This window comes from Triticum urartu, chromosome 1 (genome assembly GCF_003073215.2).
Source record: "Triticum urartu cultivar G1812 chromosome 1, Tu2.1, whole genome shotgun sequence".
Lineage (NCBI taxonomy): Eukaryota > Viridiplantae > Streptophyta > Magnoliopsida > Poales > Poaceae > Triticum > Triticum urartu.
In genome coordinates, this window is record NC_053022.1 from 45,381,206 (window position 1) to 45,453,294 (window position 72,089).

Genomic DNA, 72,089 nt, shown 5'->3' on the forward strand with positions numbered 1-72,089 from the left:
TACAGTCCACGTCCAATGGAAGTCGTTCCTTGATCACGTTGACCATGCCGTGCCGAGAGCACCTGGCGGTGGGCGACGGCGAGGACTAGGAAGGGGACGACTCGGAGCGGGGGAAGATGCAGCAGTGGATGCCCACACGAAGAGGAGTACGAGGGTTCACTGGTTCGGTTGCGGTGTGAGGCTACTGTCGCAGCAGAATACCAGGGGGTGTGGGTGAGCAGAGGGATGGTCTGGCCAGCGGTGGGAGTAGTAGGGGGCCGTGAGGCCTCTGCGGCATCACAGCCGGCCACGGGAGGCAGGAGCATGCGGCACGACCGGCGCTGGTTTGGGCGGCTGAAGCAAGAAGACCAGAGGTTGAAGAAGCACTACGGCCGTTGGATGAACATCGTACGGTAACAGGAGCTAGAATAGTTCATATTGGCTAAGTTGACAAAGCCCTCCGTCCCCGTCAACTTGGTAGGCCCAGAAGTCAGCCTCCCACTATGCTGGGTACTAGCTAGCAGTGGGAATATTCATTTTTTGTGCGTAATAAGGAGGCACTTCCTTGCGTGCGAAGATAGATGGTGGGTCCGACATGTCAGTGGGGGGCACGTTATTTTCGCGAAATACAGAGCCTCTTCTGGTGGGTCCCAGATGTCAGGTGGAGGAATCATTATTTTGCGCGTAATAAGGAGGCATTTCCTTGTGTGCGGCCATGGACCCAACTGTCAGTCTCTCCACGCACAGTCTACTTTCGATGGTGTCGTTCGTTGACCACGTTGACCACGCCGCGCCGAGCGCCTCTCCACGCGGGAGTAGAGTCGCAGACGGAGAGGTGTACGAGGGTTAACTGGTTCTAGTGCAGTGTGGTTCGGCAGTCGGTGGAGAAGAACAGGAGGTGTGGCCTGGCCAGCGGTGGAGTAGCGCTTCATTGCGAAGCATGCTAAGCAGAGCTGCTAGCAGCAGGAGGCGGGAGGTGGTCCCAGCGGCGCTGGAGGAAGAAGACGAGAGATTGAAGATGCATGCCGGTCATTGGATGTAAATCCAACGGCTAACATGTTAGAATCATTTGTTGACTAAATTGACAACGACTTGCGTTGGCTTCGAGCTATTGGCCCACATTTCACCCTCCAAAAATGTGGCACGTATTCAACCCATTTTTTTTAGAATTTACAGTCTTTTTTGCGTGGTAGAATTTACAGTCAATTTGAACTTTTTTTGAATTACGGCCATTAGCTCGGTTGGGTGATCAAATAATGTAGCATCCATGCGGCCCATTTATTTTATTTCCTAAAAAATTACTGGCCATTTACACTTTCTCGAAATACATGATTTTGCTGGGCTAATTCTAATTATAATGTTGGGTTGGGCCAGCAATGTTATCAAAAAATAAAAAGGGGCTGAGCAATTTGTTATAAATATATTTAAATAATAAGTGATATTATTACATTCGTCCTTAAATCTTACCAAGCTTTTGTACACAATCACTAGGATTTTTGTGCCAAAACAATCCAGGATTTTATTTGTTAAGAAATTATTTTTATAAGTTAATAAGACGTGGGATATTGTTTTCTTACATATGTAAGTACCTCTTAAATATATGATAACAATAAAAATAATATATAATAACATATAAAATAATTTTTTTAGAAAAACAGGGAGCATCTCCCCGATTCCATTGCTGAGAACGAGACCACAACATATTCTGATACAGCAGCTCAAAGAGCAGTTCGAAAGCAAAGGTAGAAAAGCTACAAACTAGGGGGTGGATGAACAAGTTCTCTGAATAACACAAATCACCCGAGCGGTGCCAAAGGCAGAGCGGATAGAGCACTCAATTGACACAAGGAGGGTCCAGCGAAGCCTTCATGGTCTTCAGCCGAGGGGCCATGTCAGCCTGCGGCGACTAGTAAGGAAGCGGAGATTCCAGGCTGGAAGGCATAGCATGGTGGATGTCCCTCTTTTTCGGCGCCAGGTGCCCATCATCTTCATCATAGATCTTGAGACGAGCCCACGGGTCCAGCCCCAGAGCAGGTCGAGCCTTGTTCAACCACAAGTGATCGCCAACGGTTTCTGGAGGGATCTTGTTAGGGTTTCCACGAAGCTCATCAACTTGTCCTTGTCCGATCCGGAGGAGAGAATCGCCCAGTTCCTCACCATGTTCCTGATCAACCTGAAGACCTGCGGAATGGAAATCTAGGAGGTGTTACTGAAAATCATAGCATTTGTACATTTCCAGAGGCACCAAATGACAGTTGAGCTAACAGTATTTAAAACTGAGCACTTTTTGGTAGCAATCCAAAATCTGGCGACAGTTTCAAAGGATGAGCCAATCTGACTAGAGAAATATTCCTCAATGTGGGCCCAGAGATGTTTAGCAACTATACATTCAAAAAATAGGTGAGAGCAAGACTCTTGTTCCAAGTAGTAAACACAATCAAGGGGTTTGATGATGTGTCTCTTCCTAAGGTTATCCCTAGTCATCAATTTGTTTTTGGAGAGAAGCCAGAGAAATACATGAATTTTAGGGGGAACTCTCAATTTCCAGACAGCAGGGATAAACACGGGTTAAACCCCTCTAAAGTTGATAACATGATAGAGGGAGCTGGAGGAATACTTCCCCTTATTGTCGAGCTGCCAAATCAGGGCATCCGGCTCGGCAGTAAAGGTAAGGCTTTTGGCAATTTCCTCCAACTGGAACCATTTTCCATGAGACTATCACTAAAGTTCCTTCTAAAAGAGAGTTTTAGGAATTGACCATCCCAAACTTCATTGAAACTTTTGTTAAGCTCATTGCAGATAGAGTAAATAGGCCAAAATTGGACTCCTAGGGTGGATGTGCCAAACCAAGTATCTTCCCAGAACCTGGTTCTGCTCCCATCCCCTATGTTCCATCTGTAGCCAAATTTCATAGCATGCATAATAGATTTTAATCCTTTCCAGAATCTAGAGGTCTTAGGGTTGGAGGAAGGGACAAAAATATTAGGTTTATTTCGTATGTATTTATGGGCAATAAGAAGCTTCCAGGGTTTTAGGTCTTCCTCATAGAATCTTTTAATCCAAGACCCTAGAAGACAGATGTTAATTTCTTGGAGGTTAGGTATGCCTAGGCCTCCAAAATATTTTTTCATAGAGACTAGGGCCCAATTAGCAAGGTGTAGCTTCCTATGTCCCTCAAAATCATTCCACAAGCAATGAGACATCTGAGAATTGATGAGGTTCACTACCCATTTAGGGAACTTGAAGAAGGAGAGGAGATGCATTGGAATGCTAGCCAAACAATCTTGTATGAGGATCAATCTACCTCTGTAAGAGAGAAGTTTGCCCCTACACCCGGCAATCCTTTTAATGATTTTATCCAGAAGGGGTTGGATATCCTCTCTCCTCAGTTTATCATAGTGGAGAGGGATACCTAGGTACTTAATGGGGAAGTTACCTTTATTACAGACTAGAATAGAGAGGAAGTCAGCTAACTCCTGATCATCCATGTTGATAGGGATGAGTTCACTTTTAGAGTAGTTGATTCTCATGCCTGAGACTTGTTCAAAATAGGTTAGAAGAGTTTTTAGATTGCTAGCATGTGTGGAGTCATTATCTAAGAAAAGGATGGTATCATCTGCATATTGAAGGCAGATGATGCCACCAGGGCAGACCTCGGGACAAAGCCCTGCAATCAGACTATGATCAGCAGCTTTGCTCAGCATTTTAGTAAGAACGACCACTACTAAATTCAACAAAAGCGGGGAGATGGGGTCACCTTGCCTAAGGCCTTTACCAGCAAGGAAAAAATCACTTTCACAGTTATTTAACTTGATACTAACAGACCCCCCATGAGTAAGTTGCTGGATCCAACTAGTCCATTTACCCCCCAAACCTCTAAGCTCTAGGAGTTTCATAAGGAAATCAAGGTCAACTTTATCGAAGGCAGTCTAAACTAGAACTATCATCTAGAGAAAAATTCTCACAAACAGAGCCTTCAGATCTGTTTTGGTGAGGGTAAATAATGGAAGAGCATTCAATGCCATCATTAAGAGAAGTAACATCTACACCAATCTTAGCAGAAATGGCATTGAAGGAAGGATCATTAAAGTTGGAGAAGGAAGTGTGTTTCATACCCTGGGGTTTTTGCACTTCCAGGTTTTGAACCTCTTTGAGCTGTTGAGCCTTTTCAATAATAGTTCTCTTGTCACCAGCTACCCTGGCACTGGTTCTGGTGGCTTGAACAGGACCCCATTTGGGAAGGTGCTTCTCCTTAGGAAGGGCAGGGAAGTCAGAGTTGTATTTTGAGTCCAAATTGTCTGGGAGTTCAGTTGTTTCAACAAGTGCCTCTTGATCCTCTTGTGGATCTACAAAACCTTATAATTCCATCAGATCATCATCTTCCAGGAGCTCCATTTCCCTGAGGAGCTTGAATCCATCAGTTTCATCAAGCACAGAATTCAAGATCTTTTCCTGGATGCTGAGTTGAGGAGTGTATGGAGAATCAGGGAGGTGTGTCTTGAGGACTGAAGTGGGTGTAGTTTCTCCAAGCATCCGATTGTGGCCAAAAGACTGCCATCTGATGTTAGGGGCCCCAGAATTGCAGCAGGCCCTTTATCTGATACAGATCTAGAGCTCCTGTTGGATTCAGCATCTTCAGTAAGCTTGGTACCAGTTTCAGCTGCAGATACATATGTACCAGCAGAGAGGTTGGTGGAGGTGCCATTTTTAGTGGGGGTTAAAGACTCCACCTCTGAGTAGCCTGTAGATTTTGTTCCCAACTCCAAAAAGACTTTCAGCAGGGATTTTGGAGGGATCTTTACATAATATTTTGACCCTAACAGTCTCATAGAATGACTTGAAATTATGATGCCAATCTACATCCAGTAAGACCCCAGAGTGGAAGTGATTTGATCCATCATAGTCCAGTCACACAACTTGGGGGTTCAATTTCCTGATCTTGATCCAAGTTTCCTGGAGGTCCTATTCAGCCTCAATCCTTCCTTTCCATACTTCAACATTGACTACAACATTGTATTTTTTGAGACCAAAACAGGGGTATCCAGCAACCTGAACTACATCTATTTCAGGAGGGAGTTTGACCAAGAATGTCCACTCATCTAGGGCATTGATTGGCAAGGGCCAGTTGGTTTTTTAAATGTCTGCAAACTCAGTGGCAAGTTCCTGCTTGGTCATTTCACCAGCTTCTACAAGAACAATCCCCACATTCTTTTGGGAGCCATGATACTGAGCATTTTCATCAGGTTGGTCTATGTGGTAGAACCCTAATCCTGGAGCAGCACTTCCAACATATCTAGCAGAACTGTGGGTTTTCCATCTGACAGGGCAATTCTCAACTTTATGGGTAACCATTTTGCAGATAAAACAACTCTTGGGCTTGACATATTTATCCAAATGATGCCTGGTTCCCCACAGTTGTAGAAAATCACCTCAGAGTATGCCATAAGGCCCGAAGCAAGGGCAGGAGCAGTTTTCTGGATATCTTGTCTCTTCTTTTGTTGATTCTTGCCTTGAGATTTCCCACTGATCTGAGAGTCAGAACCACCAGCAGATTGATCTTGGGCAATTAAAGGAGCCTGCCCAGATTGTGCCCCCATTTGGGGCGGAGGTGGGTAGTACCACTGCCCAACCGGCGTTCCCCCCCATTGTGATTGGGGAAATTCATTGGAGTTCCTGGTTCCTTCTCATCCTCCAGCCAGATGTTGTCTCTCAGGAAGGACAAATAACCACCAGACAGCTCAATTGAAGCAGATTGCAAGCCTAATTTCAATCTTCTGCAGGTTTGGGGGAGAGGTAAGGTAGGGGATCTACCTGCTCCGGCTCCGGTGGCGTGCTGGTGGGCATGAGTCCAGTCAAGCATTCCCATCTCGCAGCACGGCGTGGATCTCCTGAATTCACTTCTCCTTTTTCCCATCGAACGAACGTAATTGGCGACTCCCTGGGGTGGGGCATCCTGTGCTTCTCCGAGAAATCTCCTTCGAAGTAGATCCGCAGGGATAGATTCAGCAGCTCCCAATCCACATGATCCTTACACATACGATCATACCTGCGAGTGAGAGAAAGGATTCGGACCCTCCTCGGCTTCCTCCCTCGCAGCTTCCTCCTCTGGTTCCCTCCATTCGTGCGTGCACTGGGTCCAGGAGAGAGCATCGTCGCAGATCCGCATCGCCCGCTCCCTCCATCTCCTCCCTCGAGTCTCCCGCAGCACCGCCGGCATGACGGAGTTGAGGGGCTGGAGCATCCACGGGAAGGCTTGTAGACATGTGGGAGATGCATCTTGTGCATCTACCTATCTTCCAGCCATTCCCCCGTGGATATGGTTGGCGACTCCATGGGGTGCGCGAGCGGACTTGCTGAGGGGGGCAGGCGCGCCCGGAGTCAGGAGGCGGGGGGTGACGGCGAGATCTATGGCGGCGGCGAGGGTGGAGGTAGTGGCGGGGGCGGCGGCGAGGGGGGAGGTGGTGGCGGGGGCGAAGGGGATCGCGAGAGCGGTGATCTATTTGTCAATTATGTGAACTAAACAGTCAACATATAAAATAATTTAAATATATATAATATAGTTAGAAGGGAAACATAAGTTGGACCTGGCGTTCCTATTCTTATATAGAAAAATAGAACAGACCTCTGCGTTTTCTTCAAAAAAATACATAAATTGGGCTGCCAAAAATAAAACCTCGGATGGGATGTCCATAGGCCGGTCGATACATGACAGCCCTAAGAAAATACAAACAGGCCTATGGACCTCCCATCCGAGGTCATGGGCTGTGCATGTTAAAAATGAAAGCCTAGACGGGGCAGCCCAAAACCACGTCCAACACTTGCCAAAACTTCGTCCCTCGTTTTCTCTGTGTTTTGCACACTCGACATTGTGTGGTCATTTTGACTGTGCATCATATGAAGATGTGCTATGCATGAATGCTGATCAGCATGATGTTAAGTGGCTGGTAGTTCCATTTTCGACCATGAATAAAACTTCCAACATGATGTTAACCCTGTTTGAAAAGGTCGTGTTAATATAAATGCTCTGCCTCTGAAAGTTGCAGCTTCTTATCTTAAACTGAACTTGCAGTTTCTTATCTGAAACTGAAACTTGCAGTTTCTTCTCAGAGAATCACATTGTCTGCACTTTTATACTCCTATGAAACTACATTTTTTTAAGTGCTAAAAATAGATATCTAGAATTCATAAAATACTTCATATGCTCAATACTGCAAATCTGAAATTCAAAAGACATTCATATCTTAAAGTACTCTCAAAATACACAACACAAAACACAATTCACAACCTGCAAATACTGACAACCCTAAGCTCCTCCTGACAATTCACAACCTGCCCGACTATTGGGCTGGGGGGCAGCCCCCTCCTATTCCTCAGCGGCAGACAGCCGCCCCGTGAGATGATGTGAACGGCGAGGGAGGCGATGGCGGGAAAGCGTCATCGGGCCAACCGCTTTTCTCCTCTTGCAGTTGGGTTCGGTCGACGAAGACTCCACCGGCTCGCTCTGGCAGGACACCCTCACAAACGGCACCCTGTAGATGCTCGATCCTTCAATCTCTGGTGGATGCTCCATCTGGGATCGATACTCCCACCACCGCTCCCTCACGATCGGATTCGGTGAATCTGTTTGCTCCATGGCCCAGAGGAGCAGCTCTATGTACTCCGGCGCCACTCCCTCCGGGAGTATCACCGCCTTTTCGCTCTGTTGCGGATATTTGGCCATGGATGTCGCCATCGCCGCTAGTTGGTCCTTGTTGTCAAACCAAGACTGTATCTCCAACATCCTGGCTAGCTTCACAGGATCGTCGTCTGCGAGCCTTGTTGGGGAACGTGGTAATTTCAAAAAAATTCCTACGCACACGCAAGATCATGGTGATGCATAGCAACAAGAGGGGAGAGTGTTGTCTACGTACCCTCATAGACCAAAAGTGGAAGCGTTAGCACAACGCGGTTGATGTAGTCGTACGTCTTCACGATCCGACCGATCCAAGTACCGAACGCACGGCACCTCCGAGTTCAGCACACGTTCAGCTCGATGACGTCCCGTGAACTCCAATCCAGTAGAGCTTCATGGGAGAGTTCTGTCAGCACGGCGGCGTGGTGACGATGATGATGTTCTACTGTCGCAGGGCTTTGCCTAAGCACCGCTAGATATGATCGAGGTGGATTATGGTGGAAGGGGGCACCGCACACGGCTAAGAGATCAAGAGATCAATTATTGTGTGTATGGGGTGCCCCTGGCCACGTATATAAAGGAGTGGAGGAGGAGGGGCCGGCCAAGAGGAGGAGGCGCGCCCAAGGGGGGCAATCCTACTCCAAGTAGGTTTTGCCCCCCTTTCCTATTCCAACTAGGAGAAGGGGGAAGGAGGAGGTGGAGAGAAGGAAGGAGAAGGGGGGCCTCGCCCCCTTCCCTTTCCCAATTCGGATTGGGGCAAGGGGGGCTGCGCGCAACCTCCTGCTGCCTCTTCTCTTCCACTACTTTGGGCCCATGAGGCCCAATAACCCCCGGGGGGGTTCCGGAACCACCCCGGTACTCCGGTATATATCCGATAACCCCCGGAACCATTCCGGTGTCCGAATATAGTCGTCCAATATATCAATCTTCATGGCTCAGCCATTTCGAGACTCCTCGTCATGTCCATGATCACATTTGGGACTCTGAACAACCTTCAGTACATCAAAACTCATAAATTCATAATATAACCGGCAACAAAACGTTAAGCGTGCGGACCCTACGGGCTCGAGAACTATGTAGACATGATCGAGACATGTCTCCGGTCAATAACCAATAGAGGAACCTGGATGCTCATATTGGCTCCCACATATTCTACGAAGATCTTTATCGGTCAGACTGCATAACAATATACGTTGTTCCCTTTGTCATCGGTATGTTACTTGCCCGAGATTCGATCGTCGGTATCTCAATACATAGTTCAATCTCGTTACCGGCAAGTCTCTTTACTCGTTCCGTAATACATCATTTGACAAGTAACTCATTTAGTTGAAATGCTTGCAAGGCTTAAGTGATGTGCATTACCGAGAGGGCCCAGAGATACCTCTCTGACAATCGGAGTGACAAATCCTAATCTCGAAATATGCCAACCCAACAAGTACCTTTGGAGACACCTGTAGAGCACCTTTATAATCACCCGGTTACGTTGTGACGTTTGGTAGCACACAACGTTTTCCTCCGGTAAACGGGAGTTGCATAATCTCATAGTCATAGGAACATGTATAAGTTATGAAGAAAGCAATAGCAACAAACTAAACGATCAAGTGCTAAGCTAACGGAATGGGTCAAGTCAATCATATCATTCTCCTAATGATGTGATCCCGTTAATCAAATGACAACTCATGTCTATGGTTAGGAAACATAACCATCTTCGATCAACGAGCTAGTCCAGTAGAGGCATACTAGTGACACACTGTTTGTCTATGTATTCACACATGTATTATGTTCCCGGTTAATACAATTCTAGCATGAATAATAAACATTTACCATGATATAAGGAAATAAATAATAACTTTATTATTGCCTCTAGGGCATATTTCCTTCAATCCTCACGTATCGGTTGTACTCCTCCATCGATCTACTTCTCCACAGCACCTTCACTCGCCGGCGGTGGTTTTTGAATGGAAGAGGAGAGGAGCAACGCTGGTATTGGATTAGAACGGGAGAGGAGCGATGGTGCATTTAGATTGGAACATGAGAGGAGCGGTGGTGGTTTAAGAGGAGAAGAGCGGCGCAGGTCTTGGAAGTATTTTTTTGTTGTTTTGCGTATTTTGGGTCAAAGTTTGACCACGTACTATATTTGACAAGCAAAATGTGAATGCATGTCACCAAAAATTGTATCGTCTGGTTCGTATCTGAATGTACTTTCAAATTATATTATTTTTGCAACGTATAACATATATTTTATGTGCGAAAATCATGGTCAATTATGACCCAGAATAAAAGGGAGACTAGTTAATGTGGGGTCGCTTTCTTAATTGAAGGGTAAATTGATTTCGAATCTGATCCAGTCACAGTGCGCCGGCCCTCTCGTCCAATCCTAAATCGCTGTCGCACGCTCCTCTCCCTCTTCTCCATTGCAAAACCACCTCCTCTCCTCTCCATCATCTCCATTCCAAAACCATCGTCTCGCCTCTCCCTCTTATGATCTTCTCCATTGCAAACCACCTCCTCTCTGCTCCATCATCTCCATTCCAAAACCACCGTCTCGCCTCTCCCCCTTCTCTATTGCAAGACCACCGTCTCTCCTCCGTTTTCTAGACGCTTTGCTCCATGGCATGGGTGCAATCCATGGATACAAAATTAGTACACTGTATACTATTAAAAGTTAAGGGCGGGGCTTTTCCTATGCGGTATGTGGCGGGGCAGTTCCGCCTAGTGGGTTCGATAGAGACGCGAGAAGACGAGGGAGTAGGCTGCTGCAAATGTAGGGATGTGTGATTTGACAGCGAGTTACTGCTGGACAGGTGGGGCCCCATGATTTGACTTGCCATTATCATTTTAACTACGGCTCTACGACCGGCGTGAGTCTCTCGATTCCTAACCACCTCCATACAGGTGCCTCTCCCAATGCTCCACCATGTAGTAGAGGCTAGCTGTTGCATGAGTGCCCACTTTTCCACTTTTTCCTTCCCTCTCTTTCCTCCACATATGCAAAAATGCCATGTAAACGCACTATTGTACTTACTTTTACTTGCTCCTACAGGTGCTTAAGCTTGCCACATAGGCATAAAGTCTGATGTGCCAAGTTAATCAAGAAGAGAGAGACTAGTTTGGTGACCCAAGGAAGAAACGGTGCTAAGCGCGTGTACCTAGGTGAAAAGACTATTTTGAGTCTATAGCTAATTAAGTGAAGCAAACTTAGCAACACCATTTCATTGGAAGAGGTCACTCCTTGGCAAATGCAATAAATACTAGTACTCCCTGTGTCCCATAATATAAGAACGTTTTTGGCACTACACTAGTGTCAAAAACATTCTTATATTATATATGGGATGGAGGGAGTACGAAGAAAGAGATAGAGAGGAGTAAAAAAATACACTTATAGCCAACCTTGTTGTAGTATGAGTGACTAAGTGATGACTATGTATGACATGCCAACATCAGATAGCCTAACGCACCGTGTTAAATCTCCAAGAGCGCGACCGCGCGAGCGACGCGATAGTCGTGGTAGGCACGACCATGATACGAGCTGCTAGCAGCCCTTGGATCTGAGATCAACCGGTCGCATGCTAAGTTGCTGAAAATTTGCAGAATAACCCTCCAGGATAGGATATTCACCCATAGGTCTAGAATCATGCCATGCAACCGTTTGATCTCATATCCAAGGGCTCTCGGAAGCCCGTATCATGGGAGAATGGCAAGCCACTACCCTGCCGTTCGCACGCTGGCAGTTCGCTCCTACTCGTCCCCGCACGTCCTTCAATACTACGACGGTTCGCTCCTAGTCGTCCTGTCCATTCACATTACGGCAGTTCCACTAATCCTAACCCTCCTCCCAAATCCATGGCGTCCCAAATCTCCACGATCGGCGGTGAGTACAAGGTTAGAACCATCACCGGCGATGAGTTCGACGTCATCTACACCCGTTCTTCCGCGACGGTGGAAGGATGCCTTTCTCGCTTCAGATGCATGTTCGAAAACTCAGATGATGAGTGGGTCGCTGGGCTAGATGTTGAGTACACCACAGTCCTGGGACCAGAGAAGGATCTAAAGGACAAAGAGAGGAAGAAGCCCGCCGTGATCCAGGTTTGCGAGCATGACTTATGCTTGGTCTACCACATACGCCATGCCGACGTTGAGTGCCAGGATTTTAAGTACTTCCCCGGGAGCAACCTAGTCAAATTCGTTACTGTAGACTTTAAGAACGACAGGGATATCCTGCGTCGGATAGGTCTCGTTGTAGGCAACCCGTTCGACCTCTAGAAGAATCGGCTGGTGTCCTCTCGTCAACCTTCAATGCTGACCCTGGCAGGAGCCATGGTTCATCCTTCGTACGGTAAACTGGAGAAACCTCCATACACGTTTCATCGTCATGTGTGGCAGCGGAATGTACTAGATATAGACCACGTCCACTATGCTGCAATGGATGGCTACCTTTGCTTCAATATCTATAAGGGTTGGATGAAGAGCAACAGCCAAGAGTGTGGTTCAAGTAAAGAAGTATCGGCCAAGAGGAAGAGGGACAAGGACGAAGTCGAGGACGTGGACGAGGACTCCGTGTAAGGTGGCAGTGTCGTTGCTCATGGTGGTTCTAATTCAGTGTCTACCGGAATAGTTGCAAAGTTTAATTTCAGGTGTGCTTAATTTAATTTGAGGGGTGTGTTGTGCTAAGCCCCCAGCTGAACTATGTTATGTTTCTTCTTGTTACTTTAAGTCTTCAGTACGTACATACTAGTATTTCTTACATTTCATCTTTTAGTTGGTATAGTACTACCACTCGTTTCTTCACATTATATACGTACAATATATATGGCCAACATCATATAGCCAGTAGTTTAGTTGTCAAAGAATTTCAGGGTGCTTAGTTTTGTCAAAGAATTCCAGGATCTTAGAGGGTGCTTGGATCCAAGGGACTTATTTTAGTCTGACTAAAAATAGTCTCTTTAAGAGGCTAAAGTTCCAAGCACCCCTGACTAAAGAGGGGCTAAAACTAGTCTTGAGACTAAATTTTTTTAGTTAGGGGTACCCCTACTAAAATGTGGATTAGTCCTCTCTCTACTCATTTAACTCCTCTCCTTTAACACATGCGGGTTCTGGATTGGAGGGTTTGAGGGATAATAAATGTTCATTAACTTGATTTTAGTCTTTTTAGTATTTGGATCCAAGCATGGGTGAGGCTAGCATGTTTTAGTCCCACTACTTTTAGTCATGGGACTAAAACGTCTCCAAGCACCCTCTTAGTTTTATTTGAGGGGTGGGTTGTGCTGGACACCATTATTGTGACTAACCTTTTTACTAGTACTATATGCATAATTTTTTGACAAGCGCTCTCTATATGTACCACCTTTTTTTAATTTCAAGTTTTGATCCATGGCGCAATCCATCGATACTACTACTGTACAAAAGTATACATTTTTTAAAAGGCTAGAGGGCGTGGCAGTCTAGCTTGGTCGGTTTCACGAGAGGCGGGGGCCTTTGTGATTTGACGGATCATTACTGCTGGAAGGCGGGGCCTTGTGATTTGACTGCTCGTATAAATGCGCCGACGACCAGATCGAGGAGGAGCAAAGAATCGTGCGGTATACTCAAGTTTTCCACTGGAGTAGTACTGTGACGGAGGAGCACGAAACACGGCAGCCCAGTGCCATATGGTGATAAAAATGATCTAATTTGCTAGTGATCTCATTGTTAGCATTGTCCTATTCATTCCCTCAAAAATACCATTGTTCTATTCATGCCTCACAGAGAACGTGACACGTGCGGCGAAACACCCGAAGCAAAAGATGAAACACGGGAGCAAAAGAAGAAGGAAGATTATCACCCCAAATGATCTAATTCGCCGCGAAGTCATAACTGCTTCTTCTTATCCTCCACGACCTCCATCTCCTTGCGCGTCTCCTCCACCATCTTCTTCATTCTGTCCATGACGCGGGATTTCTCGACGCGAGACTTCATCATCTGTTCCACGGCCGCATTACATACCTTGACAACAGCCGGGTGCTCGATGCGGAGCTTCGCCAACTCCTCCTTCTATTCCATGACGAGGGCCTGCAGCATCTTCATGGAGGAACTACTATTCTCATGTAGCTTCTTCCAGCCGGCGTTCTTCTCCTTCAACAGGTCGATCTCGTGGCAGAGCTTTGCCTTGTCCTCCTGAAGTCGCAGGATTTCCTCGGTCGCCTTCTTCTCCGAGGCAATGCTCTTCTTCAGCAGCATCACCAAGCCGGTGGTCAACTCCCCCTGCTGATTGAGCTCAGTGGGCATGTCGTCGAGGCTCTCCTTCAACAACTCCATCAAGCCTTGGATGAACTCCTTCTGCTTATTGAGGTGCTTATTGAGCTGATCGGGCATGCCGTCGAGGGATAACGACTCCAGCTCCGCCGGCTCGGCATGTTCGCCTCTGCGGCTAGGGCGCTCTTGGGAGCCATCGCCTGCCCGTGAGAGATCTTTCGAGGTCTCTGCGTGGCAGCGAGCCCTCTCTTTTTTTCCGCAGCCTTGGTTGCCGCTCCCTTGTTACGAGTAGTTCTCAACCTAGAGCTCTGCTCACCGGCCATGGCAATAACGGATGAAGAAGAAGCACTTATGAGGAGGAAATGTAGAGTAATTTTCGGTTAGGTAGTTCCCCTTTTTATAACCTAAGTACTAGCACTAGTACTAATACATGCATAGTGGAACACGTTCAGGTTTGGTACATACTAGTAGGTGTGAGCAGGCTTTCGAATGTGATGGGAAGGTAAAGATTAATTGATGGTTTTGGTTTCGAGGCCCGAAACGGCTCCCGATGAGTTTAACGGAACATAAATTTCAAGTACTACACTTCTCAAATGCGTAAATATTATGTTACTGTCAAAAACTGGCACAAAATACGAAGGAGACCAATGGAAGTACTACTAGCAACCCATGATTTAACTACTCGCATGCGCGTAGTGGAGTAATAATGTCTTTCTTCCGCCCTCACGTCCACTCAATTTGCATGCGCTGTATTAATTGACCATCAATGAAGTGAACGACTTTACACGCGTCAAAACATCACATGGGGTGGATCTTGGTACAAAATTGCGTCCGCCTGTGTACCCGCATGTGCGTGCAAGGGAATGAGTGCGTGCGTGGCGTCCGTGCACATCTTCGCTTCGTGCATGTACTGCCAGTATGGCTCAGGGAGGACGAGTACATTCTTCTAGAACCAGCAGCACGTCACTGTGATCAATCCACGCAAGGAGGTCGCGACAACGCCTCCACATGTGCCACGTGGCTTCATGAACTGTAAGAGAGACACTATGTAGCGTGCCATTGGTATTCTAATTTATGTGTTTTGCACATACTCGAAGTACTAGTAAGGTACATGTGCATTGCACGCATCAGATTTTGCAACCAAATTATGAATAAATACCACACTATAGCATGTAAGCTCTGAGTCATATATGCCTAATGTAGCCCTTCATTTAATTCTTATATTTCATCTCATTCAAAATAAATTAGTTTTTAGAAAAAAGCTAAGAACACGGGAATAGGAAAAACATGGGATTATAGTGGAATGTCGTCTTGAATCCTACAGGATTGTACGAGTGTTTGATTGTGCATAGAAAAAACGCAGAATTCTTTCAAAGAGGTTTGAGTGGATGGGATGTTTCCTATGAAATCTAGTGCAAATGAATCATATGGAAAAATTCCTATGGTTTACAATCATACGAATCAAACAACCAAGATAGGAAAAATTCCTAATGATTAGAATCCTCCAAAATTCCTTTGAGAATCCTTTGAATCAAAGAAGCCCTTAATCTATTTTATGATTCATGGAATTGTGCATTGTAAAGCATAAAGTAAAAACAAATAATGGCAATTCAACTAGAAAGAAAGTTTGGGCAGTTATGATACAGAAGATTGTAGAACAAAAGAGAACCACTGTTGTTTTGAGGTTTGTGCATTATGCTTAAGTTCAACCATGGAGTCTGCTAGATTGTACATGTGGCAAAATCCGGTGGGGGCTAGAAGATGGTGCGAGGGGCCGAGTGGAGGGAGACTATGAAGGAATGCACAAGTGCAAGATCGATATTTAGAGAGAGGGGGCGAACACGTGCGCTGTTGCGCGCGGTGGCGGAGCCATGAAAACTAAATGAGCTAGGGGGCCAAGCATTGCTAATCCTTTACGAGGAGGGTCAATTCATGAACTTAAACCATTTTTAGCAGCAATTGTCTAATGATCACATTCATATTAGCCTCGATATATAGTGATGTTAGGGGGGAGGGGGGCAGGGCCCTTACTGCCCCCTGTCTTCGCCATTGTGCACGCGTCTGAGAGATGAAGCAGAAGGCATGGATGATGAGAGGGGGACGTTGGATATATAATTAATGTGGGTGTATTAGCTATATATGTTAATCCTATATAGAGAGGTATAGATTGATCGATGTGGACGTGGGAAAGAGGGTGAGACCTCACTGGATATATCGATTGATCGGTTTGTGTGGAAAACTATGAAAGACCTAGCTATGTACACACATACATAGAGGAACATCGATCATTGCGCATGCACGCGTGAGAGATAAAGAATGCCTGATATGATGGAGAGGGGGATGTGTGTGGGTGTGTGCCTTCATGGGAGACCGACCTGAAGAAAATGATTGCATGTGTGCGATGGATAATGCCGACTGGTAGTGTGTGTGCATGCATGCACGAGAGAAAGTTAGTGGTACAATTATAAAGAGAAGACTACTATGTGGGTGTAAAAGAATAGGTGAGGTCATAATCACTATAAAGTTGAATTCAAATATTTGAATAAGAGATCCTGATGTTTGAAACCCATGCATGCATGAATATAACGGAGATCTGCGCGGTGTGGTTTGGAAACGAGCATGTTGTAATGTATACACATTGAACAAGGTCAGACTGATTTGTATTTGAGATACCGATGGCAGACATCATTTGGCCACGTCGCATCCGTGCATGGACACAATATTCTAATTGGAGATGATGGCCGGCTTTCGCATCACATATCTATGTCTATACCCCTATATATATTATATTTTTTTATATTGTGTGCGGGTAACTTTAACTTTGAAAGATGGTCATTGGATGAGGCGAATCTGATGGTCCAAAGATGGCAAATTTGAGCACTACTGGCCGTTGGATATCATCTAGATTCCACCAGATTTCGCCACATGTATAATCTAGAAGACTTCATGGTTGAACTTAAGCATAATGCACAAACATCAAAGCACAAGCACTTCTTATTTGTTCTAGAATCTTCTGTATCAGAAATGCCCAAATGTTTTTCTACATGATTTGCCATTATTTATTTTTACTTTATGTCTTACGACGCACAATTCCACGAATCTTAAAATAGATTAGCTTTCTTATAAAAACTAGATGATTTTGAATGAAATGAACTATAAGAATGAAACGAACATCTACATCATGCATATATGACTCAAAGCTAACATGCTATAATGTGGTATTTATTCATAATTTGGTTGCCAAATCTCATGCGTGCAATGCACGTGTACCTTACTCTAGTCTAAATGGTGTTTGTGTGTGTGTTGTGCGTGTTGAGGTGCAAATTGTCTTTTTTGGGTACACATTAAGCTTGTTCTTCCGAAATTTCAAGCCGCGCCTTGTTATGCCGAAAATTCAAGCTAGCGTCTCTGTCTATCGTGCTGTGAAACTCCCGCTTCTTCAACCCGCGCCTTGTTAGCCCAAAATATTTAAGATATATCTTTGTCTCATTGTGCTCCGATAACTCCCTCCATCTCAACCCGCGCCTTGCTATTCCGAAATTACAACGTGCACGAAAACTCCCACCTCCTGTGAAATCCCAACACGCAAAATGCCCGTGGTACCCCTGAACCGAAAGAACCGCCTCAAATCGGTGGGGGTACTTTCGTAACTTACCCCACATTTCAGACAAGCGCGTCTCTAAGCCATGGTTCCCCACTGCCATCCCATCCACCCACCCATTCATACACCGAGGCCGCGAAAACCCGCGACGAAACCCCACACCCTGCTCTGTCCGCGACCCAGCCAGAGCCTCTTCCCCGACGATGTCGTCCACAGCAACACCTCGACGTCCCTCATCCACCGTACTAGATGAGGATCCGTCGTCGATCACATCGTCCCGCCGGTTCAGCCACCCCGTCCTCCACCTCCAAGGAGCTGCCCCGACGTTCCCCTCGTCTTTCGTGCCACCTCCATTCCCAAACAGCCATCTTCACCTGCACCACAAGAAGAGCATCATCATCACCGTTTCCTCGGATGAAGCTGCGGCCTAATCGGCGCCACCAAAGAGGTTGTACACTAATCGCCGCATTTTCTTCTTGATTCGATCTCACGATGCTGACGGCGCTCGGTCCCGAGCCGACATGGCGCGGCTCCATCCACGGCTGCGTCGCCGGCCACTTCCTCCACGACGTCGCTCCCTCGGCGGCGACGTCCACATCAGTAGGAGCTGCTGCTGCTTTAGCTCTCGCTCGCGCTGCTGCTCTACTCCTTCTCTCGGTCCCCTGCCTGGTCTGCTCTTGCTATTTCTCTTGCTCGCACTACTGCTCTCGCTCTTGCTCTTGCTTGCGATGTTGCTCCGATTTAGCTACACTTTAGTCGACTGAATCGACTTTTGTGTCAGTCGATTTTCAGGGGGGGCTCGCTGGGGTGAAGGAAGAACCAGTCGCAGTGGGGAGGGGGGCTCGCCGGAGAGGTACCCCACTATCTATCTTAGGGTTCAGGATGCGGGCGGTGGTCACCGGCGGTGGCGGGGCGTTGGCGGGGCGGTGGTGTGGGGATCGCCGGAGAAAAAGCTCGGCATGGGGGGCCTAGAGGGATGGCCGGGGCGGCGGCGGACCGGCGGTGGGGAGTGTTTTCGGGGCGGGCGGGGTGGCGCACCGCCGGCCGTGGGCGGCGGGGGACTGCTGTTTGGCTGGTGGTGGCTGGCGGCTCAGGGGGCTGGAGGTTGAAGATGAACCGCAGGCCCTTGATTTCGTATCCAACGGCTGCAAAATCGACTGACCAGAGATGAAAAAGTCAGTCGACCGACGTGTAGTCTCACCTTGCTAGTGCGTTCAGTTTTGACAGCAAAATTCAGTTTCGACAGTTAAGTTCAGTTTCAACAGTTAAGTTCAGTTTCGACAGTTAAATTCAGTTTCGACAGTTAAATTCAGTTTCGACAGTTAAGTTCAGAGATGAGCGGCTGATGTATTTTACATCTAGCACTTTGTGGTTATGTATTTTATGTCATGTATTGGAGATGCTATTAGAATTCCACTCAAGTTAATGTTGTTCATTGTCTCTCTTGTCCTGCTTCAGCCTCGGCGTCGTACATCTCACCAGAGCTGCTCCAACGATGAAACCCTCCATCACAGCGGAGCAGTACCTCGGGCTCCATCTCCGGACTAAGATCTTCTTCCCCTCCTCCGACAGCCAAGTAAATCGGAGCATCCTCACCAGCCAACCCAATCACGCTGAGATCGACATGGCTTCACCAAAGAGGTTGTACACTTGTTGCATCTCTTTTTTACTCTACATGTTATATATATTGTCTACTGAGCACTCATAGTAACGGGAAATACAATTATTTTATCCTACTATATGACAAGCAGTGAGGTACCAGGCAACTTAGCTATCCGTGACGGACTCTCTTGAACGCCATCATTATTTATCTCTGCGTGTTTGAGTTGTGCATTTGTTGATGGGTCTGGGAGTTGAGCTAGTATGGCACTGGCCTGGGTCCAAAGTAATAGAAGTAGAACAAAAACATTTTTTTAGTGTAGGATTTTCCTTGCTCAAGCCTGCCTACTAGAATCGCCAGTGCTTGAAAGGAAAAGTGAATGAAAAACATCGGAAGTGGAGAGTTTCCTATGGTACTACTTTTCATGAATTTGGTGCAAAGGAATGGAGCAAAGGAAAACTGTAGGATTTGTTCATTTAGTGTCTCCTTGAAAGAAAAACCGTAGGAATTCTAATTTCCACTTCTCCTCCTTTTCATATTCCTATTCATCAAGCACAAGACTAAGAGATAGTAGCATAATAGCATTATAATCGTACATTTTCTTGTGGTTTGACTTAATCTCACCATGCTTTTTTGCATCCTGTGATCTTCCAATTGTTGTGAATCAAACACCCAGATTGGCAGAAATCCTGTGTTTTTAAATTCTCTGTTTTGCACGTGCATTCCTATCCTATTCCTGTCTATTTCCTATCCCTGCATTGTTAGAATCCTCAAATTCAAACAAGCCCTTACTCAATTACTTCTGTTACAGATATGTGTCAAAGAAAACCTTGTGTGGTTTGTCCTGCTCCTGCGGTGCTGTGTTCCACCCCAGCTCAGCTGCTCCAACGACAGAAGGGTTCACCACAGCATGGATCCGCTCTCTAGACTGTCTTTCGCCGCCTCAGATCTTCTTCCCCGCCTCCGGCATCCACGGCAACTGCATTACCATCATCAACTAAGCAGATGACCTTGAGGACTACACGGGTTCGCAAGAGAAGTGGTACTCTTCCATGTCTGCTTACGTTATGCGTTGCTTAATATGATGACATGCTACATTATCATCGTGTTCACCTATTAGACTCTGAGTCAGGTCCAAACTAATGCTGAAACTTGAGTTTTTAAATGGTTGTGGGGTACATATTGGGGCAGCAATCAGTACTATCTGTCTACTATCTGGTTAATCTCCGGTGTACTATGAGTTTCATGTTGGGTGCAAACAAACATTAAAGAAGCCACTATCTATATTTTTTAACTAAAGCTATTATCTGCCTGCTATCATTGGTTTTGGGTCTATCCACAGTTTCCTACCATCACTCTGGATTTGTGCATGCACTCCTTACATAATCTCACTATGTTTTATTCCTATGCATGCCAGTTATTGTACACAATGGAACTGATCATGTAGAGAAAAAGAGACGAGCCTTGCGTGTCAATAAAATTTCATGAAGCCGTCGTTCCATGGTGGGCGCGAAGGCAGCCCCCCCTCCACCCATTTTAGACAGTAATCAAGAGGAAGATAAATGTTCTGAGGGGGGATTCAGAAGGAGAAGACCACTCCTATTTACCCCATGAGGTGTTTGCTCTAACTTGGCATGCTGATGTTGGTAATATCATGCATATGGTGCCTTGCATTGCTTACTGTATACATTAAAGATGTCATCTGCTTAGTTTAGACATGCTTTGTGTCAATGCCATCTGTTTAGTTTCTTTATCGTATATGTGAATCATGCAATGCCATCTTGTCTAGCCAGGCATCATATATGTGAATTTTGCAATGCCACCCTGGTTAGACAGTCATCTTATATGTGAATTATATCATGCCATCATTTTTTATTACGTGTTAAATTTGTCAATAATTTTAGTACATTCAAATACTCTTCCTGTGCATCAGCCATTCGGCACGGTCATGGAAAAATCTGGAGTGGAAACAAGGTCTTCAGAGCAGACAATGCTATTTGACGAAGCGCATGTCTTGTTGGTTATCGATAGCTCCTCAGAGGAGGATTCAGAGATAGATGACCAGTCATATTTCACCCCCCGAGGTGCATGCCCTAACTTGGCAGGGTTATGTTGCTCATATCGTGTGTATGGTATCTTGCATTGCCATGTCATTTGCTTCATTTAGACATGCTTTGTGTGAATGCCACCTGTTTAGTGTCTAATTACCATATATGTGAATTATGCAATGCCATCTTGTTGCAAGACATTATATATGTGAATTATGCAATGTTATCTTGTTGCAAGGCACTATGTATGTGAATTGTGCAATGCCATGCTGTTTAGGCAAGGGTCATATATGTGAATTATATCATGCCATCCTTTTTTTTGTATTTCTCATTGCTTTTGTCGACAATGTTTGTATATTCAACTACTCTTCCTATGCATCAGCCATTTGAATTGGTGATGGAGAAATCTGGAGTGAAAACAAGGTCTTTAGAGGATACAATGCTACCTGCTGAAGTAGATATCTTGCTGGTTACAGATAGCTCTTCAGAGGAGGATTCAGAGGCAGATGACCAGTCCTATTATCACCCTGAGGTGTATGCTCAAACTTGGCAGGGTTATATTACTCATCTAATGCATATGTTCTATTGCAATGCTTAGTTTTTACATCATATACACAATATTGATGCCATCTCCTTAGTTGACACATCATATATGCGATTGCACTCTGCTCACTTCCTTAGTATATAAATCCTATATTTGAATTATGTCATGCCATGATGTTTACATAGACAGCATGTATCTGAATTATGGAATGCCAACCCATTTTCTAAAGACATAATATAGTTATATCATCTCATCATGTTTACATAGTCATCATATTTTAAATTATGTCATTCTATCCGTGAATTATATCATGCCATCATGTTTCCATCAACGGCATGTTTGTGATTTATGGCATGCCAACCACTTTAATAGACACATCGTATAGTTATATTATGTCATCATGTTTACATAGTCATCATATTTTGAAGTATGTCATTCTATCCTGTTTAGTTAGCCATCATACATGTGAAATTGTGTCATGCTAACCTGTTTAATTAGCCATCATATATGTGAAATTATGTCCTGCTATTCTATTTGCTTAGACAACATAAATATGCATTATTTCATGCCCTGTTTTGTTCCCTACTATCTATTGCACCTGTCTATCTTACAATGTCTGTACATTCAATTACTTTTCTTGTTTATCAACCATTTCAATTGGAGGGAGTGATGGCAGTATCTGTGGTAGTAAAAAACACAGTCTTCAGAAAAGATCGTGCTACATGTCGATGCAGATAGAACCACGGTTGTACTTGCCCAAGAACCAGCCCCACCACACATAACCCACACGCATGCAGATTGTACCCCTACCCAGTTGGATAGAGAACCAGCTACACCCCTTCTAACCCCAACCCCAGCGGATAGACACCCAATTCCCGTTGACACAGCACCGTCTCCACCACAGAGCACCGAAACACGAGCAGTTAGTAAGGCAACTGTAGTGCCCAAATCACGAGGACCACCACTCCGAACCCGAAGTCAACGCTTAAAGCAGAAGAAGAATTGTTCTCAGGTCAGGTTCCGTAGCTATGGTTCATACTACTTTGCTCTTGCATCACTGTATTTACTGATACCAACTAATTTCAAATTTGAAGGATGCAATTGAAACTCCAATGGGGCAACAGGTATGTTTTACACTTGTTTCTTCAACGTGTTTGGCTGTTTGCTGTTGTAACTTGCTCTATGTTGATTTCAGTTTCAATTGAACAAACAGTTATGTTCTCATGCCATGCACATTACAAGTGTTGTTATTGTTGTGTAGTTTCCCTCACTTATATTCTGTCTATGTTGCTTTGTCTTAAATAGATATGATTCGAACTGTATCTATCTTGATTTGGCAACATAAACTAGAATGATATAGACCATACAGTGACCATACTACATAGATATATGTTTGTTTCATGTTGTTATCATGTCCACCATACTACTAAACTGGTTTACCAAAATGAGTTTCATATACTACATTGTAAACCTGAGATGTGTTTGTTTGTTTCTCTTTTAGAACACGGATAAAATATTGGAGAAGAGTACCCTTTTATGCAATGGTAAAGGAAGTAATGCAGATAAGGTTCAAGATAGTGAGACATCCCTGGTGGTCTCCAAGAAAGATGATAAAAACTATATTGAAGACACTGAGACAACCCCAAAGTCCTGTCTTGATGTAGTGTTTGAGTTACTGGCTACCACTGCTGGCACCAGCTCTTCGAACTCGTTGCCTGAATCAGTTTGGCTTCTTGAGTCTCAACTTCAAGTTGAAAGACGTCGATCAGATGTTATGTGACAGGAAGCCAAAGGACAGAGGAAGTCCCTGCAGAATTCAGATGCATACTTTCTGGTGCAACAGCAAGCGCTGGAGGACTTAAGCGCCAAACAAGAGAAAGTTAATAAGCTTGCTAAGCATCTTGCCAGCATTATGCGTACCCAGGATATTGTTTCTTGAGCTCTTCTGAAGTGGTTTCAGTTCTGGACTTGTTTTGCTGTGGCGTTTATATGCTGTTCTGTTCCCTATATTTGCACTGGTGGCGAACTTTGATGCCCAGTGGATGTAATATGTGTAATAGCCATGATAGCCTAGTGTAAGTTGCTTGCTTATTTATTTCCTTGTTGTCTTGTTTATTTGTTTGCTTGTAGTCAGTGCAGTTCTTTTTCTGCGGTTTGCTAGTGGCTGCAATAACCTATTTTTAAAACTAGGCCACAACAACCATGGGCTAATATTTACTTTAGTGACACTGGGCCTCCTACGGGCCGTAGAAATAGTGGGCCTTCTATGGGCCGTATAAACAGTGGGCCTTCTACGGGCCGTAGAAACAGTGGGCCTTCTACAGGCCCTAGAAACGATGGGCCTTCTACGGGCCGTAGAAACAATGGGCCTTCTACGGGTCGTATCATCAATGGGCCTTATACGGGCCGTATGATCGATTGGCCAAACATGGGCCAAACAGCCCGCATTCTGGTAGTAAACGGGCTAGAGTTGGAATCGTCTGTTCATGGGCCGACCATAACGGGCCATCGTTAATAGGCTGTATTTGATGACGCTATGAAAACGGCCCAACGTATTAACGGACCACAAATGGGCCGACTGTAACCACGGGCTGAATTTGGCCCACAAGTAGAAAATGACAGTAACGGGTCATAAGTAAAAGAATGCATGAAAATAGCCCGAGAATAAATGGGCTCTGAGAAGGCCGAAAGATAACATGGGCTGGAAACGGCCCAACGGAATAACGAGCCGTTAATGGGTATAAAGTGATACACTGTTCTTTACGGGCCAGTTTCACCACGGGCCGTTAATGGGTGTAAAGTGATACACTGTTCATTACGGGCCAGTTTCACCACGAGCCGTTAATAGTCCAAGAGTTACATAGGGCCTCATATGGGCTAAAAGACGTCATGGGCCATACACGGGCCAGAAGTGAAAACGGGCTGGAATCATATTGGATGGCCCAGATGACGCTACTGGGCCTAATTCGAATAGGGTGTAACGGGCCTTGGGTTAGCCGGCTGTAAATGGGCTATATGCGAATAGGTCATTAAGAGGCTTTCCATGGGCCGGCCCGCCACCTTTTGACCAAGTCAAACGGGCCGGCCTTTTCACAGGAATGGGCCTCTGTTGGGTTGTGCCATGTGTCGACGTATCATAGGCGCCTTGTCCAATGAGTGGATGACATCTGTCCCAGCGATGAGCCGACACGTGTTTCCTCCAGCCAATGATGATTTTACACGTGGAAAATCCCCATTGGTCGGGGCTGTTAATGGGTTATCAGATCCAAAACCCAACCCAATAGCTTAATGGCGTTCCATTACGGTGGATGCCACGTGTCGGTCACCCTTGACGAAAGCACTTATGTGACGCGCGATTTATCGTCATGGAAGTGGACACTTCCGTGATGATAATTTTGGTAATGTCATGGAACACTTCTACGACAGCACAGTTATGACTATCTTGATTCTGTCATAAATTTGTCATGGATGTACATGCATGACAGAAAACGTGACCTACTGTGACAAACACGTATCATCATGGAAGTGTATATTTTTGGAGTGATATCACATCACAACATGCCCTGCAAAAACAAGTTAGACGTCCTCTACTTTGTTGTTGCAAGTTTTACATGGCTGCTACGGGATGAGCAAGAACCGTTCTTACCTACGCATCAAACCACAACGACAGTTCGTCAAGTTAGTGATGTTTTAACCTTCTCAAGGACCGGGCGTAGCCACACTTGGTTCAACTAAAGTTGGAGAAACTGACACCCGCCAGCCACCTGTGTGCAAAGCACGTCGGTAGAACCAATCTCGCGTAAGCGTACGCGTAATGTCGGTCCGGGCCGCTTCATGCAACAATACCGCCAAACCAAAGAATGACATGCTGGTAAGCAGTATGACTTGTATCGCCCGCAACTCACTTGTGTTCTACTCATGCATAAAACATCTACGCATAAACCTAGCTCGGATGCCACTGTTGGGGAACACGGTAATTCAAAAAACATCCTACGCACACGCAAGATCATGGTGATGCATAGGAATGAGAGGGGAAGAGTATTGTCCATGTACCCTCGTAGACCGTTAAGCGGAAGCGTTATGACAACGCGGTTGATGTAGTCGTACGTCTTCACGATCGACCGATCCTCAGTACTGAACGTACCGCACCTTCGCGTTCAGCACATGTTCAGCTCGGTGACGTCCCGCGAACTCACGATCCAGTAGAGTTCGTGGGAGAGTTTCGTCAGCCCGACGGTGTGGGAACGATGTTGATGAAGCTACCATCGCAGGGCTTCGCCTAAGCACTGCTACAGTATGACCGAGGTGGATTATGGTGGAGGGGGCACCGCACACGGCTGGGAGAGATCAATGATCAACTTGTGTGTTCTAGGGTGCCCCCTTCCCCCGTATATAAAGGAGCAAGGGGGGAGGCCGACCGGCCCTGTAGGGCGTGCCAGGAGGAGGAGTCCTCCTCCTAGTGGGAGTAGGACTCCCCTCTTTCCTACTCCTACTAGGAGGGGGAAAGGAAGGGGGAGAAGGAGAAGGAAAGGCCCCCCTTCCTAGTCCAATTCGGAAAAGAGGGGGAGGGGCACGCGGCCTGCCCTGGACGGCCCCTCTCTCTCCACTAGGGCCCAACAAGGCCCATTAACCCCCGGGGGGTTTTGGTAACCCCTCCGGCACTCCGGTCAAACCCCGATTTCACCAGGAACTCTTCCGATGTCCAAATCTAGGCTTCCAATATATCAATCTTTATGTCTCGACCATTTCGAGACTCCTCGTCATGTCCGTGATCATATCTGGGACTCTAAACAACCTTCGGTATAACAAAACATATAAACTCATAATGCCGATCGTCACAGAACTTTAAGCATGCGGACCCTAGGGGTTCGAGAACTATGTAGACATGACCGAGACATGTCTCCGGTCAAGAACCAATAGCGGAACCTGGATGGTCATATTGGTTCCTACATATTCTACGAAGATCTTTATCGGTTAAACCGCATAACAACATACGTTGTTCCTTTGTCATTGATATGTTACTTGCCCGAGATTCGACCGTCGGTATCTCAATACCTAGCTCTATCTTGTTACCGGCAAGTCTCTTTACTCATTCTGTAATGCATCATCCTGCAACTAACTCATTAGTCACATTGCTTGCAAGGCTTATAGAGATGTGCATTACCAAGAGGGTCCAGAGATACCTCTTTGACAATCGGAGTGACAAATCCTATTCTTGATCTATGTCAACTCCACGAACACCATCGGAGACACCTGTAGAGCACATTTATAATCACCCAGTGACGTTGTGACGTTTGGTGGCACAAAAAGTGTTCCTTCGGTATTCGGGAGTTGCATAATCTCATAGTCATAGGAACATGTATAAGTCATGAAGAAAGCAATAGGAGTAAACTAAACGATCATGTGCTAAGCTAACGGAATGGGTCAAGTCAATCACATCATTCTCCTAATGATGTGATCTCGTTGATCAAATGACAACTCATATCTATGGCTAGGAAACTCAACCATCTTTGATCAACGAGCTATTCAAGTAGAGACATACTAGTGACACTTTGTTTGTCTATGTATTCACACATGTATTATGTTTCCGGTTAATATAATTCTAGCATGAATAATAAACATTTATCATGACATGAGGAAATAAATAATAACTTTATTATTGCCTCTAGAGCATATTTCCTTCATTAGGATCCGTGAGACGCCCATGTGTTGAGCTCGCGAAGGATGTCAATATATAATGGAGGTGCGGCACACATATTCACTTGATCACTTCAGCCTTTGTCGTTAGGGCTTTGCATGTGTTGCAACTAGCCACCTCCACGAGTCGTCAGTTGTGTGATCGGACCTAGAAGTACGCCGCACGGTGCTCCTACTGCATGTGCGGATACAGTTAGAGGCGGTGCACTTGCGCCGCTCCAGTTAACCTGTACGTAGGATCTAACAACTGGTTGTTCGAGGGAGATCGACGAGGAGGAGCCGACGTCGGAGACGTACTGCCCCAACTCTGCTTCCGTTGCACATCACTGCGCGTCTAGTGATAAAGATCCGTGATTCATCTCCCTTAGCATGTTCCTGGTTGATCTGCACGTAGGAAAAAAAACTATATTGTAGTCGTAGCCCAACAAGTTGAACAGTAAATTTTGAAAAAAAGTAAACGAATTGAAACAATCCTGATTTTTTTGCAGAAAACATTGATGTTTTTCAACACGCATATAAATTTTTGGGATGTAATCACACTGTGGAGGTGTGGACAAAACAATCGATGCCCAAAATGCTCATGTGCTATATTTGCACGAAAACATGTAGAAAATTTACATGCATGAAGAAAAAACATCAATTTCTTGCCGAAAAATCGATGCTCCAAAAACCGATACTCCAAAATGCTCATGAAAATTTGCATGCATATAGAAAAAGCATCAATTTCTTGCAAAAAAAATTAACTACATTTTTTATGTTAGTATATACAAACAGAAACGGCTGCAAAAAAAGACATGTGGGCAAACCTGTAAGATAGCGTGACATGAAAGTAAGAAGAGCCAACTGATAAGACCAGAGTAATAGCAAGGGTAAAATGAAAAAAATTGTCTCACATGTTCAATCTTTTTTTCTATGGTCCATTAACGTAAGTATCCTACCCTAAAAAAATAATGTACGTATCCAATGTCTTACGTAGTGCGATATATAGGATTCATTGCATATTTACAAAGTGCGATGCAGTATTCAGTATTGTAGCCATTTGCTGTTAATGTTGTTGCTTGTAGATAAAAAAAGACCCCAAATATGATCTACCTTACAAAAAAATATCATGCTACTTTATAAAAATGCCATCTCTCTAATTTTATAAATATACAGACGACTGATTGAAAAATATTTGTATGAACTATAAAAAATACCATCTCTTAACATAATAATATAAAAATACCATCTCTTAAAAAAACTAGCATCTCTTATAATGTAATAAATAAAAAATGACAGGTGATAACATGTAACATAGTTTGAAAATTTAAAAAACTGCCATGTTGATTTTTCCAACAGAAAAATGCCATCTGGGGGGAAAGAAAAAGGTGTGGAGTGGGATATTGTTTCTTACAGTAAACTAGATTGAAAATCGGACATGGCTTGGATCCTGCGCGATTCGTGCGAACGAATCCAATGGGAGACAGGAGGGTCACTACGAAAACTCTGTTTATGTCACATCTAGATGTGAGATAATACCTACCCGCAAAAAAAAGAAAGATGTGAGATAATACATCACATCTAATATGGGAATTTCCTATTTGGCGCTGCAGGCGCCGGTTTCTACTGTTTTTGCTAACCGGCGCCTGCAACAGCTACTAACGGCCCGGCTCATCTCACGTCCCTTTTTCTGCTAAAAAACCAAAACCGGCGCAGGTGACGAAAATCAAACCCCAAACCTCAGAGATCACACCACACTGCAATAACCACAGCGTGCACGCACCTCACGTGTTAATCTCTTCTTCCTTATTTCCTCTTTCCTCTTTCCTCTTTCCTTTTTTCCTTTTTCCATTTTCCATTTTTCGTTTTTCTGTTTCTATTTTTTTCCTGGTTTGGTGATTTCTTTTAAATTCGTGAACTTTTCTTAAAATGGATGAGTTTTTTTTTCTCACAACTGATTGCTTTTTTGTTCAATTCAATGAAATTATTTTCAAATTTGATGAAAATTTTCTAATTTTTTTTAAAGAAATTCGATGAACTTTTTCGCAAAACTGATTATATTTTTATTCAATTCAAAGAACATTTTTTCAAATTTGATGAATTTTTTTCCCTTTTTTTTAAATCCATGAACTCTTTCAATTTCGATGAAGTTTTTTTTTAAAATGGATGGACCTTTTTCAAGTTTGATGAACTTTTTTCAAATCCGATGAATTTATTTTTCAAATTAGTGAACTTTTTTTCAAATCCGATGAACTTTTTTTCAAGTATGTGCACTTTCTCAAATTTCATTGAAATTATAGGAAGTTCATCGATTTTAAAAGAGTTCACGGGTTTGGAAGAAAATCATCATATAAGGAAGAAAAAAAGAAAAAAGAGAAGAGAAAAATGGAAAAATGAAAAAGGAAAGAAGAACCTACAAAAGAATAGAAATGATGCTATTTTACAGATGTGCCATTGTGGCTGAGTGGTAAGCATCTCGTAACAAGAGACGGGATGTTGCCGGATCGAGTCCCGTCGCACGCGCCAATTATTTTCTTTTTATATTTTCCTGCTTGAGCATGCTCGTGTTTTGGGCCGGCCCAACAGCGCTGCAGCGTGGCCGTCGAAACTCATCGATCCTCCCGATCGCAATGTAGTTGTTGCTTGTTTGTTTGGGCTTGTTTGTTTGTCATTGACCACCCCGCCCAGCCCAGCTACCCCTGTCAGGCATTGTTGTTGGGCTTCATGGGTTGTCGTTTGTTTGAGAAAAAAAGTTAGAAGGAGCTGCAAGCAAGGTCTGAATCACACAAATTGAGCTATGAACTTACAGATCAAAATAAAAATGAAAAATAGGTTGAATCCCGCATCCTGAACTCTGAACTTATAGATCAAAATGTGCACCCTCTCTGAAAAAATACTCTGAACTATGAATTTACGGCCTGAAAATGTGAACACTATCTTAATTTACACTCTCAACTATAAAACTTACAGATCAAGAAGATGAAATATCAAACAGCCTGGATAACTCATTGTTAGTGAAACACAACTCGGCTGAATCTGCAATTTAAAAACTAGAATCAACACCCTGAATATTATGTCTGTTGGTGCCTGCAGAAAACACAACTCTAAAAAACAAGCTCTATAGCTGCTGCCATTCGTTGGTGCCTCAGGCAATGACTTGCTATAGTCTGAGCTCCATGCTGCTCCTCGGGAAAGGGCCGCTCGCCCGCCCTCACCCTCACCACCACCCCCCCCTGTCCCCCCCCCTCCCCCCCCCCCCCCGGCCTACAAACAAGATGTTGGTTTACTACCGAGTGTAGGCACGAATGAACTAGATGTGAACAAAGATCCAGCCACCGACAAACAAAAGGATCCAGACACCTCGCGACACCTTCAGCGGGGCGTCCGGCGCATAGAGCTCGGGGGCAGCAACCACCACGGGGGGTTCGTTCGACGCGGAGTGCTCGGCGAGGGTGCCAATGCCATGGGACTCATCGGCTGCGAAGAGTTGTCTTGCATTTTTTCCAAAAAAAAGTGTTGAGTTGTTTTCTAAAAAAAGACATGTTTGACATTTCAATAAAAAACCTTTGAGTTAACCGCAACATATGACTACAAAAAATGCCCGAAAGTTAACCCTGGGTTGTGAGTTCGAGGGTCAACTGTAGGCTACCCCTATGCAGCCTAAAAAATCATTAAATGGCTCATGAGCGTTGACCTGGACAAAACGAAACTACGGGTCCAGTTACGAGCCGATGGTTGGCTTGCAACTGGGATGAAACAAACTACGGGTCCAGTTGCGAGTCGACACTCAACTTGCAACTAGGGAAATTACAAAAAAGCCTCCAGTTGTGAGTCGAGGGCTGACTTGCAAGAGGGATGAAACAAAACTAATCCGAATTGTGAGTCGATGGTGTGGCTCGTAACTGGGGCAATTACGAAAAGAAAAAAAGGCCCAGTTGCGAGCCGAGGGTCAACATGCAATTGGGGAAATTGCAAAAACAAACTACGGCCTAGTTGCGAGTCAATGGTGGACTCACAACTAGGGCAATTATGAGAACAAAAAAGGCCAAGTTTGCAAGTCGAGGGATAACTTGCAACTTCGACAAAAAAACTACATAAAAAAACCTCAAATTGCGAGTTGGGGGCGACTTGCAAGTGGGATGAAACGAAAACGGATCCCAGTTGCAAGATGATGGTGGACTTGTAACTAGGGCAATTATAAAAACAAAAAAGGCCCAATTGCAAACTGAGGGGTGACTTGCAACTGGGATGAAACAAACTACAACCCCAGTTGTGACTCAATGGTGGACTTACAAGTGGGGAAATTATAACTACATAAAAAGCACTAGTTACAAGTCAAGAGTCGATTGGGATGAAACACAAACTATGGACCCGGTTGTGAATCAATGGTGTACTTGCAACTGGGCAAATATAACTAAAAAAGCTTGAGTTGCGAGTCAATGTTGGACTTGCTACTAGGGAAACGTCTACTAGGAAGCCTCCGGTTGTGTGTTGATGATGGACTTGCAACTAGGGGGAAAACAACTACAAAAGAAAGCCCCAATTGTGAGTTGATGTTGCACACGCAACTAGGGTCAAAACAGCTACAGAAAAGCCCGGGTTGCGAGTCGATGTTGGACTTGCAACTGGGAGCAATAACTACTAGGAAGCCCTAGTTGTGAGTCAATGTTGGACTTGCAAACTAGGGGCAAAACTTCTACAAAAAAGCCCGAGTTGCAAGTCGATGTTGGACTTGCAATTGGGGCAAAATAACTACTAGGAAGCACTTGTTGTGAGTCGATATTGGACTTGCAACTAGTGCCAAACAGCTAAAAAGATGCCGAGTTGCGAGTCGATGTTGGATTTGCAACTGGGGCAACATCTATTAGGAAGCCCCTAGTTGTGTGCTGATGAGGGACCTGCAACTAGGGGCAAAGCAACTAGAGAAATGTAACATCCCAAATTTTCAATTTGGAATGTTATACATAGGACATCATATGCATATCATATTTTATTTGCATTTTGGTTTTGAGATCCTAAAAATCCTAAGCAACTCAAGGACCCACGGAGAGAGTTGGGGATTTTATTATTTTCATATTTTAATTTTCTCAAATATTGAAAAGTGGATCACTTTGGTTTTAATTATTTTTCTCTCCAAATAATATTTCCAATATTAAAATACATGAGAGGAGATAATATGGCTTCTCCAAAATAAAATGAATATTGGAGGAAAAATGTTAAGATCAAATAAATAATTTTATTTGGATTTTATCGCTATTTTATTTGAATTAGAAAAATATGCATTTTTCTAAACTGCATTTTAGGCCAAGAAAATGTTCACTTTGTTCTAAATATTTTGTTTAGACGGTTAAAATTGTTTTTGGCATTTTTAGAATTTTTTATATTTTATTAGGATTTTTTAATCCTAGATGGAATTTTATTTTTAAAAAATCACGTCGCCCGACTGGGCCAACGGCCCAGCCGAGCTAGGCGGGCCCAACTGCGGCCACCGCCTCCCCGAGCGGGATCCGCCCGCCACTGCCGGCCGTGTCCAACGCAGACATGCCTCCTGAGGCCCCTCGCCCAAGTCAACGCCGCCGCCTCCCAGCCTTTAAAGCCGCCACCCCCCCACAACCCACACCGCTGCCGTCGCCCCCACCCCGCCATCGAGCTGCGACACTACCGCCGCCGCCGCCCCGCAGCAGCCCGATGCCGTCGACCGCCGTCGCGGATCTCTCCGGAGCCACCGTCGTTGACCCCGTTTGACTAGTCAGTTTTTCTCGGTTAAACTCCGGTTTTCAGTTTCTGGTTTATTTTCATAGATCGGTTTTCGTCGGTTTATTTTTTATAGCGGACGTTCGTTCGTTCGTTCTTTTAACGAACGTTATTCGCCGGTTAGGTTCTGACAGCGAACATTCATTTGTCAGTCTTTTCTTTTTGTTTTCTTTTTCTGCCAGGGACCTATCCGCGATTATTTTTATCGCAGATTAGCCCCTAATCTTCAAACCCTCGCAAATTTTCAACCGTTTGTCCACATCCAGTGAAACCAACGCCAAAATCTTTGTCTAGAGCCCCTCTTTCTGTTTAATCAACTTGAAAATGGTTTTGATAATTTAAAATTTGGTTTTTAGGAGATTTGTTTACGGAGTTCTTTTGATCGTAGTTTCAGTTCCGTAGCTCCATTTGTATCGATTGTTTTTGCAAATCGAACCTTTTTAGTTGAACTTTCAGATTGGGTCTACTTATTTGAAGTTTTACCCTTGCACCTATGCTTGAGTGCTTATGTATGCTATTGTTCATTTGTGATAGAATTCCCGGAGTGCGCAGCGTGCTACTACGAGTCTCTAGGTTTTGCGGATCATCAGCAAGGCAAGTAACACATTGATCATACCCCTTTATTACCCAGTTTTTATGCATTATCTACAATCCTCAAACACTGCATGATTAGGATGTGATTTAACTTGTGGGTTTGGGAAGTAGTTGATGAGGTAGAACCTATTGCCCTTTTTATTATCAAACCATTGGGAGTTACTTCTACGTGATGCTTATATTGCCATGATATGCTCGTAGACGTGGATTGGGTTTGAGTGTATCCATGACAGATGTGAGATTGTTAAATAATGGTTAACTTAAGGTGACTACTTAAACACACATCTGGGTGGATTGGTTGCGGGCACCTGGGGATATACCAGTGTTGTCCTTTTTGGTTCGCCACCCAGGCTGAAAGGGATCATAAGACTATTCTTGCTGGAAACTTCCGTGTGTAGCCACAAGCTATTAGGGGCTCTAGCATAGTTTAGTATGTTACATGACCTCTTTCAGTGGTGGGCTAGCAGATGTAGGGGAAATTAGGTGTAACTGTCCACCCAGAGTAAAGAGTTAATGTTTCTGAAAGACTGTGTCTTGGTCATCCATTTCTCGAACACCATGTAGTGCGAGAAAATCCAACGGAGGAGATCGAGTCTTGTGGGGAAAAGTGCGCAAACCTTTGTAGAGTGTACAAACTAATCATGGTTAGCCATGTCCCCGGTTATGGACATCTTGAGTATCTGGTTTCTTGAATTATCATGTTGATCTCATCACTCTAAATTAATTTTTTGGGATGTTAATCTATACCTATACTAATTACAGACTCCCTAAAAATTACAACGTTAATTAGAAATTATGAGCCGTTTATCTGGTGGGGCCGAATTATTACGGTGTAGATTAATCCGGGTATTATGCTCAGTTTGGCTAAAGAAAATAAAGATCGGAAGGCCCATAGACACCGGAAACAAAAGCTGGCCCACATTGCTTTCACGTTTTGTTGCAGGGCAATGCTTCACGTTTTATCCCTAAAAAAATGTACGGTTTTTTTTGCAGCTCAATGCTTTCACGCAAAATAGAAACAGAAGGATATATTATACCCGCAAAATAGGGCACGTTTCAATCTCTTTTCCTTGACCGCCTCCTCTCTTGCCGCTTACGTTAGGTACTCTCCAAGTAGGGTCGAATCTTGCCGAGGACTTCCAATCTGACAAGGCGCCTTCCAAGAAGAAATGCATCATAGCTGGCCTCGACATCGGACCTGTTCCAGGAATCATGCTACCACACCACCAACTTTCTCTCTCCAGCAGAGTTTGGCTTGGTCCTGGGCTCTTGGCGATCAGCAGGTAACGCCATCAACTTTGTTGGATTGAGTTTGCTTGAGATTACACAGCCCTCAATGGCTGATTATCCCCTAGGATTGCTTGGAGATCGAAATAGAATTTATATATATGCTATAACTGCGCTCATGTCTTGATTATTGGTAGTATCAACCTTATTGTATAAACATCCAATTATTTCTGTGAGAGCCAATATGTACGAGATATTGAAACAGTACTACTTTATTCAAATACAAGATCTGATGATTGTTGTGGTAGAGTACAATGTCACACTAGCAGTTGATTTGATGAATTTTTCATGCCAAACTATAGGTGTGTAATCTTTATGGTGTCCCTAATCAAATCTGGAACATGCCCCCTCAATTGTGCATCCTTCTTCACTGTCCTAGGAACGCCGCCGTTGCGGTTTCATATTTCATACACTCCAGGCGGCACAACGTGATGGTGGTTTCAGATATCTTACAGTCCAGGCGGGGCAATGTGCGATGGCGGTTCAGATGCCGCAGGAGACACATCAAGCATGGGTAGAAGCAAGGAGTGGCTGGGGGTAATACTAGCGAGTAGTGTCTACTCTTCCTATTTGTTGGCCATAGGAATCCTCAATTAGTTTTAACTTCCTCTTTTTTTGTTAGGTGATTTCCTCTTTTTTAATTATTTGGTAATACATGAGCCTGACCCGAACTATTGCAACCCAAAGTCTCGGTCACACAACCTTGATTGTTAGTTCCTTGCCCCTGATATTCTCAATGTCACTTAAGTTTATACAGAGCCATTACAGTTTTGAGAACTGCACTGAAACATCAATGATATAATTTGACTTATTTGTATGAGGATGACTTTTTCGTTGCTACTTTTGCAGGAGAGTTCTATTACCAGACCAGGCTAAGTGCCGTTGATATGATGTATGACATCAGGTTTGAGTTGGAAGCCGCAGTTGGAAATGGGTACATGTCAGTTCACGTGCAAAGCTATTGTCAACAAAGGGAGGTCTCCGTGTCCCATGGGAAGCTCGAGAAGCTGGTGCCGACTCTATGGCAACAACTTGAATGTCGCAAGACATGTGGTAGACAAACAACGACTGGATGCTGACTTGCCCATGTAGATGGTGCAGACATCGGTGAATTAAGACCACTGTGAGAAGAATCCTTCCAGGTTGTTGAACAAAACAGAGATAACATACTTTAGAATCTGTGGCCAACGACAGAATGCATCCAGGCCAGTGTGAGAAAAAAGATTGTGCTTTAGTTATTGGAATTGTTTTCATTCTATGTTCATATCATCATTATATTAATTTAAGAATTTTGCGTTCCACTATGAATATAAAATGAACTAATGCAGTCACGACTCACGACACCTTATTTGTCCCCCTGCTATACACCTATATCACCATACATGCTTAAATACAGGGCACTGCCTATGGACATGAAAGAATGAAAAATGCAAATAATAAACTACTTCGGGTCTATCTTACATATGAGAAATCATCTCAGGCATTCTCCTTTAGCTAGAATTTACTCAAGTTCTCTTTTTGTATTACCATTCAGCAAACCTCTATATTCGGTTACTCGCCTAACCAAGAGAATGAGGTACTATTTAGTTTATTCCGACATATGTTTTCTTGCAAACTAGGCAATCTTACACAATGGCTTGAAATTATATTCTTTAATGTTTATAAGAAAAAAATGTAAGGCTACACCAATTTTGGCATAAATGTGAAGTTAATGTAGAGAAATTTATATAGAGAAAGTCATAGTGTTTTTATTATACAGGGAAATCATAAATTAAGAACCACATCTGACTCCCCTCCTCACCACCCTAGGTTCGACTAACTCTGTCCTGGCTTCGCCTCTCCAGTCACTACAGCTCTCACCGTCGTTGTATTCTTATATACGTGTCCATTGCATCAGAGACTCTAACCACAACATGTAGGCTAAGCTCGAGGATCCTTTTTTTGTTTACGAAAGTAGATATCTCATTACAGTTATTTTATCTCTAAATAGGACCAAATTTTCTTTATTTTAATATAATTAAATGTTGAACATTGGTTGCAATCTAAGCCAGCTCCAATCTTTTATCTTTTCAACAAATTGACTGCTATATATATAGTTTGTTATTTCGAGATGGCAATTGAAGCTCTTTCTACCAACTCGGCTGCTACTATGTGCAGGCACTACACTTGCACATCATTCTGATAACTATTCGATGTGCGCGGGTAATTAATCTTGGATTTTAAAGGAACTAAATTATGAAAACAATCTGTGTATAATCTTACATATTTGAAGGATGTGAAAACTCATGAACAGTTGAACACATTCTCCTTTCTTTTACTCTTATTTCTCATGGCACATTGACTGAGGAAAAGCTATGTAGGGTGGTATATGGCTGTGTGGTTCAGGGTCAAGGATCATAGTGGAGAAGGAAGCAAACAGGTCAGCGTCGAGCTGCATGCATGCATGCATAATTAGCTTAATTCGTCTCATAAGTTTTTATACTGATGGTTACACTATATAATTAAAGTGCACCTAACATCATCTTGCCTCTATCCAAATTGCAAAGATTTATAGTTGATATGCGGGCTTGCATGCAACATAAAACTGGGTGATCCTTCGAAATTCGGAAGCAACACTATTGATTGTTTTCTTTTATTCAAATATTCTGTCTAACTACAGTCTGTTGGTGTCTTCGTAGGTAGTTATGTTCAGTCTAATGTTTGGTAATTATTATGGCTGATCGGCACCATTCCACCCTCAACTCGCTAATGATTCAACTATTTTGTTATTTTGTGATCCTTTATATTTCTACAGTTTACGATCAAAATAATCTTCATACAGATGGTCCAACTTTGTGATTACACGAGTCATATTAACATGAACTTCATTTCAAGAGTCCCGCGTTTCATCTATGATTGAATATTACTGAAGTAATACATAATCTTTGTATATTTTTTAAGGCTTGCTCTCGCATCTTTGTCCTTCACTAGGGATTTTTTTTATTTACTCACTATGTAGTTTTTTTATATTTTTTTCTCCACAAAGGAGTTTAGCTCATGACTATGTTGGCAAAAGGCAAATCCTCCGAAACCACGCATCCAGCTTAGTTGAGTTTAAAGTTTGCTGTCAAGCTGATGGATTTTTCCCATACCTTCTTTTTGTTAAGAGTTATTCCATGTCTTTGTGTGACTGTGTCACACATAAAATGTACAATTATGGGAGACAATTTTAAGGATATCGGCCAAGTCATTTACGATGTTCTAGATAAAGATTTTTATTTATGAAGTTCTTGATTTTTTTAATGGGTACGCTCTGAGTAAATGTTCTATCTGAGCACACATATTGTACCATGTCACTCATTTTCTATTTCCTATAACACATAACAATGAAATTTCTATAATTTTTTGTCATAAATTTGATTTCAAATGGTCCTGTATGACTGCTTCAGGAACAGGAAAAATGATGTTATATATTGTAGATTGTTGATCCATGGGAGTGAAAACTGGAGCAAACAATTTAACTACTGATGGACATTGGGTGCAACTGGGTTCCATCTAACTAACCTGTCAAGCCATGAATTAATGATCGTATATATGTATTTTGATCCATGTGACAAGTATTTTTTATTTCCCATAGGCGGCATTTTGAATGTCACTTGGCTCCGACGGACTACTGGACACTGTTGAAATGTTTGTGCACATAAAGTTCGATTTGTACAAATATCAGGGAAGCTCTAATTAGTTCATTCTTAAAATCTCTAGCCCGTGCAAGTGCACGGGTTGACGACTAGTTACTTTTAATTGGGATTGAGATGGGGATTTACCATTCTCAATATTTTCAACTACCATGATAGTTAAATAAAATATATTCCTTGCTCTACTGTGTTGGGGGGAAAAGTTGCTTTTCACAAAAAACATTATAACCATAGAGCCTCCACCAGCCATATATGCATGTAGTGATAGCATTTATTCTGTTCATTGCTCTATGGTGTTATTTTGCCAGCATATTCCATGTGCTGACCCATTTTGGGATGCAACGTATCATGTTGCAGACTTTTCATACGGAGAGTAAGGTGTGCAAGGTCGTTATCGTGCACTCAGCTATGCCGTTGGAGTTGATGGACTCACTTTATCTTCCAAGTCTTCCGCTGTTATCTTATTTAGATGGCCTTAAGCCATATTTATTGTATTAAGTTATCTTTTGGAAACATTCGATGTAATAAGTGTGTGATTGCCACTCTGTTATAAATCCTTCAAGTACTGTGTGTGTCAGCACTATTGATCTAGGGATGACACTTATACATAGAGATTTGACCGCCTGAGGTCGGATCGCGACAAGATGGTATCAGAGCACATGTTGATTATAGGACACGACCACTAAGATGAGCCATAGGACACTCTTCTCTACTCATTTCTGACTCCTCTCCATTTTCTACTCTAGGATGGCGAACACAAGGAATAAGTTTGCGCAACCGGATGAAGACACGCCCTTCGGGAGACACTTGAAGGAAGTCACTAGGTACCTGAACATCGGAATACCAAGCCTCACCGGGACCTACACCGCCACTTTAACAGAAGAGGAGTGTTGGACGATTCGAGTTCAAGTTCCAGGAAGGACATCCACACCAGTTACTGAGCCCATAGAGCTTTCCTTTGATGCACCAACCTAGAGTCTAGGAAAGAGCATGGGAGCCCACATCGCCTTAGGACGCATCGGCGAAGTTTATCACAGGGATCTTAAGGACACCATCTACCAGATATCACTACCAAAAAAAGACACATCCGTGACATGGCTGTTAACTGAACCCGATCGAGCGATTCCTTCGCTACTGCTGCTAACTGAAGCCGATCGATGCTGCCTCTGGATGAACAGTGAGTGTTGCGGGGGGGGGGGGGGGGGGTGGATGAACAGTTCCCGGTGGGGGTGGATGAACAGGACCCCGTGGTGTTGCTTCTGGATGAACAGAACCCTGATCGATCGAGCCAGTTGGGGCTGGATGAACAGGACCCCGTGGAGGGCTGGATGAACAGGACCATCCCGTGGAGTCAGGATGAACAGTAGACGGTGGAGGGCAGGATGAACAGTAGCACGTGGAGGGGTGGTTGAACAGGAGCCCACTACTAGGGAAAACCTTATACACAGAATCTTAGCAGCAGCGCGTCATAAAAACAGGCGCTGCTACTAAGTAGTAGCAGCGCGGCCACGGAAAGCTCGCTACTGGTGCAACTTAGCAGTAGCGTGTGACGCTTAAACCGCGCTGCTACAAAAATCCACTGACAGTACACAACGACATAAGTTTACCAGTAGCGCGGCGCCAGGGAGCCTGCTGCTGCTAATGCCATAGTAGCAGCGCGCTTTTTTGTCAGCTCGTTGTTGCTAATTTTGAAATTGTGCACAGGGTTGGCCCGTTTAGCAGTACCGCGTGACAGGAAAGCGCGCTGTTGCTACGCTCTTAGCAGCAGCGCGCTTTCTCTCCTGCGCTACTGCTAAGACGCAGGACCCACCACCTTTTCCACCCCCTCCCCATCTCCTCTCCTCCCTTTCCCCTACCTCCCACATCCTTCCTCTCTCACTCTTCTTCTTCCTCAATACTTCTCCCCCATTACTCTCCCTCTTCTACCTACCTTTCTCTCTCTTCATTACTCCTAGCTATAACTACACCACCTCCATTGATTCATCTCCTTTCTCTTTTTCCTCCCCCCTCCACTAGATGAAGTTGTCTCCTCCCAAATTAGCTAGCTAGGTGGATGTAGCATTTAGTTAAGTTACCTATTTGCCCCCTAACTAGATCTTTCTTTGTCAAGAAGAGCTTTGTGCACTTTTGACCTCCCTACATCATCATCTCCACCGTGTGCTCGATCTCGAGATAGAGGTGTGATTAATATTTCATGCTTTTGCAAAATGGAAAGATGTTCCGTGTCAGATGGGCTAAGAATGTCGAAAGAGAAAGCCGGATTTTCACTACCATGACTATACCCGACGCCAAGAGCGCTACCGTGAACGCTATCGCAAGAAACGAGCCATGGGTACACGCTAAGCACATGACACAATGCTTCTTCATAACCGACCCATGCAATCCCAGTCGTGTTGTCATGAGGAAAGGCAAAAGAAACATCATTGGAATGGATGGAGTCGCCAACGAGGAAGACTATGATCAGTATGGCAACCCAATGAGGGATGATGACGATGATGATGAAGTATACGTCAAAAGAAGAATCAATACTACATTACCAAAGAAAAATCGTACTCCATGGAAAAGGCAAAGTGAGAATGAGGGGCTCAATTATTCTTCGACGAACAAGAAGGGAAAGAAGCTGACTCAAAAATGAAAATGTCAGCGTTGAGGAATCGGTCAAATGATGTAATATATATATATGTTCCTATTTTGTATACACACTTAATTAGCCATTATTATGCATGGGTCCAATGATGTAATATATATATATATATATGTTCCTATTTTGTATACACACTTAGCCATTATTATGCAAGGGTCCAATGATGTAATATATATGTTCCTATTATGCTGAGGAAAAGAAAAAAGGGAAACTGGTTATAGCAGTAGCGCTTTAGTGAAAAAGAGCTACAGCTAGTCAAGGTAGCAGTAGCGGTTTCTGCAGAAAATCGCTATAGCTGCTCGTAATAGTAGTAGCGCGTTTCGTGAAAACGCGCTACTGCTACGTCCACTTAACCCAAAATTCTCCCTCTCCCTGTTTCATCCCGCCTCTTTTCCCCCAAATCCCCACTCTCTCTTCCCCGGCCCCGTCGCACTGCCGCGCTCGCCCCCGACCCCGCCGCGCCCGACCCCGCCGCGCTCGCCCCCGACCCTGCCGCCCCCGACCCAGGCGCGCTCGCCCCCGGCGCCGGTGCTCGCCCCCGACCCGTCGGCCCTCGCCTCCCTCCTCTGCTTCCTCCACTCCCAACCTCGGCCGTCGTCGGGCCTGCCTCCTCGCCCTGCACCTTCTGTAAACCACCCCCCTCTCTCTCTCTCTCTGCTAGCTAGGGTTAATTTACTTAGGTTTTAGTTATGTTAATTAGGTTATCTATTTAGCTATGAATTTAGATAGGTTTCAAAATTTGCTGAATTTATATGCAAATTTGAACTGGACATGTGATATGTGGATATGTCATGTTTTGGACATGTCATGTTTTGGTAAATGATCCGAGTTGCCTATGTTACGCCGGAATGTTGATTCATTTCCGTTCCGGTGAATTTCAGGCGCTCAATATGTCCATTTTTTAGCAAAGGTCATGCCGAAATTGTCCTCGTGCCTTATCATCCAAAGTAAGTCAGTTTCGAACAACCCTTTCATACATTTCAATCATTCCTTCTCTCTCTATGGGGAATAATTTGAGGTGTCTTTCCCCGCAGCAACGGGCACGCCATCCTTATCGTTCTTTATCCGCAAGTCTCCCACGCCGTGTATTTTGACCCTTCCAGAGACTACGAGAAAAAAGACTACACCCACATAATGAATATTCTAGATGATGCTCTCCAAGGCTTCAGCTTTAGAGGTGGCCACATGCAGATCATGAAACAAAGGAACAAGAAGATGGGTTTCACGCATAAAACTAACTTCTCCTGCATCCATGTCCCAAAACCAAGCAAGAAGGATGGATTCTACATCCTCCATCTCATGATTCAGTTCAACACGGATCACCAAAAGCTTCGCATGAGAAGCAGAAATGATGATCATATCCACAAGTGGCTAGAATCTCATGGAGAAGCGGATTATAAACTTAGATATGACTTCTTTCGCTTCCAAAGCGACATTGCGACGATCATCATGAAAGAAGTCGTCGATGAGAAGGGGATGTTCCACCACGGCCCTCTATCGCAAGCTGACGTCCGAACTTGCATAGGCATGCAACGTCTAGACCTCACGTCGTTCAAGAAGCTAGGGTCCATCCTTGATGATATGGAAGGATGGAACTTCTAGTGATTTATGATGCCGATGATGATATGTGTCGGTTGAACTTGTATACTATTTGTAGCGATGCAACTTTGTGATGTCCACGATCCCTAGTTGCATCTAGTTGCTAACCCTTTCTTTTTCGGTGTTCTCTAGTATATTTTGTTGCATATATATGATTGTACATCCTCTTCATGAACATGCATCTCTAACAGGTACCTAGTTTCTTGATGGCGAGATGGAACTGCTATGTCGTGTACAAAGGGAAGGTTCCGGGGGTGTACAACGAGTGGCATGAGTGTCAGGCGCAAGTGAATGGGTTCTCGGATGCCAGCCATAAAGGCTTCAAAAGCAGACAAGAAGGAGACGCTAGTTACTTGAGGTTCACGCTAGCGCGAGAGAGGACTCGTAACCGCCATCTCATGTACTGCATAGTTCCGCTCTCACTCATAGTGATAGCTCTTCTCGCGTATACCTTTGTTTAGATGGATGACGTTGTAGTTGCAAGTATTCGAGACTTGCATGTATCGCTATTTTCGAGATGATGACAAGATACCACTTTGTGTTGGATGATGATTATGACGAGACTATTTGTATGTATATGCTATGATTACATTTGTGGTCTCGCAGGCATTTGTATGTGTATCATGATGACATTTGTATTTGCTAATGATTCTTCTATAAAGCCTGTTCAAATACAAAACAAATATGCCAAAAAAACAAAAAACTACTAAAATTAGCAGTAGCGAGTGGAGAAAAGTTAGCAGCAGCGCGGTGGTAGCAGTAGCGCGCACAGGGGAAGCGCGCTATAGCTATTAGCAGCAGCGAGGTTCCTTTAAGCGCGCTGCTGCAACACTTGTGTAACAATAGCGAGGGTGGACCAGCGCTACTGCTATACGTTAGCTGTAGTGCCTTGCTAGTAGCGCCGGCCCCCGCGCTACTAAAAGGCCGAAAACCAGCGCTGCTGCTAGGCTTTCCCCTAGTAGTGGCCCATGGAGAGGGCTAGTTGAACAGTAGCCGGTGGAGTAGCGCGCGGTGGAGGCTGGATGAACAGTAGCCCGTGGATGAATAGTCGCAGGTGGAGGCTGGAGGGGGTCGAGGGTGGATGAACAGTAGCTCGTGGAGGCTAGAGGGGGTCGACGGTGGAGATGAACAGTATCCCGTGGAGTCCCGTTTTGCGGTACGCCACACCCCTCCCGATGAACAGGACCCCCATTTCGACCGTAGCGCTCCAACACAAGTCTGTTTCCTCCGTTTTGTGGTACGCCACACCCCTCCCGATCAACAGGACCCCCGTTTCGACCGTAGGAGGTCCGTTTCCTCCGTTTTGCGATACGCCAGACCCCTCCTGATCAACAGGACCCCGTTCCAAATGTAGGAGGTCCGTTTCCTCCGTTGTGCGGTACACCAGGCCTTGTTTCCATCGCATGTTCCGTCCAAGCCCTCCCGATGAACACGACCACGCATTCCGTTCCGACCCAGCCGGTTGGCTCCCACGAGTTCCGTTGCCTCCCGATGAACACGACACATTCCGTTGCCTTCCCATGAACACAAGCATTCCGTTGCCTCCCCATGAACACGACGATGACGCTGTTTGAAAGTGCGTTATATCGACTAGAGGGGGGGTGAATAGGCGATTTTTATGAATGTCTTCAAAACATGGGAGTTATGAAGACAAACAGCGAAGATTATGCCTATCACTATGCAGCGGAAGTTAGATTACACTAGGCAAGCCATGGTCAAGTATTCAATAGAGTGAAAGCACAAAGACAAACAGCTGCAGTGTAATAAGGATCAGGTAGGAAGAAGTTATGAAGCCAAACAGATCATACATTCACGTTGTGAAGACAAAAGATAGAGCAAGCATGCAATGGCTTCACAATGAGTAAAAGTAAGTAAAAGGAAGTGAAGATGAAACCACTGACACATTGAAGTCAATGATATGTTGGACCAGTTCCAGTTGCTTTGACAACTGTACGTCTGGTTGGAGCGGCTAGGTATTTAAACCTTAGGACACACAGTCCCGGACACCCAGTCCTGAACACGCAGCTCAGGACACCAAGTCCTCACCGTATTCTCCTTGAGCTAAGGTCACTTAGTCCTCGCCCAATCACTCTGGTAAGTCTTCAAGGTAGACTCCCAAACCTTCACAGACTTCGTTCACTGGCAATCCACAATGTCTCTTGGATGCTCTGAACGCGACGCCTAACCGTCTGGAGGATTCACAGTCCTCAAGTGTAATAAGTCTTCAGATCACACAGACAAGAAGACTTAAGTGATGCCCAATTTACTCTGGCTCTGGGTGGTTAGGGCTTTTCTCCTCGCTAGGAATTTTCTCTCAAAGGCTTCGAGGTGGGTTGCTCTCAAACGACAAAAGCCATGTACTGAAATCTGAGCAGCCAACCGTTTATGGTTGTAGGGGGTGGGCTATTTATAGCCACTTGGCAACCCGACCTGGTTTGTCCGAAATGACCCTGGGTCACTAAGGAACTGACACGTGTCGCAACGGTCAGATTTCAAACTCTCATGTCAACTTTACTTGGGCTACAAGCAAAGCTGACTTATCCGGCTCTGGACAAGATTCGCTCTCATTGTCTTCACTCGAAGACATAGGTTTTTGGTTTAGGCATCACTTCAATCATTCTGACTGGTTCTCCTGGACCCCACTTAACAGTACGGTGGTTCCTATGACTCAACACAAAAGAAAAAGAACTACGAAAGATCTAAGTCTTCGAGTTCCATAGGCTTCATAACGTGTCTTCTTTTGTCATAGTCTTCAATGTGAATACCTTCATATACCACCTTTGGCTTCAATGTCTTCATACATTTTTAGGGATCATCTCTGGTAGTAAAACCGAATCAATGAGGGACTTCTACCTGTGTTATCCTGCAATTCTCACAAACACATTAGTCCCTCAACTAGGTTTGTCGTCAATACTCCAAAACCAACTAGGGGTGGCACTAGATCCACTACAATCTCCCCCTTTTTGGTGATTGATGACAAACTAGTTGAAGTTTTCAACGGGGAATATAGTCTGTGAAATTGTAAAGGATAAGGAATTGTCTTCATAAGTTGCAAGGGCTCCCCCTGAAGATATGCATATAAGTTAATTTGCTTTTGGAATGCAAATGCACATGGCAGGTTGTACTTGGAGATCCACTTCAGCTTATGATGACAATCCACTATGCATGTGAAAGTATATGAAGATAATGACATGCATAATGGAAAATGGACGTCTGCAGAATGAGCTAAGTGCGGAATTTATCGTCGCACATGCGGAATTTATCTTCGCAAAACAGGGTGGCAAACAAGTAGCAGACGACCATCAAGTTTTAGTGTTACAACTCAAAGAACCAAATGAAGCAAAAACGAGAGTTGTAAGCACGAAGCAAAATATAGCAAAACATAAAGCATCCGCCCATATGGACCCGCTTGAAGACTATAAACTCATATGCTTCTCCCCCTTTTGTCAGCAAGGATCAAAAAGGTTTGAAGACATAGAGTGTCTACTCGTTCCCAGGAGCAGCAGGGTCGTTGGAGGTGTTTGGCGGTGCAGAAGAGCTTGGAGGTGCTGAAGCAGGTGGCGGTGATGTAGCATCGTCTTCTTCATCAATGATTCTGGCAGTGACTGTGGCAGCAGATGAAGAAAACTCAGAGTCTTCAAGTGATGGTGTGTTGCGCATCACAGCCCTTCTAGGAGGTGTGGTGTCAAACTTGAATCGCTCTGTGAAGCCATCCTCTTCAAGTTCAGCTTCAGTACATATCATTGAGAGCCCTTTCCAGGTACGTCGACAGGTTTCATGAGTGATGAAAGCATTCTTGGTGGCAAGATTTCGAAGACGATTAACATCCACCAAGAGGCTTTTCATTTGATGCTTTAGCCAGTCGTGATGCCTATCTTGTTTTTGATGAAGGGCCACAAGAAGCTCTCGGTTAGTGAGAACACGAGTGCGCTTCTTGGGTCTTGAAGCAGTTGCACTATCTGTGGCTTCAGTTGAAGCAGGGTGTGGCGCACGTGTAGTGCCAGCCAAAGGATACACCCTAGAGATGGCTTCAACACCTTCATCATTCTGAGTGAAGCTCTGGTGTTCTGCATTCTGAAGACTCAACGGTTGCTTGGCAGGCTCAGGATATATAGCTTCATTTGAGGTATCCACATCTGGCAAGAAGATCCGATGGTTGCGGGCTGAGGGCTGATATGAGATCGCAGAGTGCAGTTTGATCAGCCTCATCACCCAAGGAGCATAGAACTTCAACCCAAATAAATCTGAGCTTGACGCAGCAAGTTGGCGTATGAAGAAATCTTATGCGTTGAAGCATTTGCCATGAAGGATGCAGAATATCATAGTCTTCATTGCACCCTCGATCTTTGCATTTGGAGAGTGTCCCTTAATGGGCCAGAGAGTCCGCCGTATGATGTGATATATGGTCCTGGGCAGGAACTCCAGGTCTTCAACAAAGAACTCAGTTGGATATGTGCATCATGGGGCAATGGCTTCATCATTGAGAGCATCTGACTCATATTGGGTTCAGGTCTCTGGAATATGCTCTCAATAGCTTCAGCATGTAGTTTACAGCCTTCCTCGAAGAATTCGCCAGGAGTGGGCAGGCCGGTGAGCTCAATGATATCAAATGCATTGGCTTCATGATGGACATTGCCGGTCATCCACTCCAGGACCCAAGTCTTCGGATCTCTGTTGTATCCTTTAATATGAAGGGTGGCATAGAACTGAAGCAGAAGCTCTTCATTCCAGTGCTCTTCATCAATGACAAACTGCAGCAGATCCACTTGCTTAAAGCAATCCAAAGCTTCCTCTAGACAGGGCAGACCAGCAATGGCTTCAACATCAAGGCGCTTGTGCGGGAAGATGCGACCTTGGTTGTATAAGATGCACGAATAGTAGCTGCGCTGAGGATAGCTCCAGAACCTATCGGATACAATCCTTTCCCTTGAGTAGGGGTTCTTGGAGCTGTTGAAAAATGTATTGTCTGCCTTGAAGCTATTGATGTCAGAGGAGCCAGGTGCTGATGCAGGACCTGGGAACCTTGGCAGCCTTGGGACTAGCTTCTGGACATGAGGCCTGTGCTCAACATGGTAATCAAATTGAGGACCTGCAGCGGACTCAGGAACAGAAGTGTCTTGATCAGTAGCTTCGCTGTCTACTGAAGCTTTTGGTGGGGAGGGCTCCACATTGGATTCAGTGTTTGTTGTGGCAGCCTCAACATTTTCAGCCTCCACTCGACTAGCTGGAGGGTCAGACTTAGGCAAGTTCTCCCGGAGAACTGCTTCATGGTGTAGCGGGGAAGTAGGAGCTTGTGGTACTTCTTCATTTTCTTCGGCTGATGCAGCCGGAATGTCTTCAGCATGGACTTGAGGCCTTGGACCTTTGCGAAGCCTGCGGAACGCAGACGACGCCTGTGGTGTTGGAGCGGGCTGGGCCTCAAGGTCTTCTTCCTCTTGAGGGCGATCCCCCCAGGACGCATCTTGTGCAATTGGCGTTAGAGGACGACCAATGCTGATGAGTTCGCTTTGTTCATTCTGAGGAAGGGATGCATCATCTTGTACATTGTCCTGATGACCAATGTCTTCAGCAGCAATGGGGTCGGCTGCTGGTATGTCTTCAGTGTCAGGAGCCTCTGTGGAAGCAGGCTCATGAACTGTCAATTGGCGTTCTGCATTGGGATGAACCATAGAGATTGGTTCAACCATCAAGGGCTCTGTGGGAGCAGCCCGAGATTTCTTGATCTTGCGCTTCTACTTGCTGGGGGCAGTAGGAGAGGCTGCAGAGCTTTTCCATTTCCTTGCTTCAGCCTCAGCAGTTCTGGTCTTCTTAAGCTCTGAAGCTGTTGACCGGCTCTTTAGCTTCGAGTCAGTCGTTGCAGTTGTGAAGATAATTGGAACTGCTTCTTGCCTAGGTGCCTCTGGTTCAGCCATAGCAGGCTTCTTCTTCTTCTTCGCGGCCATCTTGGGGTCGATGCCTGGACGCCCAAGTGCCTTGCGCTTTTCAGCCTCATTGTAGGCTTGTACACATCTTTCTACCGGAGACTTCATCCTCTCACGTGAGCCCTGAGCTTCAGCATGCTTTTTCAGAAAATTTTCCTTGAGCTCATGCAGCATGGTCTTGAAGCTCATCACTTCTTGCACGCTGAGCTTGGCCATATTCTTCTTGAACTGAGCCTTTTCATGATCAATTTTCTGCTTCAGCTCAACAATGCGCTGAGCAATGGCTAGTTCTGAAGCGATTGCGCCTTGAAAGGCGACGCTGAGGCCAACAGGCAGCTGCAGATCATTGAAGCTTATGTCTGGTGTGTCAAACCATTCGTCGATGAAGCTGTGGATGATGGCGACATCAAAGAGAGGCAAATTGTTGAAGATTTCAGCTTCTTCTTTGCTTTTGATGAGCTGCTCTAGAGCGTCATCTCCAAGATCTTCATCACTTGATAGATCAATGGCTTCGCTGCGTAGAATGGCAGCAGCTGTGAGCTCTTTGCCGGTGTGTGGCTGGGGCACCTTGTCCTTCTGGGGCTTGGAGACGCGGGATACGTCTTCAGACTGCACACTTTCTTCAGGAGGTGCAGTTGCCAATGGCTTCGCCCTTGAGACTTTTGATGAAGGGGTCGGCTTTGAAGCTTTTGGCTTCTTCGTCTGCTTTGGCTTTGGTGCAGCAGGAGCTTCATCAGACTCAGAGTCAGCTGGAGGGTCATTCACGGTAGTCCCTTGGACTAGGATGTGAGTGATGAGGCCCTCAAGGTTGGCAAATGGACCGATGACATTGGGTTCTGCGTAGCGTGTGCCATCTGCCCTTGGTGCGGAGGGGCCAGGGTTGAAGTCTAACCCAAATTTCTTCTCGTTTAGCTTCGCTGACTGTTGGGCAAACAGGTAGTTGCGCTTGAACAGATTGCCGTCACGACACCAGAGGAGTGACGACGGATGCGCATCATCAGGCTGTGGTCCTCGGACCATGCATGGGTAGAAGCCTTGAGCAATGGCTTCATCTTTGGTTCTGGGTATGAGATTCTTGTAAATGATGTCCCCCCATGGCTTCTTGATGGCACATTTCTCAGCATACTCCTGAGTGACGAAGCGGTATTTGAACCACTGTTCTGCCCAATAGCGTCAAATCCATTGGATTCGGGTCTTGCGCTGCCCATAACTCTCTTCTGGATCTGTTTTATACATTTCTGCCAGGTCTTCAGGCAGATCTTTGGAGGTACCTTCACGTCTCTGTCTTCCCTCTTTCCTTGCTGCTGCTTTTGAAGCCATAAACTTTAACTTGAAAGGCTTCAAAACTTTCAAAGGCTTCAAAAGCTTTCTTTTGCTGGACCAACAGGAACTGGCTTCAGGAGAGTTTATGTGATGCTGTAGGAATTCTGCAAATGAATGCAGACTATGAGAACCGAAGGATTCTCCCACGGAAATGTACCTATGACAGCATTAAGGTGCGAGGGAAGGGGAAGAGGTCATATGCATTCTCAGAAGGTTTTGAAGATTAATCAGTTTAGAAGACATTGACCTCATCGTGCGAAGACATTCACTCATAGATAAGAAGTTGGTTCCAGATTTGTACAAACCCACAGATCAGTACAAGTGAGGAATCTAACTACTTTATGAAGCACAAGTGAATATACTAGGCATGTTATGAAATGCAGATAGAGAGATCTAACTTGTGTGAAGAGAAACTTCTTATGGTAGAAAGTGACAGAACCATGAGATCAAAAGGGGCAGTAAAAAGAAGTTTTATTTACCACACTTTAACTGCTAGACGGAAGTGGGAGATGATGCCGAGCAGTTCAGTCCTCCGTGCCCTAACTTGGTGATGGAAAACACCTACGGCGACGGCGGAGAGGACGATGTCCGTGATCGGCGTGAAGACAGCGTCGGAGAAGTTGCGGCAGTGAAGCGCTTCGTCGCCGGCGTCGTCGAGTGCTAGCGGTGGCGCTAGGGTTCGTGCGAGGGTGGAAGATGGAGATAATGACCGCGGTAAGTGTGAATTTATAGGCTCAGGGGCGGCACTGTGCTATTACCCAGGTGCCCCTGGCGATTCGCATCTGAGGAACGCGTGGCCAGTTTGCGGAAGTTTTGGGTTTGTTCCACATCCCACGCACGCCTGGATTGTCGGGCGGTCGTTCCTGCTTCTCCGGATTTTATGTGGAGGAATGAGCATTAAAAACGGACTTTATGGTTGTCTCTATATCTTCTACTGACAAGGACACAGTGAAGACATTCGACAGTTTCAATAGAATGCATATGACTTGGAGAGATAGAGTTTGAGATAGAAAGCATAGAGAGATTAGGGTCCGATCACATTCACTTAGTTCAAAAGATCAACCAAGAAGACATAGCTATAAGTGAATGCTGTAGAGGACAAAACACTAGTATGTATATATCTATATAATCAACGTAGTGAAGATAATCATGAAGACATGTTGAGTTCGAAGCCAAACCAAATGTGAAGATATTGCAAGGTAACGCCATGAGTGAAACACTTCAAAATAGAACGTTTGGTGGTGGCGTTACCCACCGTATAGGAAGTATTAGACCCAGACACGGTGCACAATTATCGTGGCGCTCCGAAGTCAAATTCCACATTAATGTATTCACACTTAGGATGTATGTCTTCATTGATTGAAGATATACTTTACTTTGTGTGTTGCACATCTAAGTCATCAATATGTATAAGTGTGAGGATGTGTGCCTGATCACAGGACATTTGAGGATTCCAAGATATTTAGCTCACACCGTAACTTGCAAAACCTCTTCTCATCCAAGGGCTTGGTGAAGATATCTGCCAATTGTTCTTCAGTGTTGACGTGTATGATATCAATGTCTTCCTTCACAACATGATCCCTGAGAAAGTGATGACGAATTTCAATGTGCTTTGTCTTCGAGTGCTGAACTGGGTTGTTGGCAATCTTGATGGCGCTTTCGTTGTCGCAGTAAAGTGGCACTTGCTTCAGATGAATGACATAGTCCTTGAGTGTTTGCTTCATCCACAGAAGCTGAGCGTAGCAAGATCCAACAGCAATGTATTCAGATTCAGCAGTGGAGAGAGATACACAGTTCTGCTTCTTTGAAGACCAACATACAAGTGATCGTCCCAGAAAGTGACATGTGCCTCATGTAGACTTGCGATCAACTTTGTCACCAGCATAATCAGCATCCGAAAATCCAACCAAATCAAATTCTGAGCCCTTGGGATACCATAATCCTAGAGTTGGTGTGTGAGCCAAATATCGAAGAATTCGCTTCATAGCTAAGTGATGCGACTCCTTTGGTGCCGCTTGAAATCGAGCACACATGCAAACACTAAGCATAATATCTGGCCTAGATGCACATAAATAAAGCAAAGAACCAATCATGGAGCGGTATACCTTTTGATCGAACTCTTTACCATTGTTGTCAGGACCTAGATGATGTTTGGCTGGCATTGGTGTTGTGAAGCCTTTGCAGTCTTGCATACCGAACTTCTTCAGGCAATCTTTGAGATACTTCTCTTGAGATATGAAGATGCCATTGCGTTGTTGTCGTATTTGAAGACCAAGGAAAAACTTCAGCTCCCCCATCATGGACATCTGATATTGCTCTTGCATCATATATCCAAACTCTTCACTGTACTTCTGATTGGTGCAGCCGAAGATAATGTCATCCACATATATTTGGCACACAAACAGTTCATCATCATATGTCTTCGTGAAAAGAGTGGGATCCAGGGAACCATGTATGAAGCCTTTGCTCTTCAGGAAGTATTTGAGTGTGTCATACCAGGCCCTAGGGGCTTGTTTGAGGCCATACAGTGCCTTGTTGAGCTTGTATACCATGTCAGGATGTTTTGGATTTTCAAAGCCAGGCGGTTGTGCAACATACACTTCTTCTTCAATCTTGCCATTGAGAAAAGCACGTTTCACATCCATTTGATATAGAAGTATGTTATGATGATTTGCATATGCCAGCAGAATGCGTATGGCTTCAAGCCTTGCCATAGGAGCAAATGTTTCATCGAAGTCAATGCCCTCCACTTGAGTATATCCTTGAGCAACGAGACAAGCTTTGTTTCTAACAACTTGACCATGCTCATCTTGCTTGTTGCGGTATATCCATTTGGTGCCTATTATGTTGTGCTTTAGTGGATCAGGACGCTTAACCAGTTCCCATACATTATTCAGCTCAAACTGTTGAAGCTCTTCTTGCATAGCTTGAATCCATTCAGGTTCCATGAAGGCCTCTTCAACTTTCTTGGGTTCTGATATTGATACGAATGCGAAGTGCCCACAGAAATTTGCTAGCTGAGTTGCCCTTGAACGAGTGAGTGGACCAGGTGCATTGATGCTGTCAATTATTCTGTCAATTTGCACTTCATTGGCAACACGAGGATGTACAGGGCGAAGACTTTGCTCTTGCTGATCTGTGTTGTTGTTGGGAGGAATGTCTTCAGGCTGAGCATTGTCTTCATGTTGATCAGGTGCTGAGATGATAAGTTCTTCTTCAGGATGAGCTTCAGAAGGTATAATCTCTCCAGTTCCCATAAGCTTGATTGATTCACTAGCTCGAACTTCATCTAGCACATTTGGCAGTTGCTCTCTTTGTGAACCATTTGTCTCATCGAACCGCACATCCACTGTTTCAACCACTTTGTAATGAAAAAGATTGAAGACTCTGTAGGAGTGTGAATCCTTTCCATATCCAAGCATAAAGCCTTCATGTGCTTTTGGTGCAAACTTTGAGGTGTGGTGTGGATCCTTGATCCAGCACCTTGCGCCAAATACTCTGAAGTAACTGACATTTGGCTTCTTGCCAGTTAGGAGTTCATAAGATGTCTTGTTTAGAAGCTTGTGAAGATAAACACGATTGATTGTATGGCATGCAGTGTCAATGGCTGCAATCCAGAATTTTCTTGGAGTCTTGTATTCATCTAGCATTGTTCTGGCCATCTCAATGAGTGTTCTATTCTTGCGTTCGACGACGCCATTCTGCTGTGGCATGTACGGAGCTGAGAATTCATGTGTGATGCCCAAGGTATCAAGATATGTATCAAGGCCAGTGTTCTTGAATTCAGTGCCATTGTCACTTCTGATGTGCTTTATCTTGGCGCCAAAATTGTTCATAGCTCGATTGGCGAAGCGTCTGAAGACATCCTGCACTTCAGTCTTGTAAAGGATTATGTGCACCCAAGTATATCTAGAGTAATCATCAACAATGACGAAGCCATAGAGGCAAGCAGTAGTAGTAAACGTTGAGTAGTGAGTGGGACCGAAAAGATCCATGTGGAGCAGTTCGAAGGGTTGTGTAGTAGTCATGATTGTCTTCGAAGGATGTTTTGCCCTTATCATCTTCCCTGCTTCACAGGCACCGCATAAGTGATCTTTCTTGAACTTGACGCCCTCGATGCCTATGACATGCTTCTTCTTCGCAAGGGTGTGGAGGTTCCTCATGCCAGCATGCCCAAGCCTCCGATGCCAAAGCCAGCATTCTGAAGCTTTTGCAAGAAGACATACTGCAAGTTGTGGCCCTGCTGAGAAATCTACCACATACAAATCATCTTTACGATACCCTTCAAACACTAGAGACTTGTCAGATTCCATTAGTACTAGGCAACGATATTTTCCAAACATTACGATCATGTTCAAATCGCAAAGCATTGAGACAGACATTAAGTTGAAGCCAAGGGATTCAACAAGCATGACTTTATCCATGTGTTGATCCTTTGAGATTGCAACTCTACCTAGACCCAATACCTTACTTTTACTAGTGTCAGCAAATGTGATGTGGCTCTTGTCGGATGGACGTAAGGTTGAGTCCATAAGAAGGCTTCTTTTGCCAGTCATGTGATTTGTACACCCACTGTCAATAATCCATTCTGAAGACTTTGAAGTTGCTGGTGTCGTACCCTACAGTGCAGTTAGGGGGATAGGCTTCACGAAGAGAATTGTGAAGCAAAAACATTTGACGAACCAGTGGGTTATGAAAACTTAGATCCAAATTAGGACTAATATGGAGAGTAGCATGCGATTCAGGAACGAAGTACATAATGATGCCATTCGGGCATTTTATCTTGCGCCCTACAAGATTTTTAAGGTCCCCAGCAATATCGTCAGAAGATTTTGTTTTTCTGCTGGAGACCTTTCCCTGCAAAAGAGAGTTAAGCTTTCTTAACCACCCACATCTTTAAGGGTGGCTTAGAAGCAATAAGTCTAAGTGCAGCATCTGAGAATTTTGGCTTTGAAGCCTTAGCATACAGTCTTGTAGGTGGACAATAATACTCATAAGAATAAGCAGAATAATTTTTGGTCATATGAACATGACGGTTCGATGAGCCACTCTCATATTCATATGCCTGAGTATGGTTTCCCTGCAAAACATTTGCGTTAGTGTGACTCAGGTGAGTCCTCTGTTTATATGAAGCCTTTGGACCGTATGAAGCCTTTGGTCTGAGGTTTGTCTTCTTCAAGTGAGGTGTCATGAAGACATTCACAGGAAGACTTTCCAGACACTTTTTCGGAACCCAGATCTTCTTCATAGGCGGTCCATTCCTGCAGTTAGTACCAATGTACCTGGCAAACACTTCACCATTCTGATTCTTAAACAGTTTATAGTTTGCATCAAAGGATTCATCAATGATAATGGGGTTAGCACAAGTGAAGCCAGATAAATTGGATGGATCTGCTTAAAGTTCCTTTGCAGCAACCCATGTGGTTTTGGGGTACTGCTTAGGTTTCCAGTAAGAGCCATCTGCATTTATTTTCCTTACGAACCGAACACCCTCTTTCCTAGGGTTTCAGTTCAGAATCTGCTTCTTGAGGACATCACATAATGTCTGATGTCCTTTAAGACTTTTGTACATCCCTGTTTCAAGCAATGTCTTCAACCTAGCATTCTCATCAGCAATAGCAGTGGTATCCTCAGCAGAGGGGTTAGTTACCACATCAACAGTTGAAGATATTGCAACAGCAGTAGCAGTGGAACATTCAGCAATAGAAGTAGCATTATCATGCTAAATACATTTAAGACATGGTGGTTCAAATCCTTCCTGAGCGGAACTGATCTGTTCGGTGCAAAGTGATTCGTTTTCCTTTTGAAGATCTTCATGAGCCGCTCTCAATTTCTCAAGTTCTTGCTTCCTTTGAAGATAATCATAGGAATGCTTTTCATGAGTTGTTAAGAGAGTTTCAAGACAATCTTCAAGATCCTGATACTTAACGTGAAGAATTAAGGATTCAGATCGAGTCATTTCAGCACCCAACAGATCATCGCTTCTGTCTAACAGTTTTTGAATATGTTCCATAGCTTTCTGTTGTTCAGTTGCAATTTTAGCAAGTGTTTTGTAGCTGGGTTTTGAATCACAGTCAGAGTCATCGTCACTAGATGTTTGATAGCGAGTAGTGCATGTGTTTACCTTGGCACCGCATGCCATGAAGCAGTAGGTAGGAGTGGAGTCGTTCTTGTCATTTGCATCGGTGTCGGTGATGCAGTCATTGTCTTCAGTGTTGAAGATGGACTTGGCGACGTATGCTGTAGCCAGACTCGCAATGCCAGAATCAGACTCCTCCTCAGACTCCACCTCTGCCTCCTCAGAAGCGGACTCCTCCTCTGAATCCATCTCCTTGCCAACAAACGCACGTGCCTTGCCAGATGAGCTCTTCTTGTGTGATGAAGACTTTGAGGAAGACTTGGAAGAAGACTTTGAGTATTTCTTCTTCTTCTTGTCGTCAGAATCATATTCCTTGCTCTTCTTCTTCCTTCTGTTCTCATTGTCCCACTTTGGACACTCAGAGATGAAGTGTCCAGTTTTCTTGCACTTGTGACATATTTTCTTCTTGTAGTCATGAGCAGAAGCTACATCATTCCTTGAGCTTGATCGTGAAGATTTTCTGAAGCCTTTCTTCTTGGTGAATTTTTGGAACTTCTTCACTAGCATTGCAAGTTCCCTTCCAATGTCTTCAGGATCATCAGAACTGCTGTCAGATTCTTCTTCAGATGAGGAAACAGCTTTTGCCTTCAAGGCACGAGTTCGCCCATAGTTTGGACCGTAGATATCTCTTTTCTCAGAAAGCTAAAACTCATGTGTGTTGAGCCTCTCAAGTATGTCAGACGGATCGAGTGTCTTGAAATCAGGACGTTCTTGAATCATCAGGGCTAGGATGTTAAACGAACTATCAAGTGATCTCAGCAGCGTCTTGATGATTTCATGTCTGGTGATCTCAGTGGCGCCGAGGGCTTGAAGCTCATTTGTGATGTCAGTGAGCTGGTCAAATGTGTGCTGGACATTCTCATTGTCATTTCGCTTGAAGCGGTTGAAGAGGTTGCGAAGAACACTGATTCTTTGATCTCTCTGGGTTGAGATGCCTTCATTGACCTTGGAGAGCCAGTCCCAGACCAGCTTGGATGTCTTCAAGGCACTCACACGGCCATACTGTCCTTTTGTCAGATGGCCACAGAAGATATTTTTGGCAGTAGAGTCCAGTTGAGTGAACTTCTTGACATCAGTAGCAGTGACACCTTCTCCAGCCTTGGGAATGCCGTTCTCGACGACATACCATAGGTCGACGTCAATGGCTTCAAGATGCATGCGCATCTTATTCTTCCAGTAGGGATATTCAGTTCCATCGAAGACGGGGCAAGCAGCGGAGACTTTGATTATCCCTGCAGTCGACATAGCTGAAACTCCAGGTGGTTAAACCGAATCACACAGAACAAGGGAGCACCTTGCTCTGATACCAATTGAAAGTGCGTTATATCAACTAGAGGGGGGGTGAATAGGCGATTTTTATGAATGTCTTCAAAACGTGGGAGTTATGAAGACAAACAGCGAAGATTATGCCTATCACTATGCAGCGGAAGTTAGATTACACTAGGCAAGCCATGGTCAAGTATTCAATAGAGTGAAAGCACAAAGACAAACAGCTGCAGTGTAATAAGGATCAGGTAGGAAGAAGTTATCAAGCCAAACAGATCATACATTCACGTTGTGAAGACAAAAGATAGAGCAAGCATGCAATGGCTTCACAATGAGTAACATTAAGTAAAAGGAAGTGAAGATGAAACCACTGACACGTTGAAGTCAATGATATGTTGGACCAGTTCCAGTTGCTATGACAACTGTACGTCTGGTTGGAGCGGCTAGGTATTTAAACCTTAGGACACACAGTCCCGGACACCCAGTCCTGAACACGCAGCTCAGGACACCAAGTCCTCACCGTATTCTCCTTGAGCTAAGGTCACTTAGTCCTCGCCCAATCACTCTGGTAAGTCTTCAAGGTAGACTCCCAAACCTTCACAGACTTCGTTCACTGGCAATCCACAATGTCTCTTGGATGCTCTGAACGCGACGCCTAACCGTCTGGAGGATTCACAGTCCTCAAGTGTAATAAGTCTTCAGATCACACAGACAAGAAGACTTAAGTGATGCCCAATTTACTCTGGCTCTGGGTGGTTAGGGCTTTTCTCCTCGCTAGGAATTTTCTCTCAAAGGCTTCGAGGTGGGTTGCTCTCAAACGACAAAAGCCGTGTACTGAAATCTGAGCAGCCAACCGTTTATGGTTGTAGGGGGTGGGCTATTTATAGCCACTTGGCAACCCGACCTGATTTGTCCGAAATGACCGTGGGTCACTAAGGAACTGACACGTGTCGCAACGGTCAGATTTCAAACTCTCATGGCAACTTTACTTGGGCTACAAGCAAAGCTGACTTGTCCGGCTCTGGACAAGATTCGCTCTCATTGTCTTCACTCGAAGACATAGGTTTTTGGTTTAGGCATCACTTCAGTCATTCTGACTGGTTCTCCTGGACCCCACTTAATAGTACAGTGGTTCCTATGACTCAACACAAAACAAAAAGAACTACGAAAGATCTAAGTCTTCGAGTTCCATAGGCTTCATAACGTGTCTTCTTTTGTCATAGTCTTCAATGTGAATACCTTCATATACCACCTTTGGCTTCAATGTCTTCATACATATTTAGGGGTCATCTCTGTTAGTAAAACCGAATCAATGAGGGACTTCTACCTATGTTATCCTGCAATTCTCACAAACACATTAGTCCCTCAACTAGGTTTGTCGTCAATACTCCAAAACCAACTAGGGGTGGCACTAGATGCACTTACACTGTTTCTCCATTCCGACCCAGCCATGTCAACGACCCCTCGCCGTACATATGCGCGAGTAGGCGTTGAAGACCCCGCCCGCATGTACACATACGTGGCCGTATTTTCTTTCTTGCACCCGGTCGCTTCTACTACAACACGTGTGCGCCTCTACATCCACCAGTATATATGTACGTACACGTTCGCGACCAAAATGACAACGCTGCGTACGCTTCGACTAGGTGGGTCCCGACTGTCAGGCACTTCCTTGCGTGCGAAGATGTAGCTGGTGGGTCCCAGCAGTCAGGGGGCGAAATACGGTGGCCCGTCCAGTGGGTCCCCGCTGTTAGGTGGAGGAATAATTATTTTGCACGTAATAAGGAGGCACTTCCTTGCTGCGGCCGTGGACCCAGCTGTCGGCCCCTCCATGTATAGTCCACGTCCGATGGAAGCCGTTTCTTGACCACGTTGACAACGCCACGCCGAGAGCACCAGGGCGGTGGACGACGGCGAGGCCTAGGAAGGGGACGACGCCGAGCCGGGGAAGACGCGAAAGTGGATGCCCACGCGTAGAGGACTACGAGGGCACTGGTTCGCTGCGGTGTGAGGCTGTCGTCGCCGAAGAGTAACAGGGGGTGTGGGTGAGTAGAGGGATGGCCTGGCCAGCGGTGAGGCCTCTGCCGCATCGCAGCCGGCCACGGGAGGCAGGAGCACGAGGCACGACCAACGCTGGTTTGGGCGGCTGGAGCAAGAAGACCAGAGGTTGAAGAAGCACTACGGCCGTTGATATGGACATCATACGGTCACTGGAGCTACAATCGTGCATATTGACTAAGTTGACAAAGCCATCCATCCCCATCAACAAGGGGAGTATTCATTTTTGTGCGTAAGAAGGAGGCACTTCCTTGCGTGCGAAGATATAGCTGGTGGGTCCGAGCTGTCAGCAGTGGTAACGTTTTTTTCGCAAAATACAGAGGCCATTTCGGTGGGTCCCTGATGTCAGGTGGAGGAATCATTATTTTGCATGCAATAAGGAGGCATTTCCTTGCGTGCGGCCGTGGACCCAGCTGTCGGCCTCTCCATGTACAGTCCACTTCAGATGCATGTCGGTCGTTGACCACGTTGACCAGGCCGCGCCGAGAGCACCAGGGCAGTGGACGACGGCGAGGCCTAGGAAGGGAACGACATGGAGGCAGGGAAGACTCGGCAGTTGTTTCCCACACGGAGGGGAGTACGACTGTACGAGGGTTTACTAGTTCGTATGCCGTCGCCGGAGAATAACAACAGGTGTGGGTGAGTAGAGGGATGGCTAGGCCAGCGATGGGAGTACGGTGGGGCAGTGAGGCCTGCGTGGCAGCAAAGCCGGCCGTGGGGAGGAGGGAGCAGGCAGTCCCACCGGCGCTTGTTTGAGCGGCTGGAGCAGGAAGAGCAGAGATTGAAGAAGCACGACGGCCGTTGGATGGACAGCCAACATTCACTTCTTGTGCGTCAACCTTTTTTAGGAAAGCCTCAAATCTGTGGAAAACAGCATACAAACCATCTGCAATTATTTCTAATAATTTTCAGCCCATTTGCTAATTCTTAAGGTTTTTTTTGGAGCCCATATTCTTTTTGTTAGCATTACAGCCCAAATTGTGGCCACGGCTAAAAAATTATACGAAATTGTGCATATTTCAGTGCGGTCCGAACTGTTTTTAATCCCAGAATTTCGACTTACATTCAAACTGATTTTAAAAATAAATGTATATCAATATAAAATCCAACAAATTCTCCACGCATAAAAATAAATGTAATTTAAAAGTTTGAAATGAAAAAAAAAGATATTTGAAACTAATTGCCGGTTTGATGTGTTTTAAAAATGTACAGCCCATTTCTCATTACTGATGGGCCATTTTCTCGGCCAGCCGAATGAAAGCTCTCCTCTTCTTGAAAGATTTGCAGCCCAACAGGCCTGACAAAGCGACTTACTTGGCAAATCACAAAAAAACTGGGCTGTGGCCGTGGACCCAGCTGTCAGCTTCTCCACGTACAGTATTCTTCCGATGGAAGTTGTTCCTTGACCATGTTGACCACGCCGCGCGGAGAGCACCACGGCAGTGGACGACGGTGAGGCCTAGGAAGGGGGCGACGCGGAGCCGGGGAAGACGCGGCAGTGGAAGCCCGCGCGGAGAGGAGTACGAGGGTTCACTGGTTCGGCTGCGGTGTGAGGCTGCTATCGCTATAGGGCCTGGCCAGCGGTGGGAGTAGTAGGGGGCGGTGAGGCCTCCGCGGCAGCACAGCCGACCACGGGAGGCAGGAGCATGCGGCACGACCGGCACTGCTTTAGGCGGCTGGAGCAAGAAGACCAGAGGTTGAAGAAGCACTACGGCCGTTCGATGGATATCGTACGGTCACTGGAGCTAGAATCGTTCATATTGACTAAGTTGACAAAGTCCTCTGTCCCCGTCAACTTTGTTGGCCCACAAGTCATCCTCCCACTATGGTGGGTCCCAGCTAGCAGGGGGGTATTCATTTTTTTGTGCGTAGTAAGAGGCACTTCCTTGCGTGTGAAGATATAGCTGGTGGGTCCGACATGTCAGCGGGGGGAACATTTTTTCGCGAAATACAGAGGCCCTTCCGATGGGTCCCAGCTATCAGGTGGAGGAATCATTATTTTGCGCGTACAAACCACGGCCGATGGATGTCGTTCATTGACCAAGTTGACCCGGCCGCGCCGAGAGCACCATGGCGGTGGACGACGGCGAGGCCTAGGAAGGGAACGACATGGAGCCGGGGAATACTCGGCAATGGTTGCCCACGCAGTCGGAAGTACGAGGGTTTACTGGTCCGGCTGCCATCGCCGAAAAATAATAGGAGGTGTGGGTGAGTAGAGGAATGGCCTGGCCAGCAATGAAGTAGGGTGGGGCGGTGCGGCCTGTGCGGCAGCACAGCCGGCCACGGGAGGCGGGAGTAGGCAGTCCCATCGGAGTTGGTTTGGCCGGCTGGAGCAAGAAGATCAGATATTGAAGAAGCAGCACGGCCGTTGGATTAACATCCAATGGTCACTGCTGCTAGAATCTTTTGTGGACTAAGTTGACAAAGCCAAAGTACACGTCAACCTAGTAGACCCACAAGTCAGCCTCCAAATCTGTCCCAAACAACATACAGCCCGAAATTTCTAGCCAGATTCAAATTAATTTTAAATCTAAATAAACCTTAATTTAAATTCAATGAAATTTTACCCGCACAAAAACAATGAAATTTAAAATATCAAAATCCGAAAGAAAACAGTGTTTTGGAACTAATTGTCTGTTTGCTGTATTTTTTCATTTTACAGCCCATTTATTATTACTTATAGCCCATTTCTTATTACTTATAGCCCATTTTCTGGGCAAAATGCATCCCTCCTCGTCTTGAAACATTTCCGGCCCAGCAGGGCGTAGAAAAGCAAGTCAGCCTAATTTGGTTATTCTGCAAAAAACAAAATAGCTGGCTAGCAATTTTCAGAAAGGAAAAAAACAAACTGGGTTGGTCATGTGCTAAACATATGAAATAAAAGCCTGGGCTAGAAGGGCCACGGGTCCCGCACAACCCAGTTGATACCCTTTTCCGTCGAGAAAAAACGAAATTACTGTGCGTGCTGCTGGGTCCCTACTGTCATCCTCACCATGTACAGTCATCTCCTTATTCCTCTCGGTTGTTGACCATGTTGACAACACCAGAGGGCGGTGCCGCGGCGAGTGAACCAAGGCGGAGGACGATGGTGAGGCCTCGGACGAGAACGAATAGGAGCCAGGGCAGATCACAACCAGCCGTGGGAGGTGGGAGCAGGCGGTCCCGCCGGCGCTGGTTTGGCTTTGGTGGCTCGAGGAAGAAGAGATTGAAGAAACGTGAAAGACGTTGAATGTCAATCCAACAGTCAAGGTTGGCACAATCATTTGTTGACTAAGCGGACACCAAGTAGCATACTTTTTTATATATAGGAAGAAAACTGTGAGGAAAATGCGTTCGTCTGCCGTGCTCCTCACAGGGAACGTTCGCCACATAAGTGATTAGCACCCTTGGTTTTCAACCGAGAGGCCTTGGGTTTGAGTCCCAGGAACTCTCAATTTTGTCCTCCTTCCTCGCAAAAAAATGGAAAGAAAATCAAAGACTTGGGAAGGCGTACAGAACAAGCTAGTGTACCATAATGAGACGTTGCCGAGTTTTAGAAAAAAGAAAGACGTGCTCCTGTAGCTGGTTCGAATCCAAACCTAAACTATGACTATATATGGTGCTATGCTACTCTGCAAGTAATGAAACTGACATATCCAACGTTCATTTCTCCTCTTCTCTACTTACTCTGCCTAGCATCAGAAGCTCTGGCCGCAGCAACCATGTCCACTGGCTGCTCGTCCACCTGCTCTTCAGCAGGCAAGAACCAGATATGCACCCGTGGGTCTCATCACACCCTCGCCGGCACGCGCACCGCAGCCAATTGCTCATCGCAACCCGGTACCATTGGTGTGGTGCCACTGCTGCAAATCACACAGAGTCATCTTTCGCGTCTCAACCCCAATCCGCAACCCTGGCTGAGTCTTCTACAAATGCCTGAATCATGGGGTAATAATATGTTTAAGTGTTGTTCTGCTGCTTTCAGTTGCTGATTTTTTTAATAGTTTGGTTGATGATCTACCAATTTGATTCGTGCAGAAAAGGGAAGATTCATGTGATTTGTATTTCTGGGAAGTTGCTGATGTGGGGGAATGCAACTACGCTGATTATTTGGTTAGCCGAGGAATCTCAATACCAGCAGGTTGGGGTGTTGGACAAGTAACTGAAGGAATGACAGAAGAGGAAGATGCAGAGCAGAAGCTTAAAGATGTTGTTCCTCTGATCATGGCCAAGCAACAGCTGCTGAACGGCCTTGACAGCAATGAGGAGATGAAAGAGCTTGTGAAGATAACGAGCAAAATCGATGTGCTCTATAGGATGATTGTCTCTTTATTTGCAGTGTATGTAGCACTCGTGATGTATTCAGTGGCTACGACATGAGCACTTTGCTGAAACTAGTAATGAATGAAACCTGTGTAGCAGGCTGGGCGTAGTGTTGTGAACATCTAATGATTTCTATTAACAGAAATCAGGGGGTATCCCCTTTTGCTCATATAAATAAATAAATAGCAGAGGCCCTGTCGGGTCAGCTTTGTTCTCATTCGAAGACGTCGAGCAAATTGCAGTCCAACAGCAAACTATGTCATCAAATTCAAGTTTCACAGCCAAATATGAGTATAACTAAACAACATTGTCATCATGTTTTAGTTGTCATACAATCAGCAAACACAAATCATCATACATAACAAGTGATGTTCTCACAACAAAATACTAAACAACATGTTCATCAGGTTTCAGTTGTCATAGCAAACACAATTTCACATAGTAGATAAAAAACGTCTTCTGACAGGCAAATACGACAAAAGCAATGTAATCATCATCCGCAGCAGCAACATCAACATCTTCGCCATGTATATCAGTCTGAATCGTAATTCCCCACGGTGTCATCTTCTTCTTCGTCCTCAACGTCCTCGAATGTTGGCTTCTTCTTGATCAACTCTTGTATGTCCACAACACGACAGGCAATCTTTTCGCCGGCGTCATTGACATGTTGGTTCTCAAAGATATTAGGAACATCTGTGTTATCTTGTACATCAGGAGCAGTGTAAAGCATCATCTTGTTGTGCAACTTCATTAAACGAATTCCTCTGCTCAAACCTTTGCAATACTCTCCAGTCATCGCTACGTGCAAATGTGTCTTCCAAGAAAAATATCTGTGTTGCTTGATTTGCCAAAATAAAAGCCTTGTTGGTCAGGTACGCTGCCTTGACATTGATGTATTTGAAATAATCATCAGCTCTAGGTTTTGCGATCCTGGAAAACAGGTTATACCAACCACAGCACAACAGAACCACACACCGATGATCCTCGAAACTGGAGATATACTGCAACTGAATAATGTCTGTTATGTTAGCATACATTTCAGTTATCTCTTTGTCATACGTATCCGTGCTCATGATGGCACTGTTTTGTGTCTTCCTGCCTTCGTCTCGTGCAAGGGTGTTGTAGTGCACATCTCCAACAACGCAAGATTCATAATGTCTTACCCGAGTATCAGGACCCATTGCTAGTGAGTAAAGAGCAACATCAACTGCCTACCCATCCTCCTGCATCTTCTTAACCTATGGTTAGAAAATAGACAAGATGATCACCTTATGTACTCAATATATTAAAAAAACTGACAGTGCACTTCAAAAGCTTACATGGTTCTTGAACCATTTATATCTAGTTTGTCAATGTTTCTTGGATTTCACGACAGTAACTCCTCTTTGTAGATGCTGCACAACATAGTGATCGCGTCAGACATCTAAATATATAAGAATGTGCTGCAAGTTTAGTAGAATACGATGTATAAGCTGCAGTACTTCACTTACTTGATATAAGGTAGTATCTCAGGACAGTTATTCAACACATACCAAACCATTTTGTCCAAATCTTTAGGTTTGTCCTCTTGTCGACCTTCCCTGTAACTCAAACAGAATAATCGAAAACATTGAGCCCGGGATTGTCTTCACCCACCTCTTTGCTAAGCTGATCAGCTGTTTCAATGTATTTTGAGCAGAATGTCAACGCTTCTGTAGCAATGTAGGCCTCTGCAATGGAACCCTTGGGTCTAGCTCTGTTCCTAACATAGCCCTTGAAAGTGCCTAGCCGCCTTTCAATAGGGTACATCCAACCATACTGTACTGGACCTCTAAGTAGTGCCTCATCAGGTAGATGAACAGCCAAATGCACCATCACATCAAAGAAGGCTGGAGGATATATCTTCTCAAGGTTGCATAGGATAGTTGGTATCTTGTCTCGAAGACGCTCCAAAGCATCTATCCTGATATTCCTACTGCAGAGTTCCCTGAAGAATTCTCCCAACTCTGCAACTGCTCTGTATAAATCAGGGCGGCCCAATCCTCTAAGGATAACAGGTAAAACCCTTTGAAGTAGGACGTGGCAGTCATGAGTTTTCAACCCTTGTACCTTGTTTCCATCTGCACTAACTCTCCTTTCAGGGTTGGAAGCAAATCCATGTGGGAATCTCACACGTGACATGACCTCGCAGAATTATTTTCTTTTTACCTTGTCCAAGACGTACACAGCTGGTGCCATATCCCGTGGTTTAACTTCATCTTGCACCTCCAAATCCTTTCTGATACCTAGGTGTGTCAAATCAATCCTAGATTTTAAGTATCTTTCGTCTTGCCTTCAATATTAAGAAGTGTGCCGATAATGCTGTCACATATATTTTTCTCGATGTGCATGACATCAAGATTATGCCTCAGATCCAAATCTTTCCAATACTCCAAGTCCCACAAAGTGGACCTGCGGGTAAACAATAATCTCTCTTCTACCCTGCCATGCTTCCTTTTCCCGCTACCATTACCAGGATGGTTTCCTAGTGTAATATGCCTGACCTTCTATAATTCCACTTCCAACTCATCGGTGGTGAGCCTCTTTGGCACATCATGGTTTTCATGCTTTGCATTGAACACATGTCTTTGGTATTTTCTAGGATGCGGCTTGTCCTTGGCAAGGAAACGACGGTGTCCAATGTAACAGATCTTACTAAGTATTGCATATGACAGCGGATTCCTGTCACAGTGAACACATGCATTATAACCATGTGTCGTTCGCCCTGACATAGTGCCCAAAGCCGGATAATCATGGATGCACCAAATTATAATAGCACGCAGAAAGAAATTAGCTGGTGGGCTGCTATATAGGTCTCGAGTGAGAACACCCTTCCATAGCTGTCAAAGTTCCTCCACAAGAGGCTCCATGAACAAATCAAAATCCTTTCCAGGACTTTTTGGACCTGGGATGAGCTAGGCCATCATGTAGTTTGATTATTTGGTGAAGACATTTGAAGGCATGTTGTAAGGGATAACAAGCACTGGCCACATGCTATATGTGGCGCTCTGGTGGCCAAATGGGTTAAATCCATTTGAAGCTAAGCCAAGTCTAATGTTTCTCGGGTCAGCAGCAAACTCTTTGTGTTTATCATTGAAGCTTTTCCACTCACTACCATGAGATGGATGGCTCATTACATTCTGATCTCTGTACTCCTGGTTTGTAGAATGCCACAGTACATCCTCTCTTGTTTCAGCATCATGAAACAACCTCTGCAATCTTGGTGTAATTGGAAAATGTCTCAGAACATTATGAGGAATCCTCTTCACAACATCCCATCTTTCCATCTTGATGATTTGCATTTCGGGCATTCACTTAAGTTGGCATAATCCTTCCGGAACAGAACATAATTATTCTTACAAACATGGATCATATCATATCCAATTCCAACAGCACGAAGGAAATTCTTCATTTTACTGTAGGTGTGTGGCAGCTCAGACGCATCCGGGAAAGATTCGCGGAAAGCAGCCAACATCGCATGGAATGATTTGTTGGTCATCCGCTCAGATGTCTTCACCTGAAGAAAGGTGACCAGAGCTGAGAATACTAACAGCTTATTTCCTAGGGTGACAGCAACGTTGCATTGTTCCAACATGCGGGCCCACCATTTTTCTTTTGTAGGTGAAAGTTCACGGAATGCATGAGCATTTCGTAGCATTGTTTCAATGTTGGTCAAACTCACTGGCTCCGCCACCACCACCTCCTCCTCCTCTTCCACCTGAGCATCAGGCAGATCAAGATGGTGATCTGCTGCTTCCACGTAGTCAATAACATTGACGTTCACAGCTTCACCATGATGAACCCACCTAGTATATATGACCGACATCCCATACAAGTGTAGATGATTTTGCACAGTTGACTGGGGTCTTGTAACTGAATTCATACAACTACTACATGGGCAGAGCACATCTGATTTCGGACCACCGTACTCAGCTCTGATAAAGTTCATGAAGTTTTCAACCCCCTCGACATATGCAGCGGAGAATCTTCGAGCAGAAGTTATCCAAGTCCTATCCATCTATTAGACATACAAATTAGTTCTTCTACTAGATATTATAGGAAAAACATATATGCTTTTTTATGAAGTCCAGAAAAAAATACCTAGGTCGATGTCTAAAGCTATGGCAAGATATTTGGACGAGCAGATCTAAGTAACGAAATATATGTAAAGCTAATTCAGCAAACAGATTTGAGTGCCAAATTATGGCAGGCTGTTTCAGCAGTCAATGAGGCCGAGCACACAGCCATCGAACTATCGAAGGCCATCGCAGCAACTGAAAGGATCGATATGGTTGACTAGAGGGGGGTGAATAGGCAACTAAATTTTTTTAACTTTTCTTTACCAAATTAAACTTTGCATCAAAGTAAGTTGTCTAGATGTGCAACTAGGTGAGCAACCTATATGATGCAATAACAACAAACAAACAAACAAGCAAGCAAGAGAAGTAACACTAAAGAGCTTGCACAAGCAAAGGTAAGAAATAACCAAGAGTGGATCCGGTGAAGACGATGATGTGTTACCGAAGTTCATTCCTTTTGAGGGGAAGTACGTCTCCGTTAGAGCAATGTGGAGGCACAATGCTCCCCAAGAAGCCACTAGGGCCAACGTATTCTCCTCACGCCCTCACACGATGCGAGATGCCGTGATTCCACTATTGGTGCCCTTGAAGGCGGCGACCAGACCTTTACAAACAAGGTTGGGGCAATCTCCACAACTTAATCGGAGGCTCCCAACAATACCACGAAGCTTCACCACAATGGACTATGGCTCCGTGGTGACCTCAACCGTCTAGGGTGCTCAAACACCCAAGAGTAACAAGATCCGCTAGGGATAGGTGGGGGAATCGAAAATCTCTTGGTGGAAGTGTAGATCGGGGCCTTCTCAACCACTCCCGAGCAAATCAACAAGTTTGATTGGCTAGAGAGATAGATCGGGCGAAAATGGAGCTTGGAGCATTAATGGAGCTTGAGTGGGAAGAGGTAGGTCAACGGGGAAGAAGGGGACCCCCTTTTATAGTGGGGGCAACAATCCAACCATTGCCCCACCAACCAGCCCGCAGAGGGCGGTAGTACCGCTAAGGGGGGCGGTACTACCGCTGAGCCAGCGGTACTACCGCTGCAGCTAGCGGTACTGCCACGCAGAGGAGAGCAGTAGGGACTTGGACCCAGAGCGGTACTACCGCAGTGGTAAGGGCAGTACTACCGCTGCGAAATGGTACTACCGCCTTTACTGCCGCAACTAGTGCCGCAAAACCCGACACGAGAAAAAGAGCCCTCGAGTCGAGGTGGTAGGAGCCAGACGGGCCAGCGGTAGTACAGCTGTGGAGTCACCGGCGGTACTACCGCTGCAGAGCGGTACTGTCGCTTGTGACCCCTCAGTGGTACTACCGCTGGGTTGCATGGTACTACCGCTGGGACCCAGACAAGACACAAGAGAGAAGAGATCTCTCCATCGAAGCGGAAGAGCTCTGAGGGTGAGAAGCGGATGTGTACGTGTTGATTCCACCCAAGTAATACCCTAGCGGACCCCCTCTTGATAGTACGGTGCCCTCTACGCAACTAGTCCACCGAAAGAGAAACGAAAGAGCTACACCGTCTTGAATGACACTCCGAGGGGAAGAAATCGTCTCGTGCCAAGGATGAATCTCTGAAATACTGAAAGCACATGATTAGTCCGCAAACATGTTGTCATCAATCACCAAAACCACATCGAGAGAGATATGCCTCAACAGCATCAAAGATCGAGTATAAAACGGTGTAGAGCTATTTCAGCTAACAGATTGGCTACTAGACCATGGCAATCTACATCGCAATAAATATATGGCAGGATATTTTAGCAACTAATCAGCCTTGGCATGCCATCTCAGCTAAGCAGATTGAGTGCAGAATAGGGCAAGGAAGCTTCTTAAGCAGAGCATATTGACAGTAAACTACTTCGGCAAATAGTGAGATTAACAGTGTCTATCAGCTAACATTCAGCGCTACACCGACATGAACAGGGCCTCAGTCTAGAATGCGCGTACCGTGGGAGAAGCTGACCGCCGTGCGTCTCCACACGAATGTTGCCAGCGGTGGCGGCGCTGACCGTCGTGCGCCTCCACAAGAACGTAGCTAGAGGTGGCGGCGTGGCTAGAGGACGGCAGTCTACGAGAGCGTATTGTGGGAGCGAGAGGATCGCCGAACCGCGGCACCGACGTATCGGCGCGGCGGGGAGGGCGGCTTTGGCGGAGCGAATGGAGTGGAGGGGGACAGGGGGGAGGGGGGTTTGGGGAATATTATTGTCTAGTTGGCCGAAGGGCGGTTGAATCGGATTTGGGGGGAATTTTTGGGTGTGGGGGGAGGATTTTCGCGTGGTGGGCGGGGGGAGTTTGGCGCATGGTCGGTTTCTCCAAGTGCAGTCCCACGTGTCAGTGAAGAGGCAAGCCGAAGCGCATTCCGTTTGCGTGAGCAATGTGCAGGACCGAACGTGTGCGGGCTGCAATGCGACTGCGACAGGAGTGATGTGAGTGTACTGCATTTTTTCCTTTTAAACTAGGTGCTTCGCCCCCTCAAAAAAATATGTTGCTTCGCGCGATCCATCGATACTACTACTAGTAATCCGGTAATCCCGACTAAAACGGCAAGGCCAGGTCTTTTCCCGCGCGATATGCTGGGAGGTTGGCTTAGTTGGGTTTTTTAGGACGAGTAATGCTACACCTACATAATCCCAGTTACGTAATTAACGTAATGTGAAACGTGTGAGCTGTTGATTGTAGATTGGGGGGAGGGAGGGGCCGACCACCATGAAAATCAGGGGAGGAGAGAGAGGCAATTTACGTTAACCCTTTCGTAGGTTCTCGTAGATGTAGAAAGATGTGTCTGATCCTGAAATATAGGCCGTCCGATCTATATCTAACGGATAGGAAGGAAACTATGAGAATTTACCTGCAATCCTCTCCACATTTGCAGATAACGCTTTCCCTCATTCATCCTTTTCTCCCACAAGATCTTGATCTTCCGTGCAACGCACGGGCATCTTGCTACTACTCCTACAATATGTATATTATTGTGAAAGTTCATATACACCGGTCGAGATTAATGCAAACACGGCAGATTTTCATTACATTTCGAACTTTTATAGGACAAAAAAAATAAAAGAAACCCGACCCTAAACCTATTCTACGGCGGCGACCGACGTCCTCCATCTGTGATCTCCATGTACGGGGGCGGGGTTCAAGACCTGTGAAGTGAAGGTGCGGTCTCCGGCGAGGAAAAGTAGAACACAGGAGACGGACCGGCCAGTTGGCACACCATGCCCTGCCGCCTCCCATGCCCTACTCATCCTAGGAGGAGTCCCCGACCTCGGCGGTGCCGGATGTTGGACGGCGGCAAGTAGGACGCGTGGCTGACGGTGCTCCCGTCGTCGGCCGCCAGCGTGGCCACCGCTTGTGCGGCGACTTGAGCGAGGGCGGCAACCTCGAGCTCCATCCCCGAAGACAAGCTCTCCCACAGAGCGTTCGCGCTTGCGGTCATGGCAGATGTGGTTCCAGGTAGGAGGACGATGCTCTATGGTTTGGAGGTTAGCTGGGCGTTGCCGCTTTAAGTAGCGCATTCTGGTGAGGCCAAGCGTCCGGGTGCGTCATTAAGTCGCCGGAGTTGGTTTCGTGGGCTCCGAGCCTCTTAATGACGACATACGAATGGACGGCATGAATGCGGGCAGCTGGCGCCGGCTGGGAACGCACCACGCGACGGCACGAGGGACGAGGGTTTTGGTGTGCCAGGGTAGTCAGCTGTGGTCGTGGCAACGTTGGAGATGCCCTTTGCTCACATGCGATCCCCGCATGTCATTGAAAAAGCAAGACGACCCGGCATGGTCTCAGGTCCAGAGGATGCAGTTGGCCGCGCTACACCACTCCGCGGACGCTTCGCGGCGCCCCGTGCATCCTCGACGAGTCGGGTGTTGGGGTGTGTTTGGATTGTGGCCAAAGTGCACCTTGCCAAAATTTTGGTCATGACCAAAAGATTGGTGTTTGTTTGGATGGTTGCCATTTTTTTGGCATGCCAATGAACTCTAGCCAACTCTAGTTCTTTTTTCTTGCCAATGTCGGCCAAATCATGGGCAACCAATACCTCAACCAAAATTTTGGTCATGACCCAAAGATTGGTCTTTGTTTGGATGG